Below are 72,089 nucleotides of genomic sequence, written 5' to 3'. Positions count from 1 at the left end.
CAGTCTTTCCTAGGTTGATTTTCTTAGTAGCAGTCACAAAAACAAAGATTTAGATGCTAGTAATTTATAGGGAAGAAGATTTTAGTAAGCACCAGTAGCGAATTTGAAAAGACAGCATTGAAGAATAGTTTTTTTTGTTTGTTGGTTTGTTTGTTTGTTTGTTCGTTTTGTAGGACAACTGGGTTTTAGTCCCACCAGTAACCTTGGGAAGACTGTATGAAACCTAGCTCTAGCTTGTCCCATAAAGATTTGAGGAAGTTGGGTTATTTATGTACCTTCTGCAGTGTATCATTGGTTGAGACCCACTTCTGGAGGTAACATCCTGGCAATTTCAAGTTGTCCTATGTGTGTACTAAGCACATTCCTACTACCAGGAAAAAAGGCCTCTAGATAGAATGGCAGGGGTATTTTCATAAAAAACAAACAAACAAACAAAAAAAACCCTGAAGAAATAAAATAAAATAAACAAATAAGAAGACAAAAGAAACTAATGGATTAAATAGCAAACACAAAATAGAAGAGATATACAATTCCAAAATTGTTCTTTGAGAAAGCAAAGTTGATTAAAGTCTCATATATTTGATTAATGTGGAAAAACAGAAATAAGGCAAAAATACACACTTTAAGCATTGAAAGAGAGAATTATTTTAGACTCTGCCAATTTTTTTTTTTTTTTGCAATCCTTTTTTTTTTTTTTTTTTAATTTTATTTTGTCGATATACATTGTGGCTGATTATTGCTCCCCATCACCAAAACCTCCCTCCCTTCTCCCTCCCCCCCTCCCCCCCAACAATGTCCTTTCTGTTTGCTTGTCGTATCAACTTCAAGGAATTGTGGTTGTTATATCTTCTTCCCGCCCCCCGGTTTTGTGTGTGTGTGTGTATTTATATATTAATTTTTAGCTCCCACAAATAAGTGAGAACATGTGGTATTTCTCTTTCTGTGCCTGACTTGTTTCACTTAATATAATTCTCTCAAGGTCCATCCATGTTGTTGCAAATGGCAGTATTTCATTCGTTTTTATAGCTGAGTAGTATTCCATTGTGTAGATGTACCACATTTTCCGTATCCACTCATCTGATGATGGGCATTTGGGCTGGTTCCAACTCTTGGCTATTGTAAAGAGTGCTGCGATGAACATTGGGGAACAGGTATACCTTCGACTTGATGATTTCCATTCCTCTGGGTATATTCCCAACAGTGGGATAGCTGGTTCGTATGGTAGATCTATCTGCAATTGTTTGAGGAACCTCCATACCATTTTCCATAGAGGCTGCACCATTTTGCAGTCCCACCAACAATGTATGAGAGTTCCTTTTTCTCCGCAACCTCGCCAGCGTTTATCGTTCAGGGTCTTTTGGATTTTAGCCATCCTAACTGGGGTTAGATGGTATCTCAATGTGGTTTTGATTTGCATTTCCTGGATGCTGAGTGATGTTGAGCATTTTTTCATATGTCTGTTGGCCATTTGTATATTTTCCTTAGAGAAATGCCTACTTAGCTCTTTTGCCCATTTTTTAATTGGGTTGCTTGTTCTCTTCTTGTAAAGTTGTTTGAGTTCCTTATATATTCTGGGTATTAATCCTTTGTCAGATGTATATTTTGCAAATATTTTCTCCCACTCTGTTGGTTGTCTTTTAACTCTGTTAATTGTTTCTTTTGCTGTGCAGAAGCTTTTCAGTTTGATATAATCCCATTTGTTTATTTTTCCTTTGGTTGCCCGTGCTTTTGGGCTCGTATTCATGAAGTCTGTGCCCAGTCCTATTTCCTGAAGTGTTTCTCCTATGTTTTCTTTAAGAAGTTTTATTGTTTCAGGGTGTATATTTAAATCCTAATCCATTTTGAGTTGATTTTAGTATACAGTGAGAGGTATAGGTCTAGTTTCATTCTCCTGCATATGGATATCCAGTTATCCCAGCACCATTTGCTGAAGAGGCAGTCCCTTCCCCAGTGTATAAGCTTGGTACCTTTGTCAAAGATCAGATGGCCGTAGGTGTGTGGGTTGATTTCTAGATTCTCTATTCTATTCCATTGATCCGTGTGTCTGTTTTTATGCCAGTACCATACTGTTTTGGTTATTATAGCTTTGTAGTATAGTTTAAATTCAGGTACTGTTATGCCTCCAGCTTTATTTTTTTTGCTCAGCATTGCTTTGGCTATGCGTGGTCTTTTGTTATTCCATATAAATGTCTGGATAGTTCTTTCCATTTCTGAGAAAAATGTCATTGGAATTTTGATGGGGATTGCATTGAATTTGTATATCACTTTGGGTGGTATGGACATTTTCACTATGTTGATTATTCCAATCCAAGAGCATGGGATATCTTTCCATCTTCTTTTATCATCTCTTATTTCTCTCAGGAGTGGTTTGCAGTTCTCATTATAGAAATTAAAGTATCTCAACATAATTAAAGCCATATATGATAAACCCACTGCCAATATCATCCTGAATGTGTAAAAACTGAAAGCTTTTCCTTTAAGAACAGGAACTAGACAAGGATGCCCATTCTCACCACTCCTATTCAACATAGTGTTGGAAGTACTAGCCACTGCAATCAGAGAAGAGAAGGAAATAAAGGGCATCCAGATTGGAAAAGATGAAGTCAAATTGTCTCTGTTTGCAGATGACACGATCCTATATATCGAACTGCCTAAAGCCTCTCCAAATAACTCTTGGAGGTGATAAATGATTTCAGCACATTAGCTGGATACAAAATCAACACACAAAAATCAGTAGCATTTCTATTCTCCAAAAGTGAACATGCAGAAAGAAATCAAGAAAGCCTGCCCATTTACAATAGCCACCAAAAAAATAAAATACTTAGGAACTGAGTTAACCAAGGATTTGATAGGATTATTGAATAATAAACTGTATCAGTTTTCTGTTGCATATGTTCTATCTGAAATTCTATGAGGAAGTCTATATGGATATACCCTTACAGATTTCTGTTACTGTGCATGTTTTAGACAAATTCTCCTAAATTATATTTTATGAAAAATTGTTTTAATTTAATATTTAATTATACTTCCACTGAGTGTAAATTACAAGTTAATAAGATAACATGAAGATAACATGAAGAAAACGAAAGCTAAATTACAAGGTGAAAGATAACATTAAGTTATCTTTTTCAACCCAATGAAGATAGCTTCTCACAATTGTGCCTTCCATTTTTGCTGATAGGAAGTCAAGCTGTCAGTCAAATTGCCACTTTGAGGGGTAACGTGAATTTGTTTCTATTGTTCTTTTTAAGGTAATTTTCTTTTTGATTTGTTGTGTTTTCTACACGTTTACAATCATGCTCCATAAAAATGTATGTGTAATTTGATGTCCTCCTCAGTTTTGGAAAATTTTAACAATCATCTCATCAAATATTACTTTTTCTTTGTCATTTTTCCCATCGACTTCTGGGTATTCAATTAAATATGTTAGTCCAAGCCACAATTCTTTAAAAGAATTATTGCATCAACAGGTAACAGTAATGCTGATAAACCTATATAGACACTTTGTTTATGGCAATGTTCGGATTGCAGAGCAATGAGGGGGGGATGGATTTGTTTTCTAGTAAACAGCATGTTGCTGTGCAATATTCTGATGGGTCAAAGTCAAGTGGTTAATCAGTGTTGGTGTTAATCTCAGCTCTACTGTCCTGGCTTTGACTAGCGTTGATTACAGCTCTGCTATGCTTGGTTTGACTGAGAACATATGGGCTCAGTTTCCCATGTGTTTTCATTTTAGGACCAGGTAGAAGGGAGACTCACTACTGTTAATGTGCTGTTCTCCAGTTGGAAGGCATAGCACATGGAGAAAAAAATTAAAACCACACAGGATCATTTAAATCATTTTCTATAGTTTGCAAGACTTTCACACACTTTCTATTATTCCAACCAATCACATGGGAATTATTCTCTTTCTGCCTAAGAGAAAGAATGACAAAGACAAGGAGAAAATTAACAGTGTTTTACAAATAAAACAAACTCTGATACAACCAAAATTCATGACATCCACAATTTTTTTTTAAATTTGAAGAACAAAAAACATTCTTGAATATATATAGATTAGATTTTTGACAAGAAGTTTAGATAAATGCAATCATAAACAATTACAAAACAAGTAGAAGAGGAATATAATTGACTAAGTTAAAATTCAGATTTGTTCTTTATCAAAGGACTTTAAATAAGTAAAGAGCAAATGCAAAATGCAAATATTTATTCAAGTTATATAACACACAAAGGGATGAAAGTCATAATACATAAGAAAATTTTAAATAGATAAAAATAAAGACAAATAATTTAAGGGAAGGCTGGTAAAATGGCATATGAAGGCACTTTACAAAAGAAAAAACTCAATAAAATATAATGTGGCCTACCTAAACAATAATAAACATTTAAATTAAAGCTAGAAGAAAATATTTTACATAAAGCAAATTGGTATAAATCCTAAAATCTCATAATGCTAAGTGCTAATGAGAAAGAGGACAATAACTTAAGAATTAGCACACATTGCTCTTAGGAGTATAAACTGATGATAAATTGATAATTAAATACACAATATTTCTGGGTGTAAGCTCTATTCTAATAAGTACTTACATGCAATACAGTCATACATATGCCCCCAAATTAAACATCTCAGATGTCCATCATAGCAGAATGAATTCAAGAGAAAAATCTGGAAATGTAAATGGGAACAAAATTGAACAAACTATAATTGTATGCAAAAACATGAATCATCTATAAATGTTCACTTATAAAAGTCAGATACATGGAATATGTACTACATGATTTCCTTCTCATAAAGTTTGCAAAGAGGGAATAGCAATTTGTGTTTTTGAGAGGCAAACTTAGTGAATCCATATATAAAGCAAGTTCACCATTATGGTAAAAGTCATACTATTGACTGCTGCTGGGAGTAGCAAGAAAGTGCTTATAGTGTCTTCTGGGATGCTGATAATGTTTTATCTATTGATCTACTTGAGAGCTACATGGGTGTTTGTTTTAAACATATATTTTTCAGTATATTTTAAGTTTTAAATTATAGCCTTAGAGATGAGACAAATGTCACATTTATGATTTTCATCATAAATTGAATAGGAAACTATGGGACAATACTAGGGTGGGGAATGAAATAAAGTGATTTTATGTTTTAAGATATCGTAATAGATAATCTATGACTAATGGCTGACATAAGATTGATAGATAAGGAAAGCAGATTAATTTTGTATTAACTGCTAAAGACCAACTTATTGACAATGATGGCTCAGAGAGCAGACTTTCCATGAAGTAGATTATTTTGCAATAGTAACAACTGCATTAACTGACAAATGTTTCTGAGATGCTACAGAAAAATAAAAATGTGTCTTTTTTTAAGCCTCTGAGTAGATATAGAAGTGGTTTACTGCTAAGGAGAAGACTGACAGGAAGGATAAGTTCATTGGGAGAACGGATGGTCAAAAAGGACACTGTGTTATTATTTGTCTTTGTATCACTCAGTAATGGAAGTAAGTATCGTTAGAAGTAACTTGAACTTTTTCATGGTATTCACGTGATTTCAATACCATTCATATATATTGTATTCATACTCAAAGGTAAGTGATGTGTATAGATAGTGATAACAAAAATCACCTGCACTGTTGGTGGGACTGTAAATTACTACAACCACTATGGGAAAAAGTAGGGAGGTTTCTCAGAGAACTACAGGTAGATCTTTCATACAATTCAGCAACCCCACTTCTGTGTATATACCCAGAGGAATGGGAATCATCATGTGGAAGGGAAACCTACACTCCCATGTTCAATCGCAGCTCTGTTTCCAATAGCCAAGACATGGACCCAACCTAAATGTCCTTAGATGAATGATTGGATAAGGAAATTGTGGTATATATACACGATGGAATACTATTCAGCCATAAAAATGAATGAAATACCCCCATTTGCAACAACATGGATGGGCCTGGAGAAACTTACGTTGAATGAAATAAACAAAGCACAGAGGGATAATTACTGCATGTACTAACTCATATGTGGGAGCTAACAGAGAAAGAAGGAAGGGAAGAAAGTCCACAGTAGTGCATTGGTCTTGCAGAGGGGAGAACATTCCTTGGGCTACAAAGTTGGATGGGGGTGAATGAGGGATAGGGGAGTGGGAAGGAGGTTGGAGATCATGGGGTGGGGGACACGGATACAAAAGCAATTTCTGGTGGTGGGTATGCCTCCAGTGTGAATCTGGTGCTCACATCATGCCATGAGGGGTTACAATCAGCATTGTATCTCATGAATATTCATGATAAAATAAATTAATTAATTTCAAAAAATTTAAATTTAAATGTAATAGTTATAAATTAGTTATATATTCATCATCTGCTTGTTTAAAGTGAGACAATATTATTCATTATGAAAATTTAAATGTCCTCATTTCACTTGATATCTTTTCAATGTAAAACAAAATTTGTGTTTTATAGAATTTCTTGAATCATAAGAGTTGTTGATGAACACTTGAGTACAGATCCAGGACAGGTTGTCACCTATGTGTTTGCAGTACTTTTATTAAACACAACTTAAGACTAACCATACCACAAGTCATATTTGTCATAAGTCCCTAAATATAGACACCGTCTTCTTCTTTTTAATTTAATTTTATTTTGTCAATATACAATGTGGCTGATTATTGTGGCCCATTAGTGAAAACTCCATCCCTCCTCCTTCTACCCCTCCCTCCCAACAATGTCCTTTCAGTTTGCTTGTCATATCAATTTCAAGGAATTGTGATTGTTGTGTCTTCTTCCCACCCACCACCCCCCAGATTTTTTGTGTATTTATTTATTTATTTATTTCTAGCTCTTACAAGTAAGTGGTAGTGTGATATTTCTCTTCCTGTGCCTGACTCGTTTCACTTAATATAATTCTGTCTAGGTCCATCCATGTAGTTGCAAATGGCAGTATTTCATTCTTTCTTATAGCACAGTAGTATTCCATTGTGTAGATGTACCACAAATTCCATATCCCCTCACCTGATGATGGACATTTGGGCTGGGTCTAACTCTTGGCTATTGTAAAGAGTGCTGCGATGAACATTGGAGAACAGGTATACCTTCGACTTGATGATTTCCATTCCTCTGGGTATATTCCCAGCAGTGGGATAGCTCGGTCATACGGGAGATGTATCTGCAATTGTTTGAGGAACCTATATTTTCCATAGAGGCTGCACCATTTTGCAGTCCCACCAGCAATGTATGAGAGTTCCTTTCTGTCCGCAATCTCGCCATCATTTATCATTTAAAGTCTTTTGGAAATTAGCCATCCTAAATGGGATGAGATGGTATCTCAGTGTGGTTTTGATTTGCATTTCCCAAATGCTGAGTGATGTTGAGCATTTTTTCATGTGTCTGTTGGCCATTCATACATCTTCCTTTGAGAAGTGCCTATTTAGCTCTTTTGCCCATTTTTTAATTCGGTTATTGTTTTTTTGTTGTGTTTCAGTTCTTTGTATATTCTGGATATTAATCCTTTGTCAGATGTATATTTTGCAAATATTTTCTCCCACTCTGTTGGTTGTTTTTTAACTCTGTTAATAGTTTCTTTTGCTGTGAACTTTTTAGTTTGATATAATCCCAATTGTTTATTTTTTCTTTGGTTGCCCATGCTTTGGGGGTCATATTAATGAAGTCTGTGCCCAGTCCTACTTCCTGAAGTGTTTTTTTATGTGTTCTTTAAGAAGTTTTTTTTGTTTCAGTGTGTACATTTAATTCTTTAATCAATTTCGAGTTGATTTAGTATATGGTGAGAGGTATAGGTCTAGTTTCATTCTCCTGCCTATGTATATCCAGTTATTCAAGCACCATTTGCTGAAGAGCCAGTCTCTTCCCCAGTGTATAGGCTTGGTACCTTTGTCAAAGATAAGATGGCTGTAGGTATGTTGGTTGATTTCTGTATTCTCTGTTCTATTCCATTGGTCAGTGTGTCTGTTTTAATGCCAGTACCATGCTGTTTTGGTTATTATAGCTTTGTAGTATAGTTTAAATTGAGGTTGTTTTATGCCTCCAGCTTTATTGTTTTTTTGCTCAGCATTGCTCTGGCTATTCATGTTCTTTTGTTATTCCATATAAATATCTGGAAGTTTTTTTTCTCCATTTCTAAGAAAAATGTCATTGGAATTTTGATGGGGATTGCATTGAATTTTATATCACTTTGGGTAGTATGGACATTTTCACAATGTTGATTCTTCCAATCCAAGAGCATGGGATATCTTTCCACCTTCTTTTTCCTCTTTAATTTCTCTCAGCAGTGGTTTGTAGTTCTCATTATAGAGATTTTTCACATTCTGGGTTAACTCTATTCCTAAGTATCTTATTTTTTTGGTGGCTATTATAAATGGGCAAGCCTTCTTGATTTCTCTTTCTGCATGTTCACTATTGGAGAATAGAAGTGCTACTGATTTTTGTGTTGATTTTGTATCCTGATACTTTGCTGAAATCCTTTATCAACTCCAAGAGTTTTATGTAGAGGCCTTAGGCTGTTCAATACATAGCATCATATCATCTGCAAACAGGCACAGCTTGAATTCATCTTTTCCAATCTGGATGCCCTTTATTTCCTTTTCTTCTCTGATTGCTCTGGATAGCACTTCTAACACTATGCTGAATAGGAATGGTGACAGTGGGGATCCTTTACTAGTTCCTGTTCTTAAAGGAAAAGCTGTCAGCTTTTCCCCATTCAAAATGATATTTACAGTGTTTTTATTATAGCTTTAATTATGTTGAGATACTTTCAATCTATACTTAACTTACAGATAGTCTTTATCATGAATAAGTGTCAAATTTTATCCAATGCTTTTTTAGCATTTATAGAGGTAATTATATGGCCCTGGTGTTTGGTTTTATTGGTATAGAGTATCACATTTATTCATTAGCATATATTGAACCCACCTTGCATCTCTGGGATGAATGCCAATTGATCATGGTGTATAATTTTTCATATGTTTTGCTGTATGCTGTGAGCTAGTATTTTATTGAGGATTTTTGCATCTAAATTCATCAAGAATACTGGCCTGTACTTTTCTTTTTTAGTTGTATCTTTATCTGGTTTTGGTATCTGGGTGATATTTGCTTCATAGATTGAGTTTGGGAGAATCACCTCAGTTTCAATCTTTTGGCATAATTTGTAGAGAACTGGTGTCAATTCCTGTTTGAATGTTTGGTAGACTTCTGTTCTGAATCCATCTGGTCCTTGGCTTTTCTTTGTTGGGAGCTTTCTGATAACAGTTTCAATCTCTTTTATTGTTATTTGTCTGTTCAGATTTTCTACATCTTCTTGGCTGAGTTGTAGTAGTTTGTCTGTGTTCAGAAATTTATCTATTTCCTCCAGATTTTCAATTTTGTGGGCATATAGTTGTTTATAGTAGTCTTAAATGTTTCCTTGTATTACAGAGGTATCAGTTGTAATATCTTTTTCATTTCTAATTTTTGTTGTCTTCTCTCTTCTTTTTTTAATTAGCAATGCTAATAGTTTGTCAATATTATATATATTTTCAAAAAACAACTTTTTGATTCATTGATCTTTTGTATCTTTTTTGGGTTTCAATTTTATTAAGTTCTGCTCTGATCTTAATGATTTCTTTCTGTCGGCTAAATTTGGGTTTGGATTGTTCTTGGTTTTTCTAGTTCTTTAAGGTGAAGTATTAGGTTGTTCACTTGCCATCATTTGAGTCTTCTCAAGTAAACATTTAATGTGATAAATTTCCCCCTTAGTACTGGTTTTGCAGTATCCCACAGGTTTTGGTATGATGTATCATTGTTTTCATTAGTTTGAATAAATTTTTTGATTTCCTGTTTGATTTCTTCCTGGACCATTATGCCATTAAGTAGAATTCTGTTTAATTTCCATGTATTTGTATAGTTTCTAGAATTTCATTTGTTATTGATTTCTAATTTTGATCCATTGTCATCGGAAAAAATACATGGGATAATTCCAATTTTATTGAATTTGTTCAGAGTTGATTTGTGACCTAACATGTGATCTATCCTGAAGAATGATCCATGTGCTGATGAGAAAAATGAATATTTTGAGGTTGTTGAACTGAATGTTCTCTAGATATCTGCCAAGTCCAATTGGTCTGGAGTATTGTTTAGACCTTGTGTTTCTTTGCTGTTTCTTTGCCTAGATTAACTTTCCAATATTGATAGTGGGGGGGGGGGGTTCTGGTCCCCTGCTACTATGGTATTTGTGTCTATTTCCTTCTTTAGGTCTAATAGAGTTTGCTTTATAAATCTGCCTCCTTAGACATTAGGTGTGTATATATTTATGATTGTTATGTATTTTTGGTGGATCAATCCTTGTATCATTATGTAGTGGCCCTCATTATCTCTTTTTATGGTTTTTAGTTTAAAGTCTGTTTTATCAGATATAAGAATAGCTACTCCATTTCTTTTCTCATTTCTGCTTGCACGGTAAATCTTTTTCCATCCTTTCTCTCTTAGTCTATGTGAGTCTTTATGGGTGATGTGGGTCTCTTGAAGGCAGCATATAGTTGGATCCTTCTTTTTAATCCAGTCAGCCAGTCTGTGTCTTTTGATTGGGGAATTTAATCCCTTTTCATTAAGAGTTGTTATTGAAAAGTGTTGATTTAATCCTAGCATTTTATTGAGTTTTGTTTGGATTTCTTAAGTGTCTTTTGTTCCTTTCTTTCTTATTTACCATTTATATTCTGTATTTGTTGGTTCCTTGGGTTGTACATAAACTTCCCTTTTTCTCTTTATTGTTGGCATTTTAATTTTACTAGTGGGTTTTGATTTTTCTTGAGTTCTTATGGCAGTGGTAGTTATTTTTCTGGTACCAAACTCAGTACTTCCTTGAGAATTTTATGTAAGGGTGGTCGTGTGGTAGTGAACTCCCACAGTTTTTGTTTATCTGAGAAATATACTATTTGCCCTTCATTTCAGAAGGATAGCAATGTGGGGTAGAGTATTCTTTCTGTCTTTTAGTATTTTGAATATATGCTATGCCATTCCTTTCTGAATTGTAGGGTTTGTGATGAAAATTCTGAAGTTAGTCTGATTGTGGCTGCCGTATAGGAGACTTGACGCTTCTCTCTTGCAACTTTTAAGATTATCTCTTTGTGTTTAATTTTGCCAATTTGACTATAACATGTCTTAGAGAAGAACTTTTTAGGTTGAATACATTTGAGGATTTTTGAACTCCCTGAATCTGAGGATCTGTGTCTTTTCCTATACCTGGGAAGGTTTCTGCCCCTATTTTGTTGAATATGTTTTCAGTGCAATCTCCTTTTTCCTCCCCTTCTGGAAAACCCATGACTCAGATATTTCAGCACTCAAGATTGTTTGATATCTCTCTTAGATTTTCTTCAATGTTTTTAATTCTTTTTTCTTTCTTTCTTTTTTTGTATGCCTGTGTTATTTCAAATAGCACATCTTCAAGGTCGGAAGTTCTCTCTTCTGCTTCTGCAAGCCGGCTGGTTAAACTCTCTGCTGTGTTTTTTATTTTGTTGAATGAGTTCTTCAGTTTGGCAAGCTCTGCTACATTCTATTTCAGGGCATTGATTTCCTTGTCCATTTCTCCTTTCATGTCCTGTATACTTTTCCTCCTTTCATCGTGTTGTCTAGCTGAGTTTTCTTGTATCTCATTTAGTTTCCTTAGAATTATCATTTGAAATTCCTTGTCAGACATTTCAAGGGCTTCTTGTTCTATAGGAGCTAGAGCTTTAGAGTTATTACCCTTTAGTGGTGTCCTTTCTTGATTTTTCATATTTCTGATATCTTTTTTTGATATTTAGTCATTGTGGCAGGGAATTTCATGGTCCTGTGGCTCAACACTATTGTCTGGCTAGTATCCTGCCAGGGCTGCCAATTTGGCACAGCTGCCTCAGTGTCTGCTCGGTAGCCCACTGGTGCCTCAGGTGTGTGGTCACCTCGAGTCTTGGGACTCTCTGGGGAGGCACTCCTCTGGTCATCGCACCCTCGGCCCAGCTGTAGATGAAGTCGGGCAGTGGTGGTGAGTCCTATGTACTAGGTCATGCTGTGGCACAGCAGGGCACGTGGTCTCCACCGAATCTGGGCACCTTTGGCTGGGTGCCTCTCTGATCAGTGCACACTCGGCCTGGCTAGGGATAGAGTCAGGTGACAGCGGCAAGGCCTACCTTCTGGGTCATGCGCTGGCACCGCAGGGTGCGTTGTTTCCACAGAACATGGGCCCCTCCAGCTGAGCGCCTCTCTGATCAGCGTGTACTGGGCCCCTGCCTTCTGACTAAGCACTTACAGAGATTCCCTGACACCTTGTCTTAATGCTGACTTTTTGGTTTTGTAAACCAACAACTGTCTTAATATTAGAAATTTCACATGATTAAGCCTAAATTAAAAGGATGATTTCTAGAAATGGATCTCAGACCCAGAGGTATGATGTTGTAAATTTGAACACATCTATTAACTGGCACAAAACTAAATTTGTCTGTAACAATTGGCAGCCTGTCATCAAGTCTACCACTACTAATTGCGGGCACAGAGCATCAGCTTTGTGCCACACATCCAATGACATGGGAGATTGGGTGGACGTATTATGAAATTTATGAACTTGATCTCATGCTTAAAAAGAATTCTTTTCAGGAACCTATAATACTTTTACTGGTGCATAACCATGCAGATTAAGAAGTTTGAGATGCAATCCACAAGGCAGCTGGATTAAACATGATATCAGTGAAGGTTCATGAACTTGGATTGGAGAAATTACGCCAGGAAATGTTAGATCATGCTCTGCCTTATAGAAATTAAACAACCTTTCCACAGACTCTAAACCAAGATTGAAAAAAGATATGAAGTGGTTGAAATTTAGAGAAGTCTGACTATTTTCATTTCTTTTGTTGAGTCTTCATTATCAACATTTCTACTGTCCATTCCTTATATTAAAGCTCCTGTCCTCACATCTAATGATTACTCTTCAAACCAAGTCATTGAAACACACCACAGCACTAACCATCATGGTCAATTCTATGTTTCAACATTTATCTTAGGATAATTTTAGTATTATTAGTATTGACCTTTCTTGTCACTTCTTTTCCTAATAAATATACTTCTAATTCTGGAGTTCAAAGAAGTAAAAGAAAGCTGGTTTACTGTCTTTCGCAGTATAGACTTTCAGATATTTTAAGACACTTCACATTTGTTTTTTCCTTGGTAAATATTTTTGTTTTTATTTGTTTGTTTTATTTACTTTCTTTTGCTGCTTACTAAATGCAACAGTGGTTCTACTCAATATTGTTGGTGTAAAATGACCAGCTTCCTTAAATTTTCTTTAAAGTTATATTTGTATGGAAATGTTATTTATGTGAATGTTCTGAAGATCATGGGACATTTACAAAAGTCTGATGGTCCTGGTGTGGTGCTGTCAATCATGATTCTGGTTGTTTTGTTAAAATAATTCTCTGTGCAATTGCAATAAGTAAATTTCCTTGTTAATTGCTGAAATTTATCAGGGTTTTAACCATGACCAGTCTAGGGTTTTTTATTTGTTTATTTTTTATGTGATGTTTTTTGTTGTGGTCCTTTATCTAAAAGTGTTTTCAAACAATTTATGTGAAAGACATTAAATTCCCTTAAATAAAGTTTTCCAATAACTTTAACATCAGTGAACGAAACTAAAATATCCAGAACTCTAATGAAGAAACTAATGAGCTACTGAAACTGCTAGACATGATCAAAAAGAGAAGAAATTCATTACATGAGACTGAATAACCATTGAAGGTAATGTTTTTATGACTTTTATTTAAAACATTGTTGGTACTTTACTTAAATGTTTCATTTTCTGGTTTAAGAAAGCTTTTCCTCTGAAGCTATTTATTCTCTATAGAAATGTGGTAAAATATATTTTTATCAACCAAAGTAAAAATGTTTATATTTGTCATATCTGAAACAACAAAATAATAACAAGTTTATTCAGAGAGTATGTGATATAAACGTTGGAATTACAAAATAATCTACAAATAAATTATAAAATTAATAAGAGGTTTTGTTTGTTAGAAGAAAAAGAAATATAAAAATATATTGTATGAATTTTTAAAAACACACATTTTACAATAAACATGAAAAGTAGGATTGAAAATTCCAAGCACTCAGTAATTTATTTAATAAAACATTTATAAAAACTTTAAAAAGAAAATATGGTAAAACCTTTATTGTAAGACTTTTAGTAAATCTAAAAACACAGAAAGATACAGTAAGCTTATGATTTAGAGGATTTGGTGATATAAATTTGCCATTTCTTCCCAATGTGTAGATTGACTGCAATTCTACCCTTAATCCAAACAGGGATGATGCTAAAATTAGTTTGGAGAAGTGAAGGCCCCAAAATATTTCATCACCATACAAGAAAAATATCAAATTTTCAGAAGTTGTTGTACTGCATATCAGAGCTTAATATTTACAGGTGCTTCTGACTCTAAAATAAACATAAACATATATAAAGTCTACACATTCACCGTACATATATGAACTCTTACTTTGTAAAAAATAAAACACTGCATAGAAATTACAAGGGAGTAACTTTTCAATAAATATTGTTGAGACAAATACCTTCATAAGTTAAAATACAAAATAAGTCTATTCTCCTTTTACATCAAAAATATATTCCAGGTTGATCTTAGAAATGAATGTAGAAATCAATGTAAAAGGACAAAGTAAAATCTAGGATATAAAACAAAAGAAAATAGAACATAACATAAAAGACAGAAGAATGTATAGAATTTGGGACAAATAGCACATAAAATATGAGACTATTATTTTGGAGAAAAGAAATATTTACTAAACAGCATATTAAAAGCACTTCCCTGTATTAAGGAACACTTTGATAAATTGTGCATCAAGAAAAATAAGGAAATCTGTACACCTAAGTACATTATCAAGACAGTGAATAGACACATCACAATTGGGGAAGAAATATAGTGCATGTGTGATAAAATGGACTGTATATTCAGAGAATCAATTTATACAAATTTCAAACAGAGGCCCCATTAAAATTTATACTTATGGGCTATTTGTAAGGTGCTGATAACGTTCTGACTTTTCTTTCCTGGAGAAAGTAACGTAGAGAATTAGTATTCAAAAGTACTTATCTAAACAGTGTCTTATTTCATGAAGTGTGTGTATCTGCTCCTGTGAGTGATTACATTGAGTGAGAAAGCACTTTGGTGTGAATTAACATCTTGACAGCCTCCTTTACATCTTTATTTCTAACGCTGTAGATAAGAGGATTTAGCATAGGGATCACAATGGTGTAAAACAAAGTGGCTACTTTAATGAGGATCCATGAGCCCTTAGATTTGGGCACACAATAGAGAACAAGAAGAATCCCATGGAAAATGGTGATGGCAGTCAGGTGAGAGGCACAGGTGGAGAAGGCTTTCCGAAAAACACCCTTAGAAGGTATCTTGATGATGGTGACAACTATGAAGGCATAGGAAGTTAAGATAACAAGGAGGCTACAAGCCTCATTGAATGTAGAAATGACTAACATCACCATCAGGCTGAAGTGCGTGTCAGAGCAGGATACAGACAGGAGGGCCGAAAACTCACAGCAATAGTGATTTATGGTAGATCCACAGTAGGATAGCTCCAAAAGGCAGTATGTGAGAGTCAAGGAACAGAGTGAACCCCATATGTAAGTTCCAGCTACGAGGAGAGCACAGAGCTTAGGAGACATAGCGACTGTGTAGAGCAGGGGGTTACAAACAGCCACAAACCGGTCATAGGCCATCACTGTTAACATGAACACTTCTGTAATCACAAATGTGCAGCCGATGAAAAATTGAATCATGCAACTCAAGAAGGACACAGTCTTGGTTTTCATATTTACTGAGGAATAACAGAGATCGAGGAAAGATAAATGACTGAGGAAAAAGTACATTGGGGTGTGGAGTTTGGGACTGACCCTGATGATCAAAATCATTCCCAAGTTTCCAAACACAGTGACAGTGTAGATGGCCAAGAACAGCAGGAAGAGGGGCACCTTGAGGGGTGGGAACTCTGAGAAGCCCAACAGGACAAAAGTGGCTCCAGCACTCACATTTCTCCCAGTCAGCATTGCCGTTCCTCTTGTAGGAAAATCAGAGATTTCATCCTGAGCAGCCAGACAGAACAGAGAGAGTAGGGATGAGGGAATGGAGGCAGCTCCCAATGACTCACCGTTCTTGTGTGGATTGTAAAATACAAGGATTCAGGTTTTTGTTTTTGTTTTTTGTTTGTTTGTTTAGGGATTTTTTGCTTTTATTTTTCCCCATTTGAACCTCTCTTTGGCCACTTACTGGCTTCTTAAATATGGATTACTTTCTTTACCCTTCACTGACTCAATTCCACATTTTTAAAACAAGAAAGGAGGCTATCTCCTAATGTTCTTTTACAGATTATATACATATCTGTGCTTACTGAATGCTTACAAAATTTCTGACCCTGAGTAAAGATTAAACAATTATCATTTAATATATGAATTTCACTTACAGTTCAGTCATTGACAAAGAAAGCATAAGAGGAATCAAAGAATAACAGTAAAATACAACTTCGTTCATGGCAATAGGACAGACTAAAAGAGATGCACGTACAGAGCCTGCCACTGGGGATATTAAAAGTATGTTTCTATGCTGGTATTTCATTTTTTAAGACAGTGATGAGAACATTGTATTAATAAGTTTCCTCAGTTAAACTGGTACTAAGCTGTCATTCCCAATTCCGTATGACTATTTTAAAGTGTTAGCTTTTCTAGTAATAACCTAACAGAAATATGAAGTGGTGCAGAGAAGGAAAAGGAAATGTTATGAAAAACGATTACACAGTAAAGTGTTGGATATACTAATTACCCTGATTTGAGCATCACGTATTGCACACGGGTATTGATATTCAACTCTATACCCCATAGATATGGCCAATCAATAAGTTTCCAAAAAATGTTATTTAAAAGAAAAAAAAAAAACTAAATGAAAGACAAGAAGTGGAAAACATAATCAGAGGCATGTTAAAAACAGCTTTCTTTCCTGATTCCCTTCTAACTTTTCCACCTGTCGTAGATACACTTTTCTAACTGGATCAGAAGCCATCAACAGAAAATCTTTATTTTCTCTTTCTCCGTCTGCATCTGATTCCCTTTTAATACCAGATTCCCATTGTTAGAAAGGCAGTTAGGGTGAAGTGAAAGAGATGCTCAAAATGTGCTGCTGTATTTATTCCCACCCCAACACCCACTACTCAGCAGGTAACACTGGATCTTCAGTCTGTCTGCCTTCTCCCGCCTGTAACACTGATACTATTTTCACTTTATTTTGCGGATGGTGCTCAAATCCTCATAACATTTTTAAAATGACGTTCTTACAAAACCCTTAAAACCTAAGCACTCTGTCTGGATTTCCATCATATCTAAAGTCCGAGCACATCCAGACTCTTCACTGCTCCTCCCTTTATTTTCTCACTCCTGCATTTTTTTATCCTTTTCACACACAAAACGTGTTCTTTTGTTATATAATGACATCGACAAAGTATCTCTTCTAACAAGAATGACCTCTTTTTCCATCGAACTCTATGCACTATTACCTTTTAATGTCAAGTTCCAGGCAACACTGTTCCAGAAATCCTTGATTAATCCAGATTTCACAGTTATACTGCTCTGATTTGCTTCCACCTTTTCCTACATGGCCTCAAAATCACAATTATTATACATAGTTTGGCATATTTATCTACATTTTCATAAGTTTTTCGTTCTTCTGCTAAGATTTTTTAAGTTGAGACAAGTAACTAATATTACTGTAATATTCTCCAAAGTGATGAAACCTTATTAGAATACACATGTAAGGTGCCAAGACAAATCCACCTTAAGATTCTTAAAGGTGTAGGAAATTAAGATCCATACCTTGTATTCTTATTCTCAAATTAATCAGATGTATACCACTGGACTGCTAATAAGATCACACAGACGTTTCTATGCCAAAATTATTATATTTCCCATTTCAGGTTTTTTCACCTAAGAATTAAAATACAACACTTAGATTAGGAACTCCCCAGAAGACAAATATCCTTTATAGACTTATTTACTGAAGGCTCCTTTTATTCAAATAATAAAATTGTCAAACAAATTTTTCTCAAAAATTAACTTTTTATAAAAATTGTTCTAGTTTCTAATAGGTAACAGGATTTTCCTTTAAAGAATATGCCACTAAAGTTACAGAGAAATTACATTTTCCCTGATTATAAAATGAAAATCATAGACAGCATAAGAAACTCTTAAATGTGAGTCAGATTTGAAGACTAAATTCAGGTACAGTGTTGTATGTTTTAAAACTAAATGCATGACCTTGGGGAATCACACCCTAGAGAATCTTGATAGGGGTTTGCAATGAGCTGCAAACATGACAATTAGAAGAAAGTCCCTTCTTCCTAATTTAGGATATCATTAATTTTAAGTCTTTGTATCATATGGGAAGGTTGAAAAAATTGTTTATCTGATTTTAGAAAAATAGGAATAACATTAATCATACAATTTAATTCATTATGTATTCATTAAAAATACAAAACTGACGAAATTCGCAAACTGAAAATCACAGTCCTATTTCAATAAACCAGACATAGTACAATTAGTGAGTTTTGCACCTTCAGTTTCTTTTATATTCCTAGCTTTGTAAGTCAGAATTTCTTGTAAAGAACTTACTCAACAACATTCTGCATATCGACATGATATTGTGCCCTTGTCATTTAACATTCCATATTAATGTTTCATTTTTTAATTAAAACTCATTTTGAACATACATTTTTTAATGAGGCAATTCATAGGTTTATTGAATAATAGAGTGTATCAGTTTTCAGTTGCAGTATTTCTATCTGGAATTATATCAGGACTCTATGGGGATATATACTTACAGATTTCTGTTAATGTGCATGATTTAGACAAATTGTCCTAAGTTATATTTTATGAAAAATTGTTCTACTTTAGTTTTTTAATTATACTTTTACTGAATGTAAACTACAAGACATGAAGTTAAATTTTTTCAACCCATTGAAGATAGCTTCTCACCATCGGGCCTTCCATTTTTGCTGATGGGCAGTCAGCTGTCAGTCAAGATGCCACTTTGAAGGGAGATTAGAATTTGTTTCTATTGCTCTTTTTAATGTAATTTTCTTTTTGATTTCTTGTGTTTTTTACCCTATTATGCTGCATAAAAATATATATGTAATTTGATGTCCTTTAATTCTGGATAATTTTTAACAATCATCCCTTCAAATATTATTTCTTCTTTATCATTTTTCTCAACTTCTGTACAATTAAATGTTTGTCCAAGCCATAATTCTTTAATATAATTATTACAGCAACAGATAAACCTAATGCTGATGAGCCTATATAGGCACTTGGTTTATGACAATATTGGGATTGCAGAGCGATAAGGAGAGAATGGATTTGTTTTTTAGTAAACAGCATGTTGCAGTGGAATATTAGTATGAGTAAAATTAAAGTGGTTAATCAGTGTTGGTGGTGATCACCCCTCTGCTGTGCTGGGTTTGACTCAGTACATATGCACTCACCTTCCCATATGTTCTCATTTCAGGACCAGGTGGAAGGGCACTTGCTATTGGTAGTGCTCGGTTCTACAGGTAGAAAGCATAAGCACATGGAGAAAACATTCAAACCACATGGGATCATTTAAATCTTTTTCTATAGTTTGCAAGACTTTCACACACTTTCTATTATTCCAGGCAATCACATGGGAATTGTCCTCTTTCTGCCTAAGGGGAAACATGACAAAGACAAAGAGAAAATTCACAGTGTTTTACAAATAAAACAATCTGTGATATACCTACAACTCATGCCATCCATGAAAAAAAATTTTTTAAATTGAAAGACCAAAAGCATTCTTGAATATAATGCAAAGGAATATCTTTTTGACCTGAAGCATAGATAAATACAATCTTTAACAATTGGAGAACAATTACAAGAGGAATATAGTGGACTAAGTTAAAATTCAAATTTGTTGTTTATCAAAGGATATTAAGTAAGTAAAGAGTAAATCCAAAATGCAAATATATTTTCAAGGTATACAACCACAAAGGGATAATACTAGTAATATACAAGAAATTCATATATTTATAATGACAAATAATTTAAGGGAATACTGGTAAATTGGCATATGAAGGCACTTTACAAAAGAAAAAAACTCAGTAAAATATTACCTACCTCAACAATAATAAACATTCAAATTAAAGCTATAACAAAATGTTTTACATAAAGCAAACAGGTGTAAATCCTAAAATCTGATAATCCTAAGTGCTGGTGAGTAAGAGGATAATAATTCAAGAATTAGCACATGTTGCTATTAGTAGCATAAACTGATACAAACCCTTTAAAAATTGATAATTAAATGCACAATACTTCTAGGTGTGAAATCCATTCTAATGAGTACATACACGCAATACAGTCATATATATATGCCCCAAAACTAAACATCCCAATGTCCATCATTACAAACTGAATTAAAGAAAAAATCTGGAATATTTATGCCATGAAATAGCAAATGGGAACAAAATTAAGCAAACTATGAATATATGCGAAAACATGAATAATCTGTAAATGCTCATTTATAAAAGTCAGATACATGGAATATGTACTGCATAATTTCCTTCTCATAAACTATGCAAAGAGGGAATAGCAATTTGTAATTTTGAGACACGTACATAGAAAATGAATCCATATAAAAAGCAAGTTTATCATTACAGTAAAAGTCATACTGTTCACTTCTGCTGGGTGTAGAAAGAAAGGGTTTATAATCTCTGGCAATGTTTTATCTATTGATATACTTGAGAGTTACATGGGTGTTTGTTTAAAACATATTTTTCAATATATTTTAAATTTTAAATGATGACCTTAGAGAGTGAAGGAAATGCCACATTAGGTAAATGGTTAGATTTTCATCACAAATATTATAGGAAACTGTTGGACAATAGTAAGGTAGGAATGAAATAAACTGATTTTACATTTTAAAATATTATAATAGAAAATTTGTGATTAATGGCTGACATAAGATTAATAAACAAGGAAAGTAGATTAATTTTGTATCAACTGCTGAAGACCAACTTAATGACAATGATGGATCAGAGAGCAGACTCTTGGAGAAGTAGATTTAGTTTGCAAATAGTAACAACTGCATTAATTGACAAGTGGATTAATTGAGAAGCCACAGGTAAATAACGATTGTCCTTTTTTAAAGCCACTAAGTAGATATAGATGTGGTTTACTGCTAGGGAGAAGAATGACAGGAGGGATAAGTTTATTGTGAGAATGGGTGATCAAAAAGTACGCTGTGCTAGTATTTTTCTTTGTATCACTTAGCAATAGTAGGAAGTTTTGTTAGAAATAACTTGAAATTTTTTGTGATATTCACAGTGATTTCAACACCATTCATATACATTGTATTCATACTCAAAAATAAGTGATGTGGACAGATATTAGTTATATATTCATCATCTGCTTGTTTAATGTGAGATAATATTATCCATAATGTAAACTGGAGGGTCTTTGTTTGACTTGAAATGAAGTTTTAAGGAACAACAAAGAGTTGTGTTTTAGAGAACTTCCAGAGTCATATGAGTCATTGATAAACACTTGAATGTGGGTCCAGGAAAGGTTGTCACCTCTATGTGTGTAGCACTTTTATTAAGCACAACTTGAAGCTAACCATAGCCTAAGTTTCATTCTTCATAAGACCCTAAATATAGACACCTTCTTCTTAATCCTGACTTCCATAGAGTAAAGGAAAGAGATTTTGTAATACATTTCTTTATGATACCCCCTGAAGTGAAGTGAATAAGAATGTATTCATTATATGTGTATTAAATCAGAGGTAATTTTGAGACATTCCAGGCACTAAAAACAATGACACATGCATATTTAATTGATTTAAAACATAAATCTATATTCACTTAAAATAAAGAGAAACTATCGCTAAAAAAATATATGAAAAAAAATTGAGCACAGTTGGTACATAAGTAAATATACATTACTTTGACTTATATTAATTGAGAATGCTGTATGGAGTTAAATAACTTGCTGACTGTCTCTTTTCCAACTTTGCTCATGAAATCCCCATGGAGATGATAACTCTGAATATCACATTGGTCACTTTGACCAGGAGCCATGAGCTTTGGTATTTGGGCACATGGTAGAGAAGGAGAATGACCCCCAAAAATGGTGATGGGAGTCAAGAGGAAAGCATAGGTGGAGAGAGCTTTCCAAAGTACACCAGTACACGATATCTTGATAGTGACAACTATAATAGCTAGAAGGATCAGGAGGCTATAAGCCTTATTTAAGGTATGAATGAATAAACATGCCATGTGTCTATGTAGGACTCAGAGTAGGATTCAGAGAGTACAGAAAGTGCTCACAACCATTGTGCTTTATGATGTGTTACATCCACAGTAAGATAGTTCCCAAAGGGAATATTTGAGTGTCAAGGAACAGAGTCCACACCATATGTGAGTTTTAGCTACAAGGAGACCGAAGAGTTTATGAGATATAGCAACTAGAGTAAAGTGGGGGATTGCAAACAGTGACAATGTAGTCATAGAAAGTCAATGCTAGCATGAACAATTCTATAACCACAGATGTGTACCCAGTGAAATATTGTGACCTACAACCTTTGAAGAAGATACATTTGTTTTCTACAAGTAAGATTTGTATCAATTTATGTGTGGATACATTGGAATGACAAATATTCAATGAAAATAAATGGCTGTGGAAAAGTACATGGATGTATGAAGACTGAGATTGTTCCACATGACCACAGTTATGCACTAGTTACCCACTCGAGTAACTGTGTAGATGTGTAAGAACAGCAGACTGTTGGGTGCCGGGAGGTGTGGATAATCTGAGAAGACCTACGAGATGAATGTGGTCGCAGTGTCCTGGTTTCCCTCATGAGGTCGAATGGCCCATGATTTAGAAAGAAAAGAGTAGATATAAACACATTTTTTACTTTTTCTTTTATTGCCTGTGCTTTCAGGGTCTTATTCATAATGTCTTTGTCCAGTCCTCTTATCTGAAGGGTTTTCTCTGTATTTTTCTTTAGTAATTTTTTGGCTTCAGGTCTTATATTTAAGTCTTTAATACATTTTTAGTTGATTTTGTTATACGCTGGGAGGTACAGGTCCAGCTTCATTTTTCTGCATATGAATGTCTAAATTTCCCAGCACCATTTATTGAAGAGGTAGTCTCTTCCACAATGTATGTTCTTGCTGGCTTTCTCAAATATCAATTGGCTATAAGTATGCGGGTTGATTCCCGGGATTCCTATTCTGTTCCATTGATCTGGGTGTCTGTATTTATGGCAGTACCACACTGTTGTGGTTACAATAGCTTTATAATACAATTTGAAGTTGGGTAGTGTTATGCTTCCAGCTTTATTTTTTTTGCTCAGAATTGTTTTGGCTATTTGAAGTCTTTGTTTTGCCATATGAATATTTACATTGCTTTTTCTATCTCTGAGAAGAATGTCAATGGTATTTTCATCAGGATTGCATTGAATCTATAGATTGTTTGTGTAGAATGGACATTTTCATATTAATTCTTCCCATCCAAGAGTATGATATGTCTTCCCTCTTTTTTTGTCCCCTTTAATTTCTTTCAGTAGTGTTTTTTAGTTCTCATTGTAGAGATTTTTCACCTCCTTGCTTAATTTAATACCTAGGCATTTTATTATTTTTGTGATTACTGTAAATAGACTCGATTTCTTAATTTCACTTTCTGCTAGCTTGCCATTGGAGTATAAAAATGCTATTGATTTTGAGGTGCTGATTTTTTATCCTGCAACATTACTGAAATTGTTAATCAGCTGTAAGAGTTTTTTGGTAGAGTCTAGGTTTTTCTATACTTAAGATCATGTCACCTATAAACAAGGACAGTTTGACTCCATACTCTCCAATTTGGGTTTTTGTTGTTGTTGTTGTTGTTGTTTTCATTAATAATTTATTATTTATTTATTTATTTATTTATTTTTGCTTTATTTTGTCAATATACAATGTGGTTGATTATTGAAACCTCCCTCCTTCCTCCCACTCCCCCTCCCTCGCAACAATGTCCTTTCTGTTTGCATGTTGTATAAACTTCAGTGAATTGTAATTGTTATATCCCCCCCCACGTTTTGTACATTTACTTATTTATTTTTAGCTCCCACAAATAAGTGAGAACATGTGATATTTCTTTTTCTGTGCCTGACTTGTTTCACTTCATATAATCCTCTCTAGGTCCATCATGCCATTGCAAATGGCAGTATTTCATTCTTTTTTATAGCACAGTAGTATTCCATTGTGTAGATATACCACATTTTCCATATAGACTCATCTGATGATGGACATTTGGGCTGGTTCCAACACTTAGCTATTGTAAAGAGTGCTGCAATGAACATTGGGGAACAGGTGTACTTTTGACTTGATGATTTCCATTCCTCTGGGTATATTCCCAGCAGTGGGATAGCTGAGTCATCTGGTAGATTTATCTGCAATTGTCTGAGGAAACACCATAACATTTTCCATAGAGGCTGCACCATTTTGCAGTCACACCAGCAATGTATGAGAGTTCTTTTTTGTCCACAACCTTGCCAGCATTTATCATTCACACTCTTTAGTTTATTAGCCATCCTAACTGGGGTGAGATGGTATCACAGTGTGGTTTTGATTTGCATTTTCCGAATGCTGAGTTATGTTGAGCATTTTTTCATATGACTGTTGGCCATTTGTATATCTTCCTAACACTTCACCTTAAAGAATTAGAAAAACAAGAACAATACAAACCCAAAGTTAGCAGATGGAAAGAAATAATTAAGATCGGAGCAGAACTTAAAGAAATTGAAACCCAAAAAACAATACAAAAGATCAATGAATCAAAAAGTTGGTTTTTTGAAAAGATGAATAAAACTGATGAACCATTAGTATGACTAACTAAAAAAAGAAGAGAGGAGATCCAAATAACAAAAATTAGAAATGAAAAAGGTGATATTACAAATGATACAACTGAAATACAAGGAATCATTCAAGACTACTATAAACAACTATATGCCAACAAACTTGAAAATTTGGAGGAAATGGATAAAGTTCTGGACACACACAAGCTACCAAAACTGAGCCAAGAGGATGTAGAAAATCTGAACAGACCAATAACAATAAAGAAGATTGAAGCTGTTATCAGAAGGCTCCCAACAAAGAAAAGCCCAGGACCAGATGGATTCACAGCAGAATATTACCAAATGTTCAAAGAAGAATTGACACCAATTCTTTACAAACTATTCCAAGAGATTGAAACAGAGGCAATTCTTCCAAACTCATTTTATGAAGAAAACATCACCCTGATACCAAAACCACGTAAAGATAAAACTAAAAAAGAAAACTACAGACCGATATCCTTGATGAATATAGATGCAAAAATCTTCAATAAAATGCTAGCTAACAGAAAACAGCAACACATATGTAAAATTATACACCACGATCAAGTGGGATTCATTTCAGTGATGCAAGGTTTGTTCAACATATGCAAATCAATAAATGTGATACACCATATTAATAAAATCAAACACAAGGACCCTTTGTTCTTCACTATAGATGCTGAAAAAGCATTTGATAAAATTCAACATTCATTTATGGCAAAGACCTTCTGTAAGTTATGTATAGATGGAAAGTATCTTAACATAATTAAAGCCATTTATGAAAAACCCACTGCAAATATCATCCTGAATGGGGAAAAGCTGAAAGCTTTTCCCTTAAGAACAGAAACTAGACAAGGATGCCCACTCTCACCACTCCTATTCAACATAGTGTTGGAAGTACTAGTCAGAGCAATCAGAGAAGAGAAGGAAATAAAGGGCATCCAGACTGAAAAAAATGAAGACAAACTGTCACTCTTTGTAAACGACATGATCCTATATATTGAACAGCCTAAAGCCTCTACAAAAAAATTCTTGGAGTTGAGAAATGATTTCAGCAAAGTAGCAGGATACAAAATCAACACACAAAAATCAGTAGCATTTCTATTCTCTAATAGTGAACATGCAGAAAGAGAAATCAAGAAAGCTTGTACATTTACAGTAACCACCAAAAAAATAAAATACTTAGGAATTGAATTAACCAAGGATGTGAAAAATCTCTATAATGAGAACTACAAACCACTGCTGAGAGAAATTAGAGAGGATACAAGAAGATGGAAAGATATTCCATGCTCTTGGATTGGAAGAGTCAACAATATGAAAATGTCCATACTGCCCAAGGGGATATACAAATTCAATGCAATCCCTATTAAAATTCCAATGACATTTTTCTCAGAAACAGACAAAACTATCCAGACATTTATATGGAATAACATAAAAACATGCATATCCAAAGCAATGCTGAGAAAAAAAAAAAAAAAAGCCGGAGGCATAACACTACCTGACTTTAAAATATACTACAAAGCTATAATAACCAAAACAGCATGGAACTGGCATAAAAACAGACACACTGATCAATGGAATAGAATAGAGAACCCTGAAACGAACCCACACACCTACAGCCATCTGATCTTTGAAAAAGGCACCAAGCCTATACACTGGGGAAGAGACTGCCTCTTCAGCAAATGGTCCTGGGATAACTGGATATTGATATGCAGGAGAATGAAACTAGACCCATAGCTCTCACCATATACTAAAATCAACTCAAAATGGATTAAATAATTAAATATACACCCTGAAAAAATAAAACTTCCTAAAGAAAACATGGGAGAAAACCTTCAGGAAGTAGGACTGGACACAGACTTCATGAATATGACCCCAAAAGCACAGGCAACCAAAGGAAAAATAAACAAATGAGATTATACCAAACCAAAAAGCTTCTGCACAGCAAAAGAAACAACCAACAGAGTGGAAAGACAACCAACAGAGTGGGAGAAAATATTTGCAAAGTATACATCTGACAAAATATTAATACCCAGAATATACAAAGAACTGAAACTTTACAAGAAAAAATCAAGCAACCAAATTAAAAAATGGGCAAATGAGACAAATTGGCATTTCTCACAGGAAGATGTACTCTCCAATTTGGACGCTCTTTATTTTTTTCTCACAGGAAAAGAATCAATCAACAGAACAGAAAGACAATTACAGAGTGGAGGAAAATATTTGCAAGCTATACATTCGACAAGGGATTAATATCTAGAATATACAAAGAATTCAAGCAACCATACAGTAAAAAACAAATAATCCAATCAAAAAATGGGCAAAAGAGATGAAAAGACATTATTCAAAGAAAGACATACAAATGAATAACAGATACATGAAAAAATGCTCAGCATCACTAGTCATTAGAGAAATGCAAATTGAAACCGTGTTGAGATATCATCTCACCCCAGTTAGACAGGCCATCAACAAGAAGACCAAGACTAACAAATGTTGGCAAGGATGTGGAGAAAGGGGAATTCTTCTACACTGTTGGTGGGACTGTAAATTAGCACAGCCGTTACGGAAAACAGCATGGAGTTTCCTCAAACAACTGCAGATACAGCTACCATATGATCCAGCAATTCCACTACTGGGTATAAATCCAAAGAAATTGAAATCATCATGTTCAAAGATACCTGCACTCCCATGTTCATTACAGCTCTATTTACAATAACCAAAATATGGAACTAACCTACGTGTCCATCCTTGGATGACTGGATGAAGAAAATGTGGTATATATACACGATGGAGTACCACTTGACCAAAAAATACAGAGTGAAATTCTGCCAATTGCAGCAACATGGATGAGTCTGGAGAAAATTATGTTTAGAGGAATAAGCCAGACAAATAAACAGAAATATCTTATGTTCTCATTCATAACTGGTTGCTAGGAAGGAAGAGAGGGAGGGAGTGAGGGGAGGGATGGAAGAAGGAAGGAATGGAGGAAAGAAAGAAAGAAAAGAGCACAACAATATTTAGAACTTTCAGAAGGAAAGAATAAACTTAAGGACACCTGAGATGGGGGAGAGGGAGGGAGGGAGTATGGGAACTGATAGGTCAGACAAAGGTCATAAAGAAATATCACAACTTGTAAGAATGAAAACGCTAATAATAAATTTTAATTTTTTTTAAATTAGAAAAAAGAATAAAAAAGAAATTGAGCAGCAAACTTAGGAGGTGGCTGGGAGGAACTCAGGACAGGTTCAGTGTAATAGTGAAGACAGACGTTGTCAACTTGCATTCATAAGTGTTCTGGTTCATTGGAGTCTTACTTGACATCTTACCAACATTTCGATTTTAAGCAATAAGCTTTATTTTTAAGTACTTGAGTTTTCTTTCCTGGGAAATTTTTAAAATATATGACTACTTCATATCATTATTTCCCATAAATTATATTTTACTGTATGTAATTCTTGGAGCAATGAATGCTCATTAATAAAATATAATTATATGAGAACAAAACAGACATAAAGAATAACCAGAAAAGCATTGAGCAGATCATAGCGGCCACATAATTAGGTCTGAAGAGGCCTTGGGAAGATTACATACTTTTAATATTTAAAGAACAACGTAATAGTAAATCCCTTTGAGAAAAGATATGTGTTGATCTACATATTTTCTGTACATATGGGCATCTATAGATATATAAATATGTATATCTATCAATCTACCTACAGAGAGATAAAGAAATGTTGACAGATACTTGGCAATCACAAATTTCAAATACCTTGTTGATCATAAAGTATATATCATGCCAACATTTTTTAGTCATGAATTTCTACTGTAAAATTATTTATGATTAATTAAATATAATATTTGATAGATGTACATTTACCTAACGTGATTCAAAATATGTGTTAATAAAAGTCTATCACATGTTACTCTCCTTTGATCCATCAGTTTTCCACCTTAGGTAACCACTGCTACCTCTTTCTTTCTTACTTTGAATCTTCCTGAAATTGTAATGCGTTTACATGCTCATGCATAATGAGAACACACATAAGCACATCTTTTATAAATGGTGTCTAAATGACTACTGTGTAGTTATTGCTTAATTTTTTGCAAAAATTTCTTTTGGAGATGAGTATAATTATACGTGTGTATAAAAAAACCCTAAAATTTATAATGATGACATGGTATATTTTTCAACATAATATAATTTATTACCAAACTTATGTTAGTGGGCACTTAGGTGTCTTCAGTCTTTCATTGTTTAATAATAGTTCAAAGATTCATATATGTGAAAAACACAATTCTTTTCAAAATATCTTAGTATAAATTCTCAGAAGTAGCATTGCTACATTTTCTTAGGATATTCATTACTAAATTACTCTGTAAAGTAATTCTACCGTTTTGCCCTCTATGAGCTATGTATGAGAGTCCTTGAAGATTCACATTACAGATGCCCCTTCGATGAAGTACTCGTTCTCCCAGCTGTCAACTTCCTCAAAATTGCCCTCCACAACACGAAGTCACCATATCCACTTAATTGATTAAGCATGGCTATAAAGGTATGACCAAAGTGGATCAAGTCAGACATGCCTTAGGTGTTACAAAGTTCCCCACAGTAAAGGGGAGGATTTCCTGTATTTTTCACAGTCTGAATCATACCTGCATCATAGCTGTCTTCAACTCTATGTCTTTCATTTTCTACCCACTGAGATATATCGCCTAAAATACTCTTCACAACAAACTATGTTTCAAGATCTGTCCAGAGAACTAAACTGCAACACGTTGAAAAAAATGTAGATTTTGTAAGTTTTGTCAAAATGTCTACTTTTTAAAAAAATTATTAAATATTTCAATTGAAGTATAACCTGAATGAAATGCACAATTGAGTTTCATTCAGTGAACTAAACTGTGCATACTTGAACGCATATTAACAAAATAAAATATCTATTATTACCAAAATATTACCGATAAGTATACAGTATGACCCCACCAAGTAAGTATTTATCAAAGGTAACATCTATTCTGACATATTATTATACACTAAATTTCCCTGTTTATAAACTTCATATTAATAAAACGGTCTGATTTCACACTTCAATATTTCCCTTGTGTTGCTTAACATTGTTACTGTACCAAGGGCTGCCCCTTCCACCTGCAACCAGGCAAGCAATGGATCATACCCAGGATCTGGAGGTAGGAGTGGAAGGCTGACCCCTGCCGCCCACAAGAACATCTTACAATATATTTATTAGCCACGTGTGTTTCTTTGGTGTGTGTGACTTGTCTACTCATGTCCTTCGCTATATTTTTGTTTAGATTTTTCTAATTCATTTTAAAGAGTTCTTTAGGCATTAAGGATGTTAATCATTGAGTGTCAAATGTGTTCCTTATCAATTAACTTTAAATTCAATTTGTGTTTTCCTCCATTTGTATGTTAAGAAAATAATTTCCTATCTAAAAATTAAATAAAAATTAAACAAACGTTATTGCTGTGAAGTTTTGTGCTATTGTTGTGCATATTAGTAGTTAAGTTTTTGTCATTTCTCCAAAATATTCAATTGAGTAAATATAGTAAAAATATGTTTTTCAATGGACATACGTGTTATTTTGATTAAGGAAATTAGGAATAGTGTTGTTGGGAACATTCTTGTCTGTATCTTTGAGGCAAATACGTGTTTCCATTGCGTAGGTACCAAGGAATGAAATTATGAGCTTATACTTCTAAAGAGTTTTTCAAAGTATTTGATTAACTTCACACTCATACAAAAAAATAAAATAAAATAAATTCACATTCTTGCCAACTCTTGATTTTGTCAATTTAACTTCTGTTTTAAGTTTATGTATTAGATTGTTTGCTAATATTGCTGGGTATTTTTTGTACTTTATAGTTAGCATGAGCTCTTTATATAATAATTATTATTTACATGTCTCATATATGTTCCAAAGATGTTTCCAGTCTGTCCTAGGTTGATATTTCTCAACAGCAGACACCAACACAAGGAATTTTTTTAAAGTGGGTAAATTCCTTTATTATACAGGCAATAAAGAGAAAAACAGGACAAATGTGGGTGCCTGTGTATTCCACACATCTCATGTATTCCTGCCCCTTCCTCGCCCACCATTTTTTTTTTTTTTTTGATTGCTGTCTGGTACAGGGATTGAACCCTGGATTTCTGTATTACCAGCACCACACTTTAATTAACTGGCCATCTCTGTCCCCCATCTTACACATAAGGTAGTAGCATACTATTTATACTACTACGCATCTGGCTTTTTTAATATAACAGCATATCCCATACGCTAACGCATTGGATGCAAGTAGTTTATTGGGAAGAGGACCTTAGGAAGTATGAATAGCTAAGTGGAAAAATCAGCATGAATGAATAGGTTGTTTTTGTGGAAAATTGGGTATTAGTATCACTGGAGACCTGGGGAAAACTGTGTAGAACTTAACTCAAGCTTATCCCATCAAGAGTTGAGCTAGTTGGGATATTTATGCACCCTGTACAATCTATCATTGTTTCAGGATTATTTCTGGAAGTAATTTCTTGGCACCTTCAAGCTGGCCTATGCATGAACTGAGCACACTCCTGCTACTGGAGAAAAAGAACTCCCAGACAGACTCCTGGGTATTTTCAGTAAAAAATATCTGAAAAATAAAATATAATGAATAAAGTAATACAAACATAAAATGGAGGGTATAAAAAAGTCCAAAACTGATTCTTTGAAGAAACTGATGAAATTGATAAACTCTCAAATATCTACTCAAGGAAAAAAAACAAAAAGAAATGAGGCAAAAATAACTAATATGAGCAATGAAAATTGAGAATCATTATAAGCCATACCAACTTTAGAAGGAGAATAAAATTATGAAAAATATTATGCCAACAACTTTGCAAATGTAGGTATAATGGATGAATTCTAAGAAAAATAAAATAAAACTGACTCAAGACGAAATTGAGCTTATACATTTCCTACCAATTTGAGAGAAAGTATTCATAATTTAAAACATTTCTATGCAATGAAAAAAAGAATTCATAATTTAAAAAGAATTCATAATTAAAATGTTTCCATGCAGTAAAAAACTTTGAAAGAATTCATAATTTAAAATGTTTCAATGCAATGAAAAATTTTTCTATTTTTTAGTTAATTCTAAAATTATGCATAATTTGTCTTTGGGTCAAATAAGAAGAGACACTTCCCAATTCATTTTACAAATCTGATATAATTTTGATGCTGAAAACAAAGATAATACAGTGAAATACAGTAAAAAATATTCAGAACAATGTCATTCATAAACATAGAACTTCAAATTCTAATTAAAATTTAATGCATTATAGTAATCAACATATAAAGAAGGATAACTTAATATGTCACGTTAAAATTTGTTTTCTTAGAAAAAATATTTGTTTCCATATTAGAAAATTTAAAAATTGTAAGTTGCCATATTAAGATCTTAAATGGGATAAGTCACATAATTATTCAAAATGTGAACAAATAAGCACTTTGAAAAAATACATCAACTCACCAAAACCAAAACATTACCAAAAAATAAATAAATAAAATAATTCAGATGATTTTGCTAATCAGAAAAAAAACTACCTACAAAAAAATTATAGAAGACATTTTAATATAAATAAATAAATGATTTCCTTGTAAAATCAGAAAGGCAAGGATTCCCACATTTACTAGGCTTATTCAATATTATATTGAAGTTTCTAGTTAGTTATCCAAGCAAGAAAAATAATTTTATAAAATATTATTGGAAACAAAAAAATACTATATTTAATCAAAGAGAATGTGATATACATATTGAAATTACAAAATAATCTACAAATAAATTAAAAATTAATTAGAAATTTTGTTAGACTTGCCAGAAGAAAAAAATCAATGTAAAATATATTGTATTAAGAACTAAAAACACACATTTGACATAGACATGAAAAGTAGCATAAAAAATACTAAGTGGTTTATTTAATAAAATATTTAATAAAAATATATGCAAGAATTTTACAGAAATAAAATATGATGAAACTTTTATGATAAAAATTGAAATAAATATACATAAACAGAAAGATATAGTAAGCTTATAATTTAGAGAACTTGGTGATACAAACTTGCCATTTCTTTCCTAATGGATCTACAGAATGACTGTAATTCTAACCTAAATACAATTATGGATAATGCTAAAATTTGTTTGCAAGGGTGAGGCCCTAAAATATCTCAATCACATTGCAAAAAAAAATAACAAATTTGTGTTTGCCCTAATAGATATTAAAGGTCACAAGTAATTGGTGCTTCTAATTATAAAGCAAATATAACCATAAAGTGTAGACATTGAGCCATGCATACATGAGCACGTTACAAAAAAGATAACACTGTACAGCAGTATATAGTGGACTGACATTTGAATAAATATTGTTGAGACAAATATACATTCAGGCATAAGTTAAAATACAAAATCAGTTCATTCTCATAACATACCAAAAATAAATTCCCGATTAATCATAGAAATGAATGTAAAAATCAATGTAAAATGTCAAAGTAAAATCTAGATTGCAAAATAAAAGAAAATAGAATATAAAAGACAGAAGAGTGTACAGAATTTGGGACAATATACTGCATAAACTATATGACTATATTATTTTGAAGGAGAGATATATTATTTAGTTTTAATCCATTGTGATCTGGAAAGATACCTTTTGTATCTTTTTAGTATCAATTTTATAAAATTTTTTGAGACTTGATTTGTGACCTAACATGTGGTGTATCCTGAAGAATGTTCCATGTGCTAATGAGAAGACTGCATATTCTGTACCTAATGAATTCTTTCAGCAGTGTTGTATTGTGTTCATCCATCCAGGCCATTAATTAAACTTACTCTGAGAAGAATACAAAGTCATCGGTCTTCAGGAGATACCACCTATTAAAATTGTAGTATTCAAACCATTATATTTTAGATATATCTTTTTTTTCAGATAAAGCAATTTAAAATAAGACTTACCTTGCCATTGAACCGAAACCAAATTTAGAAACCATTACAACAAGAGCTATATAACAACCACTTCATTTGGAGTCATATAAAGGTTATCATTACAAGGGTTAGAGAGTTTCTTTACTATTCTGTCAGCAATAGACCATTAGAAAAAGTTTGGTCTAGAGTACAAATCCTGATAAATTTTCAATTTTTTTTCATTGAAGGCTACAATAATTAGGTAAGCGATGTCCAATTCTTAGAGGAAATTATAATGTAAAGCAATAGCCCTCTGCTTCTCACTCCTGAAGCTTCATTCTCAATTCCTGAAGGAAACCACTACTAATTCATTTAACAGACTTTTACTTATTTCTTCTCATTATAACTCTGTCTGAATGTTGTTCGCATTCTACTATCCACTTGATCTTTAGTATTGTATTTTCACTCCACTGTGCTTTGATGTGTTTTAAACATCTTTTAACGGTGTTTTGTGATGATAGAAGTCATTTAGCTTGGTTGTAGGAGTTCCCAACATTCCCACTCTCCATAACACATTATTCTTTTCCCCTAGAGCCGCGTATCCAAACTTTAACATTTTGGTGCAAACTTTATGATTTTTTTACCTGTTAAAGATCAAGTAAGTCACGTGTCTATAGGTTATTCAGTCTGCAATCTGACAATGAATGACTAGCAGGTGTTCCCACATTTGGTTTGACCTTAGCAATAATATCTCTAAAGCGATGTGTTTAACGTGCATTTAAATGATGTGTTTTTATAACACATTTTAAGGTAAGTAACAATTTATTTAAACATATTTGTTAATTTACCACCTCGAGTGATCAGGTAAACTACTACAAATATACCTATCCCACATGAGATATATAAATCTAAAGTAGGAAATGCTAAAAGGGGTGGGGAAACTATTAATTTTTGAAGTATATGGATAAAATAAAAGGGAAGTAATTGGGAGCAATAGAACTAGGTATTATGTGATTAATCTGATGTACGCAAATTTTTCTTGTTTAAGAAAATACGATATGAACAAGACACATAATTATGTGATCCAAATAAAGGCAATTGGACATGGCATTTACTATATTTTTTATTCTTATATATTTATTTCACTTTCAATCAAGTATACCTCAAATATTTTGAATTAACAACTCTGATTTGAAGATTGCATTTTCTCTACTACTACTTTTCCAACTCTTTTCCTCTTCAAATTCTTTTAAAGGCATGTACTTGCAAGCTTTCCTGAAAAATGATTATCTACATTCTGCACAAAATGTTCCAGAGTATTAAAAAAATGATTACTGCAATGCGATTCACTCTAGCAGACCAGAAAACACTGATTTCAAAAAAAATAAGATATAATAAAAAAAACCTACTTTAGAACCACCATTACACATATATAGCTATAAATTCCTTAACAATACTAATACGTCATTGATATCAATTTTGAAATTGTTTAAGAATTATAATGCACTGCGTTCAAGTTGTTTTAATCTCATGTTTGGCTGAGAAATTTAATTCTGGAAAATCTATAAATACAATTTACCATATTATCTGATTGAATTGAAAAAAATGGATATTTGAATAGATGAAGAAATAACACCATTAAGAATGGTCAAAACAATAAAAATTTAGAATAGAAGGGAAATTTCATAATTTGATAGACTATTATTAAAATTAGACTCGACCTATTCTTAAGAGAAGAAAATTAGAACTTTATTGGAAAATATTATGGAAGTCATAAATAAACTGATAGAAATACTATGTTTCTGAATTGCATAGCTCAATGTTATTAAACTGCCAATTTTGCCCAAATTGATCTATTTGCTTTGTACTTTTCCAATCAATATCTTATTATGGGATTTTGTAGAATTTGATACTGATTCTAATAAGGATATGTAAAATGTAAGTGATAAAAAATAAGCACGACACTCTTGAAAATAACCTGAGCTACCACATATTAAGAATAATAAAGACAGAGTCATTGACACACTGTGAAACTGACACAAGAATGGAAAAATAATCAATGGAACAGAATAGGGAAATCAAAAAAGACCCATGATGGTACAGATCCATGGTGTAGACAGGAGTAGCATGTATGGCAAAAGTCTATTGAGTAAGAAAAGCTAGAGAGAATTATCCCAATAGAAGATCATGAAATTGGATGTTCAGTTAATCCATATAAAAATCAATCCTAGATAGATCAGGACTTAAAAAAAAAAACTTTAAAACTGTTGTAGCCTTAATAACGTGAACCTCTGCATGTTCCTAAATAAAAATAAACAAAGAAACAAAAAATGGAATAGAAATTCTAGATTAATTAGGCAGAATACACCTGCCCAGAAAATCTGCTCTACACAAAAATTTACTCACAATGTTAACAAATTACTTACAAAAGGTAAAAATAAACATTCATTAGCAACAACAGAACAAAAAAAAAAAGGAAAAGACTGATATCTTAAGTTACAAAAAATTATGTCAAAAGAAAGAAATTGTCCACAGAAGTTTGAACAGTTTGTCAAATCTTTTCATCCCATCACTTACTGTATTTTAATTTTACAAATCTCTGCAGTTCTTCTGAAACTCGACTGAGTTTTAGGTTCCCTTCCCCTCATCACTGGCCCAGCACTGACTAGGAGAAAAACAGGGAAACTGAGCAACAAACCTGACTCTTATCTGGTGGAAGAACAAACTCCAGAGCTCCACCAAGAATTTAGGAATGGACTTGAAGCCTAAGGATTCCCCCCCACAAGTGAAAAAATATTATAATAATGTCTACTAAGTATTTTATAAGATTTTGCAAATAACCTCAACTATGAGAAACAGGTCTGTCAAACTGAGAACATTGTGCTGCCACTCAAAAGAGTGGGGGAGAATCTTGAATAGCTCTAAAAGATACATTGAGTTCAGCCATCTCTGGGTGAGTTGGCATCAGTGGAAATACACACACATGTTAATTACTAAAAAATTACAAAGCAAAAGAAGAAACACCCATATATTTCCGGTGTAACACAGCTGATGCTAATTTCAATGAACTCCTGTTTATATTTCCAATCTTTATTATGAAAAACATACCACGTTGTCTCAATAGAGAAATAGTAACTGCAGTAAAGGGGCATTTGTGAAAGATAAAAATTCAGTACAAATCTTTCCAAATTACAACTTTGGAATCCAAAAAAAATGTGCAAGTTGGCAAATCCTTCTAAGCAAATACTAAATTTATGTAACTTCATAAAAGATGTACAGTGTTATACTCATAAGAATGGGACTCAAGGTCAATCCCAAAGCCACTATGTGTGGTCTGTGATAATTCTTGCCACTTTTAATTAAGCTGTATTTCTTCAATATAATTATATCACATTATGCTAGATTCTCTAATACCCAGGCAAAATCCCATGGGTTGAGATATATGATTTGTGGGTGCCTGTGCCATGTGACTGAGACCTGGGAAGAGATATGGGAAATTCTCCTACTCTCTTCTTTCCATCCTCCCCAAATACTTTTCTCTATTCACTTGTGATTTGTGTAATTTATAACATGAAAATCAGGATGGAAAATGTTCTTAATGCATATGGGTACATTATGAGACGGGAAAGGGAACTTAGAAGAGCAAACTAGAAAGTGTTTAAGGTGTGTGTGAGACAACATAAGAAACAGACTTGAATACTTGCTCTCTTCCTTCAGTTCCTGGCACAGAACAATTAAAATCCCATAATCTTCTGGGTAATTGGGGTGGTAGCAGAATCTTTTTTAAAATTGTTTGATCCTTGACCCAAGTTTCTGATCCAGGGCTACTGAATCCCTTGTTGAAAAGTGAGTTGGGATAAAACATCTGTTAAGACTTTTACATACATTATATGAACAGAAAGAGAACACCCAAGCCTAGAACGATAAAGTGTGTAAGGAGTAGCAAGTTCATCAATATTGGAACAGAATACATATATCTAATTTGTAATTCTTCCAAGGATTAATCTCTCTGTCTTTTAATTGTACTGAATTTAAGCTCAGTTTTACCCCCATTACAGATGTATTAGAAGTTACTTCCAAACCTTGAGCCTCACCATCAAAATGAAAACAAGTGTAAATTTAATACAAAAATAGTTGGGACAAAGGCAACCTATTATTGTGGTGTGGTAAACATATTAGCCTTGTTCAAAATGTCTAGTATTTTACTTGAGTTTTGCCATTACTTGCTACTGCAAATATCACTGTACCAAAACATCTGTCTCCTCATCTCTTATCATTTTGGCCCACCTCTGACATGGTCTGCAGACATGGTAGACTTCTGCTGGTATTCTATATGCTTTGCACATCAAGAGTTTTCTTTATTTTCCTGAAGTCAAAGTGTTTAGAGAGCTTGCTTAGACCTTATGCAAGACAGGTGAGAAGTGCATGGGACTTAAGGTGTCAAGGAGCAAGATTCAAACAATAAGGGAGAGAAATCAATGGATAGATATTAAAGTTCCCGTGGAGAATTCCAAGAAGATTTCTGCGGGACATCTCAACACATGTTAAGGTATTGGATCCTAGTGCTTACAGCAGTGACCTATTCTTTGCTGCCCACTTTACTAGTGTTATACTTACTTTGTCTCTCATTCCCCATTTCCTCATTCATCCTTCCTGAAATCACCTACCACATAACATTATTTACCCAACATTCATGCATCAGGGACAGCTCTTGAGGGAATTTACACTCTGCCCAGCACAGTCGTGGATGGTTTTAGTAAAGCAAGATCACAAATGGCCTCAAATGAAGCTCTATGGATGCACAATAATAAGAGACAATGATAATATGATACTGCTAAACACCTGGAATCTCTACCAGAAAAACTACTAGTATTCCAGGCATAGACACTCACTTAGCATCAGAACCTCACACATCAGAGTTTTTTTAGACAGCTTTCCAGGTGGACCTTTCAAATGCTCATTACCTCTTCAGAATGTTTATTGGTTAGAATCCCAGTATAGTGTAGAAACAATAACAAACAGAAACAGGGCCTCTTATAACTGTCAAAGAACATAAAAATAGTATTAAAAACACATCGTAATTCTATAAAAAATAGTTATGAAAAGAGATTACTGATGTGCATGGTATAGTGTACTAAGTGTAGCGTTAGTGACTATGCTCATAACAACACCTTAATCTAAAGATGAGGGTGAAGAATAGTCACTGGGGTTTATCTAATAATCATGATGACCAGTGCCAAATACTCACCTAATGTGAGGAGTTGGTTCTAGTTTTCTCACATAATTACTAACCTGACTGCAGTCAGAAGTATTTATGAGCATCTTTTCTTTTTGAAACACGCTCTTGGGAGGTTGAAGGCAATATCGTGTTTATTCTTTTTTTTTTTTTTTTGTCGTTTTTTCGTGACCGGCACTCAGCCAGTGAGTGCACCGGTCAGTCCTATATAGGATCCGAACCCACGGCGGGAGCGTTGCTGCACTCCCAGCGCAGCACTCTACCAAGTGCGCCACGGGCTCGGCCCTCGTGTTTATTCTAAAAGCATCTGAGAAAAGGCAACAACGTCACTAGATGATAGTTAATTATTCAGGGCACCTCTGACTTCCCTATTGAGAAAATGTTCTTTTACATGCAATTCAGCTGCTTTTATTTGTTACTAATTTGTCCTGTCCCCACTCAGATATCTGGGTTTAAGTATATTATTTGTTGGATGCATGCTTTAATCACTTGTAAATTGCTTCAACATACGACATTTTCCACAGTGGTTTTGGCCAAGCTTTATATCTATGGACAACGATAGAACTCTTTAAACACGTCCTATAGTGTTTCTAAAGATTCAGAAAGGACAGAATAATGAGTATGAGTGTAATTCTTATTTTCATTTCTTTTTTTGTCTTAAAGAACTAAAAGTTAATAATACCCTAATTCCATATCCCATAATTATCATCATTCCTCGTCTTCCATCCTCACTTCAAGTCTCCTTTTTTATATACATTCCTCCTATTCAAAGTTGATACGTTCCTTAAAAGGGAATACATCCTTCTAAAGAACATGCTATTCATGCTTTCAGATGTGTAAATATGTTGCTACATGTCTCTTTTTGATAGCTAACCCTCTCAATCAACTATATGTATCTATACTATATTTATTTTACTACATACACACCAATATTTTACTGAATTCTACTGTATGAAATTTCTCTGATCTGGATCTGCCGTCATTTAATATATTTGTTCCCACAGTTGTCATTTCCTGAATTCTATATGTATAAGAACAATTAACAGGTTTGTGTGCGTCCCGACCTTTCTCCATAAATGAACAATTTTGTAAAATGTCTCCTGGAGTAATTCCTGATTCAGGTAAAACAAGCAAGTTTAATTTATTTAAATAAGAATGGGTCTACTGAAAGAATATATTTATTAATATACATTCCACTACCAGTACAAGAGACTATCATACTCCTGACATCCAACTTATAATTATGTTCTGTATATGCATATTGTAAGGGAGTGCAATAAATAACCATATCAGATTAAATTTTGTAAAGCTCAAATTATTTTACTTGCTTCAATATATTATTTTATTAATTCATTCCACGCTGGCCGGGATTTGAAACAGAAAGATTTTTAAGAACAATCCATGTCAACAACAACAAAAACAACAAAGAAAGAGATTATAATATAAACAAGTCAATAAATATTTTTAATATAGTTTTAATATGTGTGTCTGTAAAGATGATAAGATGGAAACTTTTGAATAATGCTGATAAAGTAGTTGTTGAAATGACGTAAAATAATTGAAACACACACTGCAGCACAGATGGGATGGCTGATCACCAGTCTTTTCTTTTCTTTTCCTCCAGGGCACATGGATGAATTATTTATCATCCTCCTTGCACTTGGCTGTGGCAAGACGGCTGAGTTCTAGCCTCACTCATGTGGGACCAGCATCACACTCAGTGGAAGCTGCTCTTTCCATGTCTTTGTGCTTGTCCAGAATGGCTTTCCTCAGGACATTTCTGTTTCACTGAAAATCTAGAATGCATAAAAAACTCCTTTAACTTAACACCAAGAATTTAACCCAATTGAAAAATGGGCCAAGGGCATTAATAGGAATTTCTTCTGAAAGACTCCCGCAGTGGGTAGTCAGTCAGTTCAGGGAGACCCTCCCAAGGAACAGCGAGACCACGGCTTCGGATGCAAAAACAAGAGGTTTATTGAACACACAGGTACCCGGGCGACTCAGTCTTTCGAAAGACTGGCGCGCCGAGTAGAGCTCCTGGGTCCTTTTTATAGCAAAAAGCGCGGGTACAGAAGCGAGAAGCAAGTTTAATTGGTCAGTTCAAATAAGCGCGGGTACAGAAGCGAGAAGCAAGTTTAATTGGTCAGTTCAAATAAGGCCTGGGGTGAGCTTCGGTTATGTGGGAGTCCTTGAAACAGCTGAGGGGCACCCTGGAAACTGTTGTCGATTTATCTAGTTCTGCCCTTGGCCTCGGGCGGAGGCCCAGGTGCATGATCACAGATATCCTGTTCGTTATCTGGTCTCAACCTCAGGCTGTACTTTTCCTATGCTAGGGACTTTTAACCAGGGTAATGTTTTGTGCCTTGCAAAATGGCGTTGCTACAGCTAGCTTAAAAAGTTCTTTCTTCATTCCCCCATTTCTTTTGTGGATAGCTCTAATCTTAGAGCGGAGTTAAAAGTTATTTTCATTATCTATAGTCTGATATTTTTGTCTAAGAACCAGGACTTTAATTGTACTTATTCTATCATTGATGAATTGGACTAACCTGTTGATGACACAGGGCCCCAGAATGAGCAACAGAAGAAGGAGTACTAGGGGCCCGGCGATGGTTGATAGTAGGGTAGTGAACCAAGGGGAGCTATTGAACCAACCTTCAAACCAGTTTTGATCTTTTTGGCGCTCTAACTGTCTTTTATCTAGTCTTTGTTTGAGTTTGGCCATGGTGTCTCGTATCACACCTGAATGGTCTACATAAAAACAGCACTCCTCTCTGAGGGCCGCGCAGAGGCCTCCCTCTCTTAAAAACAGTAAGTCAAGGCCTCGCCTATTTTGGAGTACTACCTCAGATAGAGAAGTCAATGAGTCCTCTAACTTGCTGACTGAATCCTGGAGGGCCCGGAGGTCAGTGTCCATGGCAGTCTGGAGCTCGGTTAGGCCCCGCTGGAGGTCTATAGGTCCTTTAATCAGAGCAGCCGAGCCGGTACCTATACCTGCCACAATTCCCAGTAGGACAGCTAGGGTAAGTGTGAGAGGTTCTCTCTTAAACCTGGGATGAGGGTTGTCATAGGCCTGCAACAAAGTTTCTTCAGGATGGTAATAGATGCGAGGAATCAGCTGAACCTGGACACAGAAATCCTTAGACTGATTAAAAACTGAGAGGGAAACGCAAGGGGTGAGACCGGTGCTGCAAGCCCACCAGCTATGGTTGGAGGGGAGAAGGTACTGATGGTCCCCGGAGGAATTGATGGATAGGGTCTGGTTGCAAAGATGTTGATGGGTAGAAGGTATTGTTCCTATACATAACCCTTGTCCTGTGACCTCTGTGAGAGTAAGCTTTCCCTGGGTCCCCCAACGGCAACTCTCGGCGCTGGTATAATTGGCCTCTCCCAAAAAGGCTATTCCTTCATAGTAGGGGGGGCTTATGGCCAGACAGAGCCAGCAATGCTCTGTGGCGTTCGGGTTGGTGGCATTTAGAGCTAGGAAGGCCCCCTGTACAAGACCAAAGAGCCTGTCACCCGTGGTGGGGGGTAGAGTGCCTGGTGATAGGAGGCTCTGTGTAGCAGTGCTCCTTTGTGCCGCGGGGGGTTGCCTGCTAGTCATTGGGAACAGCTTGTTGCTAGGAGGTCCCTGTTCTGCAAGGACGGGGTCGGGGCCCACTGCCACAGTTGGCATATTGGTGATATCTAGGCGAATGGTGAACAGTACACCTGGATCGTTTCCCGTCAAATAGAACCTTAGTCCCCAGGTTCTTCCTTGTGCCCAATCTCTGGAATTTTTTCCTTTCTCTGTGAATTTTATTTTAAGGGGGTTACACCAGCCGGAGTTGTCACAGCTTTTACTGCTACCGTTACGTTCTACAGTTATGAGGTCCCATGAGGAACTAGGTCCCCAGTAGACTGTCCCCGTGGTTTCACAACCCCATTCTTTGCAATATAGGGATTCTAGCCCTCCGCACCTTCTAGCTTCTGAAAGGGTCCGGCCATCCCGGGGGCACACGTAGAAGGGGGAAGCGGCAAGCCTGTTTCTAGCTCGGGGATAGCTGCACCCTGGGACCCCCCAGGTGATCTGATTATAAGCTTTTGTATAGTCTGAGTCAGGGGGTCTGATCTGGGCCTTGGAGGCCGATACACTGGATCCCGGGATATCCCAGGTTTCAATACCCGCCGCCAGGGCACATACATCAGGTTTAAGATCGGGCCACCAAGTCCAAGGAGGCTGGGCAGCCTGTTTGACCCAGACAACGTCTCCAGTTTGGGACAGTACCTTCCAGGTGAGGGTCACAGGCCGGTGAGGGTTCTTACCCGGTGGACTCATTTTTCCGCCGCCGAATACGCAGCTTAAGAGGATGATCAGTCCTTTCCAGCTCCCAGGTCTCGTTTGGTGCCGGGGGTGGTGCAGGCTTGAGATGGGAAGCATGGACCCAGGCAGCGATGCCATCAACTTTTACTGCGGTCGGGGTGGTCAGCAATACCAGATACGGGCCTTTCCACCGAGGCTCAAGGTTGCTGGGTCGATGGCGTCTGACCAGCACTCGGTCTCCGACCTGGAACGGGTGGGGGACAGCTATGGTACCGGGCTGATATGCCTCTTTGATCTGGTCCCAAATCTGGGTCTTCACAACTTCTAGAGCCTTTAAATGGGTAAATAAGACAGGGAGAAAATTATCATCGGGACCCAGTGTTTCTCCCAACTCAAGTATGGGGGGGGGTCCCCCGTAGAGGATTTCATAGGGAGTTAGACCGTACTGGCCAGGGGTATTCCTGGCTCTGAACAGCGCTAAGGGAAGGAGGGCCACCCAGTCTTTTCCACCGGTCTCTAAGGCCAATTTAGTTAAGGTCTCTTTGATGGTTCTATTCATTCTCTCTACTTGACCTGAGCTCTGGGGCCTATACGCACAATGTAACTTCCAATTTATCCCCAGTTGTGTGGCCAGTCCCTGGCTTACCTGAGCAACAAAGGCTGGGCCATTATCTGACCCGATCACCTTGGGGATCCCGAAACGGGGCAGGATTTCTTCTAGTATCTTTTTACATACAGTCAGGGCCGTTTCCGTTTTGGTAGGAAAAGCTTCTACCCATCCAGAGAAAGTATCTACAAATACTAGCAGATACCTGTTCCCATACCGGCCAGGCTTTACCTCTGTAAAGTCTACTTCCCAGAACACGCCGGGTCGATCTCCCCGTTGTCTCCTCCCGGTCTCTCGGTAGGTTGCGACCGCATTAGTCATGGCACAAGCTTGACACTGACTGGCGACTTCGCGGACTGCAGACGAGAGGTTTGGGATGAGGAGGCTGGTGCGGTTTATCAATTGGAGAAGTTTTTGCTGGTCCCAAGTGTGTCAGCCGGTGTAGCCGTTGAATGAATTCTTTTCCCTGGTCAGGGGTGAGTTCTCCTAGCTTGGCCTTTGTCTGGGCGGGTTCGATTGGCTCTTGAGGTTTGGTAGTTTCTGCCAGCACTCTGGTCGACAGGGCGGCTTGTTTTGCAGCCTCATCGGCCCTCCGGTTTCCGGTGGCTACAGGGTCGCTTCCCTTCTGGTGGCCGGGGCAGTGGATAATAGCGACCTGTTTGGGGAGGTGGATGGCCTCTAGCAGGGCCAAAATTTCTTCTTTGTTTTTAATGTCTTTTCCAGCCGAAGTGAGCAGCCCCCTTTGTTTATATATTGCCCCATGAACATGAGCAGTGGCGAAAGCGTACCTGCTGTCTGTGTAGATGTTGATGTTTTTTCCTTCAGCCAGGCGCAACGCCTGGGTCGAAGCCACCAGTTCGGCCCTTTGAGCTGACGTTCCTTCCGGCAAGCTGCTCGCCCACACCGTCCGCTGGCCATCTACGATGGCGGCCCCTGCCCGCCGTCTACCTTCCGCCATAAAACTACTACCGTCCGTATACCAAGTTGGCACCCCAGGCAATGGCTGGTCTTTTAGGTCCCGGCGAGTCCCAGTTTCTTCGGCGAGGATCTCGGAACACCTGTGCACTGGGGTGACTTCCGGTTCGGCTGGTAGTAGGGTAGCTGGGTTTAGGATGGCAGGGGGAGCGAACGTTACCTTTTCATTTAGTAGTAGGCTCTGGTAATGAGTCATTCTAGCGTTGGTCATCCATCGGTCGGGGGGCTGCCGCACGATGCTTTCGAGGCTATGGGAAGCAATCACAGTCACATTTTGTCCCAAAGTTAACTTATCAGCGTCCTTGAGAAGGAGCGCCACTGCTGCAACCGCTTTCAGGCAGGTTGGCCACCCGCTGGCCACCGGATCCAGTTTCTTTGATAGATAAGCTACTGGCCGGTAGTCATTGGTCCCTGGCTTTTTTACAGGTAGTAGAGGGGTGTTCCAGGGCGACTGACAGGGCACCAAGACCCCTAGGTCTAAGAACCTTTGAATGTGGGGCCTGATACCTTCCTGGGCTTCTTTGCTCATTGGATACTGTCGAACAGCCACCGGTGAGGCACCTGATCTCAGTTCTACTACCACTGGTGGGACTTGATTGGCTAGCCCCATGCCTGCCCTTTCTGCCCATACAGTGGGAAAAAGCTGGAGCCAGGACGGGTCGATAGAGGAGGGAACTGGCTTTTCATGTAGCCGGTATTCTTCTTCTAGGTTTAGGACCAGGCACATGGTAGAGTGATCTCCCCATGTTACTTGTGGGCCCTCTGTAGAAAACTGGATTTGGGCCTTTAGTTTGGTCAGAATGTCCCGGCCCAACAGAGGAGTAGGGCACTCAGGTATGACCAGAAAGGAGTGGGTTACTTGTTTATATCCAACTTTTAAAAGTCTCTTTGTGGTCCAGGGGTAGACGTTGCTTCCTGTCGCTCCTTCTACAACTGTCCGTCTAGGCCCTATTTTTCCCATGGGTTGGGTCAATACCGAATGTTCAGCCCCGGTATCGACCAGGAACTCAATGGGGGTCCCCTCCACAGTCAGTGTTACCCTAGGTTCGGGGAGGGGGTCCGAACCCCGACTCCCCTAGTCATCTAGGGATAGAACCTTGGCTTCTCTGATGTTCTTTTTCCGGGGACATTCTCTTGCCCAGTGACCCTTCTCTTCACAGTACGCGCATTGGTCTTTGTCTAGAGGGGGTCTTCCATCCCTAGGTGTTTTCTTTGCCCGGTTGCTCAGGTTCCCTGTCTGCCTATCTCTAGACCCTCTTTCACCTACCACTGCGGCCAAAATCCTAGTCAAGTTTTTTTTTTTTTTTTTTTTTTGGCGCCTATCGCGCCGTCTCTCTCTCTCTTCTGTCTCTCTTTTTTCTCTTTCTTGTTTTTCCTCTTCTGTCTCTCTCTTGTGGTACACCTTTTCTGCCTCTCTCACTAAATCTTGTAAGGAAAAGTCTTGGAGCCCCTCTAGTCTTTGTAACTTTTTCTTGATATCTGGGGCTGACTGGCCGATAAAGGCCATGGCAACTGCCGCCTGCTGTCCCTCAGAAGAGGGGTCAAACGGAGTGTATCTCCTATATGCCTCCATCAGGCGTTCCAAGAAAACCGAGGGGGGTTCTACCGGTCCCTGCAAGACCTCTCTTACCTTAGCCAAATTGGTGGGGCGCCGGGCTGCCCCTTTGAGACCTGCCACTAGAGTCCGGCGGTAGACCAGGAGACGCTCCCTACCTGCAGCTGTGTTGTAATCCCACTGAGGTCGGTTGAGGGGAAAGGCGTCATTAATGAGGTTCTCGAGTTGAGTGGGGGCCCCGTTGTCCCCAAGGACATTTTTGCGGGCCTCTAGGAGAATCCTTTCTCGCTCCTCAGTGGTGAAAAGAATCTGTAGGAGCTGTTGGCAATCGTCCCAAGTGGGCTGATGAGAAAACATAAGAGACTCAAGGAGTCCCGTGAGTCCTGCTGGATTTTCAGAAAAAGAAGGATGGTTAGATTTCCAATTATAAAGATCTGCTGAGGAAAAAGGCCAATACTGCAAAGGGACCAAGCCACTTGGCTCGGCTGGGGGCCCTATGGCTCGGAGGGGCAAAGCTACGGTGGAGTCAGGACCCGAGTCGCCTTTCGGACTGCGAGGTTGGCGGCTCCTAGTCCCTGCAGCCGGTCCTTCAGGGTTGGGGTCACTGGGTGCTCGTCCTGGTGCCGATCTGTTTGGTTGAGGGGCCAGAGGGGGCAGCGGAGCCGCCGGGTAAGGTGGGGTTTCAGAGAGAGAAAATAGGTCATCTGGTGTCGGGAGGACGGGGGGTTGGGGAGGGGCGGAAGGCTTCCTTGTAGGTGGCCTTTGAGTATTTTCTGATCCCGAAACAACAGCGACTTTGCTGGAGGGTGGCACCCAGGGAGGGGGATTCTGGGCGAGGTCTTGCCATACCACGACATAGGCAACCTGGTCCGGGTGTCCTCCGGTCTCCTGAAAAACAATCTTTTTAACTGCAAAAATGACAGTAAGATCAAAGGTTCCCTCTGGCGGCCAACCTACGCCGAATGTGGGCCACTCAGACGAACAGAAAGTCCGCCATTTTCCTTTTTTGATCTCCACGGACAGATTGTGAGCCCTGGTTTTGACATCTTTCCAATGATCTAGAGTAAGGGAGAGAGGCGTAAGGGCACCTTGCCCCATCTCGAAAATTTCCAATAGGGGAACGACGACGCAAAGACCTATCACAACTAAGACAAAAAGAAACCAGAAACGGCGACGAGACCGAGTGCCGTAGAAATAGAAGAAAGAGTCCGATGGCAGAGCGCGCCTCCCGAGACGCGGTGAGACCAAAACACAATAATCCTCTGCCAAGGGGTCCACCAGGCGTCCCTGGTCCTCCCCTGATCCTGGGACGTCTCCCAGGATTGCCGGGTGGTGAGCCCCCGAACACGTCTGTTCGCTACTCACACATCAACCCGGAACAAACCCGAAACCAAAATGTGCGCACCCTGAGGGACAGTCGAAATCACTGAGTCAGACACAGAGACGAGACACAGAAACGAGACACAGAAACGAGACACAGAAACGAGACACAGAACGACTGCTGGCCAGCTTACCTCCCGTTGGTGGGTCGGTGGTCCCTGGGTGGGGGTCTCCGATCCCGGACGAGCCCCCAAATGAAAGACTCCCGCAGTGGGTAGTCAGTCAGTTCAGGGAGACCCTCCCAAGGAACAGCGAGACCACGGCTTCGGATGCAAAAACAAGAGGTTTATTGAACACACAGGTACCCGGGCGACTCAGTCTTTCGAAAGACTGGCGCGCCGAGTAGAGCTCCTGGGTCCTTTTTATAGCAAAAAGCGCGGGTACAGAAGCGAGAAGCAAGTTTAATTGGTCAGTTCAAATAAGCGCGGGTACAGAAGCGAGAAGCAAGTTTAATTGGTCAGTTCAAATAAGGCCTGGGGTGAGCTTCGGTTATGTGGGAGTCCTTGAAACAGCTGAGGGGCACCCTGGAAACTGTTGTCGATTTATCTAGTTCTGCCCTTGGCCTCGGGCGGAGGCCCAGGTGCATGATCACAGATATCCTGTTCGTTATCTGGTCTCAACCTCAGGCTGTACTTTTCCTATGCTAGGGACTTTTAACCAGGGTAATGTTTTGTGCCTTGCAAAATGGCGTTGCTACAGCTAGCTTAAAAAGTTCTTTCTTCACTTCAGAGAGATATACAAAAGGCAAATAAGCACATACAAAATTGCTCAGCATTAGGCATTATGAAAATACAAGTCAGAACTACAGTGATATACCACAAACAGCAACAGCAAATATTTGTGAGAATATAGATGACTTGGTACCCTCCTGTATTCCTGGTGAGAATATAAAATGTAAAATCATTCAGCTGCTATAGAAAACAATTTAGAAATTCCTCAAACAGTCAGACATACAATTAACATATGACCCCACAATTCCAATCCTAGGTGTATACCTAGATGAATTGAAATCAGGTAATGAAACAAGGACATGTACATGCAACACGATTCACAACAGCCAAAGGTAGAAATAGCACCAAATATCCATTAAAACATAAATGGCTATACAAATTGTGGTATGTGCATAAAGGGATATTATTTATTCATAAAAGGGAATAATTATAGTAAAAAATGAGTATAGTAAAAATAATAAAATATTTAGAAACAAACTTAACCAAGGAGAGGAAAGACTTTGACACTGAAAACTACAAAACACTGGTGAAAGAAGTTAAACAATGCAACAAACAAATGAAAAGGATTCCCATATTCACGAACTGGAAAACTTAATATTGCTACAATGTTCATTCTACCTAAAGCAGTCTACAAATGCAATGCAAGCCCTACCAAAATCCCAATGGTGTTTTTGCTTGTTTGCTTGTTTATTTTTATAAAAATTGAAAAAAAATGCTAAAATTCATTTGAATTAACAGAACACCCTGAATAGCCAAAACAAACTAAACAAAGACAAACAAAGCTGGTGACATCCTATTTCCTGATTCCAAAATATAATGTAAATCCACAGCAATTAAAAACTGTATGTTATTAGCACAAAAACAGAATTATAGACAAAAGGAATAGAGAGAGATTCCAGGAATCAATGCATGCATATACAGTTAAGTGATCTTTGACAAGGGTGCCAATGATACACGATAGGGAAATAATAATCTTTTCAACAAATGGTGCTGAGAAAATTGGCTGTCCATGTAGAGAATAATGAAATTGAACCCTTATCTTACACTGTGCTAAAAATTTAGCTCAAATTGGATTACAGACTTAAACATAAGACCTGAAATTTCAAAACTCTCGGTAGAAAAGATAATGGAAAATCTTTATTATATTAGTCTTCAAAATGACTTTAAGAAACCAAAAGTGAAGGCACAAAAAGCAAAAATCAGCAAGTTGGACTACATCAAAATTTAAAAAGCTACAGCAAAGTGAAGGAAACAATCAGAGTGGATACATAATATAGAGATTTTTGTTTGTTTGTTTGTTTGTTTCGTGACCGGCGCTCAGCCAGGGAGTGCACCGGTCATTCTTATATAGGATCCGAACCCGTGGCGGGAGCGTCGCCGCGCTGCTAGCGCAGCACGCTACCGAGTGCGCCACGGGCTCAGCCCGATAATATAGAGATTTTTAAAACAATTTGCGGATCATATATTTAATAGGCTATTTTCCAGAATATGTAAGGAACTCCTACAACTCAAAAGCAAAACAAAACAGAACAAAAAAAAAAAAAAAAAGCAACTTGATTAAAAACAGCAATAAATAGGCTAAAGATTTGGATTGACATTTCTCCACAAAAAAGATATAGAAATGGCCAACAGACATTTGAAAAGGTGTTCAACACCACTAATGAAAAAAACGCAAATCAAAACCCCAATGAGCTATCACCTCACATTTGCTAGAAAGGCTATTATCAAAAAAAAAAAAAAAAAAAAAAAAGAGAAAGAGAGAGAGAAATACACAGTAGAGTGAAGAGAGAGAGAAATTAGAATGCTTGTTAATAATTGATGAGAATGCAAAATGGAGCATCCATTATGTAGAACACTATAGTACTTCCTGAAAAAATTAAAGATAGAACTACCATGTGATCCAGCAGTGTTCCCTTTTGTATTTATTGAAAGGAATTTGTATTAGGATCTCAAAGAAATGTTAGCAAGCTTGTGTTCATTGCAGTATTTTTCCAAATAGACAAGATGTGTAAACAACATAGATATTTGCTGACGAATAAATGGATGTAGAAAATGTGGTATATAAATACAATGGAATGTTTTTCAGCTAAAATTTAAAAGATATCCTGCAATATATGGCCAATATATGACAATATGAATAAACCTGGAGGACACAACTCTTAGTAAAGTAAGCTAGTCACAGAAGGACAAATACCACGATTCCAGTTTTATGAGTTATCTGATATGGTCATAGTTACAGAATCAGGGAGGAGAATGGTGGTTGCAATGGGCTGGGGTTTGGGAGAAATGAGTAGTTGCTAATCAATAGCCATTGAGTCTCGGTTTTGCAAGATAAATAATCAATACACGCTACAGCAGGTATTAATCTTGAAAACATCATGCTAAGTTAAAGCAGCCAGGCCACAAAGGTCACCTTTACTGTGATTCCTTCATATGAAATATTCAGATTACAAAAATATGTAGGAATTGAACACAGATTGCCAGGGTCTGTAGGAAGTAAGGAAGGCGGAGAAAGTACAAGGGTAGCTCATTTATATGTCATTTTGAGTGGAGTGCCTAATTTTATATTTTGCCCATATAATTTTTATGCATGCTTTGTAATGTATGTGTCTATAGCATGCAATAAAATAATTGTCTTTATAACTAATTTATGATAGCTTTTGGTTTATAGAAGTTTCAGATTTTGTGTAGTCACTTTACTTCGAGCTTGCAAACTGCCAAACTTTTAAAAAGTATATAATTAACTTAGGGGATTCTACCAATCTTAAGAGTTCTGGTAAATATTAACAATGTAACTATGTATTTTTCTAAAATTGAACGTACTTGTTTTTCATAATAGATATTACATAGGAGTACAATTGACTTTACATATTCATATTAGTCAATCTTCATTTTTTACCTAATAAATCATATTTTATAAAATGGAAAATCTTTGTACAGCCCTTCCTCTTTCTACTAATCCTCGCCATCCTATCACATGTTCTCCTTTACCATAGGTAAATCCTATCCATCATTTGTCATGCACATGCAGATTGTCATGTTTAACTATATATTTTTATATTCATAAACAAAATATACTCTAAGCTTGAAGATGTTTAAATACATTTGCATGATATATTCCTGAATATCTTATTCTGAAAATTTATTTTTTTGACTTGGGTGTTTGCTTTTGAACTCATCCACATTAATTCACTTAGCTGCATATTATTCTCTGATTTGGCTGAATCTATACACTTATTAGATATTTGCAAATTGTTTTTCAGTGTCTGTTACTTTTACACCCTATACCAGCACAGTAAGAATGTTTCCTTTACACTGTCACCTCACTTTCACATTGAAGTTCGTAACTTTGAAATTTTTGTCAATTTTATGAGTATAAGATGGTTTTATATCATGTTACATTTACATATTCCAAATCATTATTAAAGTATATGCATTGTCCATAATAGGTTTTTTCCTTTGTAAACTGCATGTGTAGTAAGTACTTTGTGGTTCTATGGGTTTTTCATCTATTATTTATTAATTAAAAAGATGCATAATTGTATCTATCTTCTCAAGTGTATGGTTTGTTCTCTTACTATAAACATTTTAAGCATAACTTTTATCATTCATTTTGATTTTAGGATCTTTTTTAGGATCCTTTCCAGGCTTAATTATTTGCACACATACATACACACACATTCACAGGGTTGGTCCTTTTTGGAATGATTTGAATATGCACAGATTATTGGATATCAGTTATTATGACTTTGTTTTGACATTTGAAGGAAGGATTCCTGTGATATCAAAACAGAAAGACCTTTATTCAGATGGAAAAAATAAATTCTTAGTTTTTGTGCAGAAATATATTGCTGTAGGAGATGCTCTGTTTTGTACTCTTGAAGGGTTATTTAAGCTTTTCAATCTCATTTTAGGAAATCACACTTCAGTTATACTCTGTGTTCTAAGGATAATGTCTTGTGATTAATGAACAAAGGGAACTCTTGAGGAAGAGAAGAGTTCACAAAATAATAATTAAAAGTTATGAAAGGGGATGAAGGAAGGAGAAAACACTACCACTAAAACTTATCTGTGAGGAAGACAGGTCATCGTGATTAATATAAGGTCTGTTTAAGCAGGGTTAAATGTGAGTGCAGTACAGATCTTTTGTACACTTTCCTTCTTGGGCCTGGGCAGTGAGGAATGCCGGCTTCTGTAAGAGCATCACAGAGTGGTTGGAACCAAAGGAAAACAGAGTCAAAAGCTGAGTAGGAGCAAGGCTTACTGAGAATCCAATAAATATAAAAGGGGCCTCAGTTCTGGGAAGAGTCGTATCTGCCAACCTGTTGTATCTTACTCTGGATTGTGATTTTCTTCTGTTTTTCTTGAGTTTACTATAATCTTGATAAGTAAAATGTCTAGATTCTTTTTTCTGTGAAAGAATGACAGAAATTTGTTTCATGTCCATGCTCTGTATAATACAATAAAAGACACTCACCAATCAATCAGCCCAAAAATGACACCTAAGAATTTGAGCACATTGTCTGTGGTGCCTGAACCATAGGCTGTGATTAGATTGCTGCAAATGCAGAGACCTAAGGATGAAGAAGTTTACTTTGAACTGGAGTCACATACAAAGAACTCCATGGAAAATGATCTGGGCTTATGTGAGCAATGGCTTTTCTGTGGATTAGGTACTATTTGATCAAGTTAATCAGATATAACTGTAATATTATTTATGACTACAGCTATGAGAGCCTATAAAATTGGAGTTATATGGAGATAAAAGAAAATGATATGCAGCATTTTCATGTAAAGATTACTTATACAAAAGCTTGTGTGCTTGTCTTTCATGTATAACCATCAGTCTTAGCACCTATGTATATATATGGGTAAATATATCTTTAAACATAAATACATGTGTATACACGAATATCAGAATGAACATAGAAAAAGAAAACTGGATGATACAGTTTTTCAGCATGTAAAAATAGTAACAGTATAGGGAGAGGGTTGCCAATGATATTTACTTCAAAATGTCCAAGAACAGAATTAAACTAATAAATTAAAACCAACATTTCCTCATACCTTCTTGATATTGAGGTACAGAATATCACTCTCAATTGTTTTCTATTAGTTTTCAGCATGAAAATATACTTTATTGAGAAACCAATTTTCCCCAAACACTTTTTGCATTGCCACTTTTACATCTTTGTTCCTTAAACTGTAAATGATGGGATTCAGCATGGGAATCACAATGGTGTAGAATATTGACACTATCATGTCATGCTCCAAAGTGTAGCTGGAAGTTGGTCTCACATACATGAAGAGAACAGTTCCATGAAAAATGGACACTCCGGTTAGGTGAGAGCCACATGTAGAGAACACTTTTCGTCTCCCTTTAGCAGAGTGCATCCTCAGAACGGCCACCAGAATGAAAACATAGGAGACCAGGACTATTAGTATAGTCAATATCTCAATAGAGCCAGAAAAGTAGAAGAGAAGAAGCTGGTTTGTGTGAATGTCAGAACAAGAAATAGCGAGGAGAGGAGGGATATCACAAAAGATGTGTTTAATTTCATTGGATCCACAGAAGGACAGGCTGAATGTGGCCACTGTGTGTGTAGTAGCATGTAAAATGCCACCGACATAGGAAGCAACCATGAGTGGCAGGTAGACTCTGGGTGACATGCTCACTGAATACAGAAGTGGGTTGTAGATGGCTACATAGCGATCATAAGCCATTGCAGCCAAGAGAAAGCATTCCATGGTTCCCAAAGAAACAGCGAGAAACATCTGTGCTGCACATCCAGGGAATGAAATAACTTTATCTTCTGACATAAAGTCTACTAACATATTTGGTGTAATAACTGAGGAATAGCAGGCATCCACGGAAGACAACACACTCAGAAAATAGTACATGGGGTTGTGAAGCCGGGAATCACCAATGACTAGTACAATGAGTCCTAAATTTCCCATGAGTGTAAAGAGGTAAATTGCTAGAAACAAGAAGAAAAAGGTGATCTGCAGTTCAACATTATCCGTGAGGCCCTTCAGAACAAATATGGTAACTTCAGTGATATTCTCCATGTTGAAATCTCATAGAACAAACTTGAAGGTATTTGTAAAATTATAGTTCACCTCACTATAAACAATGAGCAATATTTTCACTCAAGGGAACGTGAAAATGCCTTCACATATATACATTCTTGTATGCATGATTTTCTAGCAGCATATCAGAAGACAGTGGCCAGTGTTCACGCCATTCACTGCAGAATCAAATATAAGAGAGACATGTTCACTGATACACTGAACTCTTACCAATGCAAAAACCATCAGGTCAACTGGATAATTTACCACTTAATTCTATTAGCTGTTTTCTTATTAAATAACATTAAACCCAAAAGTGAGTGCATAAAAAAAATTCTAGCTGACATCCAAACACATGAAACAGATTTCAGTGAACCGAGCATTAGAATACAATACCAGAATTCTAGATATTTTAGCAAGTGTGTGTAATGATTTCCTATAATGTATAAAAGCATACACTGTATTAGGAGTACATTTATTTACCTCTATAAACATAAATTTAATATATATATTTTTTTCTGGGTTCCCAGACATGTTAATTTTTAATCCTTAGGCAGATTCTGTATAAGTCAGATTTTGATTAATACATATAATTCACACATGTAACAGGCAAGAACTATATTATTTAGTACTTGGTGGTTAGTGGCTAAAGTGTTTAATAAAAAAACAACATGATTGTTCTTGACATATTCTGTTCTATCTTCCAAAATATTTTCTCTTACCTGTGGAACAGCAAATACTGGTTTAGGTACACTATGAATAAGGATAATTTAGACTGCTTATATGCACTTATTCAACTGTTGATGAAATCCACAAGAGATGCCCCTAGGGGAATATGCCCTAATTATCTCCTGGTTCAAAATAGTAATATAATGATTTACTACATAATAAAACAGTAAATGATTTTTAATTAGGCCCTAAATGCTGTTACATACTGAATGGAGTTTTTTGGTTAATTTCAAATGCTTTACATTTGCATTTCCTTTATAATTAGTGATGTCACATCTTTTCATACATCTGTTGGCTATTTGCATGTCTTCTTCAGAGAAAAGTATATTCAAGCCCTTGCTCAGTTTTAATTCAGATGCTTATTATTGTTGTTTCCATAATTATTGCTATTGAGTTACAGGAGTTCCTTAGGTTTTTTTTTTTTTTGTTTGTTTGTTTTTCAATGTCAATTTCTTATTAGATACATGGTTTGCAAATATTTTCTTCAGTTTTTTAGGTTTGTTCACTCTACTGATAGTTTTCTTTACTGTACAGAAGATTTTCAGTACGATGCAGTCCTACTCATCTAATTTTGTTTTTGTTGCTTGATTTTTGGTGTCATATCCCCCAAATCATTGCCAAGCCCAAAGATCTGAAGCTTTTCCCCTATACTCTCTTCTAAAAATTTTAGTTTCATGACTTATGTTTAAATCTTTAAACCATTTTGAGTTCTTTTTTGTCTGTGGTATAAAACAATGGCCCTATTTCTTTATTTTGCATTTGTATAGTCAGTTTTCCCAGTACCAGTTGTTGAAGAGGCTATCCTTTCCCCACGTGTATTCTTGGCACCTATGTTGAAGACCATTTGAATATATATTTGTCAAATTGTTTCCGGGGTCTCTATTCTTTTCATATGAGGTCTAAATATCTGTCCTTATTTCAGTACCATGCTGTTGAATTATCATGGCTTTGTAATATACATAATTTTTAATTTTCATATTCCAGCATTTAATTATTTAATTTTCTTTTTTTTATTAAACATGTTTATGTATTACAGAGTGATATTTTGATGCATGTATACAATATGTGATGTTTAAAGCAGGATTATTAAAACATTCATCATAACAAACATTTTTCACATCTTTGTGTTGAGAATAGTTGAACTCCTCTCTTCTAGCCATTTGAAAATATACAGTAAATTATTCTTAATTATAGATAACTAGGACAACTGTAGAACACTAGAACTTAGTCTTTCTATCTAGCTATAAGTTTGTATACATTAAACACCCATATCAACAATTTTTAGTGAAATCTACATCTACATAATTTCATTGAAATGACATTTTAATTTTCATGAAGGTGCCTGTGGAGATAGTTCTTTGGAAAGTACAGATCACAGGAGTTTCATGTGACAGTGGAGATAACTGGAGTGAAGTCCAGTGGACTCCCAGGGAGAGGGTGTTAGCTGATCAAACCAAACTAGTGTAGACCATAAAGGGCAATAAAACTCCACTGAAGACCTTTAAGTTCCTCAAATTTGAGTTTTAATTTTAAAAATAAAGAATTATCTTGAGTGCAATCATTTCCTTTGTTATTGATGTAATGGAAAAGTCATTAAAACCAGGGAACCTTGGGAACTACACAAAATATTGGAATATATAATCACAATCCTTGAAATCTAAATGGATTTCTAGGAAAATATCATGATCCTTCAGTGTGTTTGGGGGTTTAAATTTGTAATATGGCATTTATTACTCCTCTGGATTGGGGGAATTTTGATGACTTTTCTAATATTCAAGTTCTCAAAGGGATTCAGTGTGTGGCCCATGCAAGATCTGCACACTTGTAATTTTTTCTGATCAGGTCATCCCGAGATTATAGAACTAAGTCAATCTACTGTCCCTGCTGTAGCTGCAGAATGAAAGGACCCTCCTGGTTTCTTTTTAACATCTTTTCTAATTTCACAGGTATGCTCACACAGTGCCTTGCTCCATGACTGTGTCCAGCATCTCCTCTGTCCCTGAACTCCCCGAAAGATTTTGCTGTTCCTATTTGAACACAAGATACCATAGGACCTCCTGGGCATTGAGGTAGACATAAACTCAGAAGAGTTTATGAGTTAGGAAGAGTAGGTGAGTTAATGTCCCACGGGGTGAACTTTGGCCAGTAGCCAATGAGAGATGACAGATTTATTTTCTTATATTCAGAAAAAAACTCTTAGCATAGGTATCTGTTGATTGAGTTGATGCATCACAACTGATGTGCAGTGTGTAAACTTTTGTGAAATTATAGTTTTGAGCTCTGAATAAGACAGGTGCAAGATGGCTCAGTTTCACAAAATATGCCAGAAGAGATGCAGGAGGCAGAATAATGGCCCCCTAAAAAGCGCCCATGTCTTCATCCACAGAACCTATGAACATGTTACTTGTATGGAAAAATAAATTTACTGATATGATTAAGGGTCTTGAGATATCAAGGCTGTCATGGATAATCTGGGTGTGTCTAACATAATCACAAAGGGAAAGGAACGGAAGAAGAATAGAGTCAGTGGAGAAGTGGCAGTGGGAGCTGAAGTCAGATTAATGGGATTGCTGGCTGAAAGTGGAATACCAGCCAAGGATTATGGGCAACCTCTAGAAGATGGGAAAAGCAAGGAAACAGATTGCCCTCTGGAGATTCCAGAAAGAACATAGACTGACTACACCTTGACATTAGCCCAGTAAGACCCATTTTTGAACTTCTGACCTCTAGAACTCTAGAATGATAATTTTTTTTTCCAAGCTACTATGTTTGCAGTGATTTCTACAGCAGCAATAGGAAACTAATACAAGAGACAAAATAGGTATTTTTAGAAAATTCACACGTGTAAACTAAATTAGAATTAAATAATACTATTCTCTTTATTTGACTTAGTTCATTTGACTATATATATAGGATTGGTATAAACCCAAATGTGAGTTTAGCCCTGTTACTTCAATTCTGTTCACCTAGTTAGACCCAAGAAGAATGACTACTACTGGGAAGGATACTTCTCCAATTGCAAGTATATCAGCTGGTGAAGACAAATATACCCGTAATAAAGTAAAATTTAAAAAACACACATGTAAACAAATAAAACAAAAATCTTAAAGGCAAAAGCTATCAAACTATTGCCAATGTTGTCCCTTGAGACTATATATGTTCACCACATAGTGTGACTTTTTTGTTATTTTTAGTCTTCTTTAAGACTGAAGTTAGAAGTTGACCAATCGATCTAAATACCACAGACTCTAAATTTTGGTTATTTCTGACCTCCCTGAAAAACATCATAAATATAGTTTCTTTCCAGACACTGACTTTTCCTCACTTTATTCTCACTTTTTCACATTCCATTGTATGTTTGTAGTATTTTACGTGTATAGATGTGGCAAATAATAACTGTTAACTAGTTTATCTGAATTTGGTAAGGAGAGCTGTTGAGAATTGGAGATACTTTTAGGACAATGTCTTTTTTTGCAGAGGGCCAATTAATATTTCACTCAAAATCGGACTAAATAAAAATGTTAAAAAACTTGGTGCTTGATATCATGGTCTCATGGCAAAGACAATTCCTACATGCCAAACACAAAATAGCCAAAGAAGAAATCAGGAATGTAATCCCATTCATAGTCACTACCAATAAAATAAAATACCTAGAAGTAAATTTAATGAAGAGGGTGAAAGACTTTTACAATGAAAACAATAAAATATTGGTGAAAAATTGAAAAAGACACAAATGAATGGAACAATATCTCATTTTCATGGGCTGGAAGAATTAATCATCAAACTGTCTGTATTACAAAAAGCAATCTGCACATTCAACACAATCTCTTTTTAAATACCATTGACATTCTTCACAGAAATGGGGGGGAAAAACAATCTTACTATTTGTGTGGAATTACAAAAAACCCTGCATGGAATAAGTCATCTTAAACAGAAAGAACAAATTTGGAGGCACCACAAGTCGTGACTTCAAAAACACTGGAAGCTGTAGGAACCAAAACAACATGGTATTGGCATAAAAACAAATAAACTGACCAACATAGTATAACAGAGAAACAAACAAACAAACAAAAAAGCTCACACACTTATAGCCAACTTATTTTCAACAGTGGTGCCAAGAACATACAGTGGGGAAAGGAAAGCCTCTTCAATCAATGGTTCATGGAAAAGTGGATATCCACATGCAGAATGTTGGGAAAACAGGATAATTTAATCAGGTCCCATCACCTCATGTGTGGTTGGGGTTGGTGTGGCACATTCTTTGTAAGCGAATTGTGTGTATGTGGGTGGAGTTAGTGCTCATGCACCACAACTAAGCTGGCAACTGCCTCTGGTGTCCACCCCGTGTGGCCATGCTTCTAATCTACCACGTCAAAGGACCCGATTGCCAGTTACCTAGTTCATAGACCTGCGTATGAGGGGTCTGGTGACCCAGCCTGGCTTGTGAAGGGCTTGTGAACCAGTCTGGACAATGGGTTTGAGGGGTCTGTGAGCTCCAGACACAGCCCTAGCTCGACAGTTGGCCCAGTTGGCAGGATTACTGGCAGGTAAAAGACCGCAACACAAAAGATTGAAAAGAAGAGTCCCATAGAACACAGAGACAGCCATCATGGGAAAAGCGCAGGTGGAAAAAGCTTTTTGCGTCCCTCTGAGAAACGTTTCCTCAAAATGGCAAGGACAATGTTGAAGTAGGATATGAGAACAATAATCATGGAGAAACATAAGTTGGTCCCCGAGAAGGTAAATACTGCATTTCTGGAAGGTAAGTATCAGAACAGGACAAGGCTAACAAAGGAATGTCATCGTGATAAAAATGGTTGATTATGTTGGAAGAGCAGAATGACAAGGAGAACACACAGGAAGTGACAGTCACTGCTGTCGTCAGACTTTGGAGGTATGTGAGGAAAACCAGCAGACAGCAGATCTGCATAGACACCAGCACCATATAGAGCAGGGGGTTGCAAATAGCCACATAGCGGTCATAGGCCATTGCTGACAGCATGAAAATCTCAGCCAAAATGAAAACTAAGAATCCACCCAGCTGGGCTGCACATCCATAGTAAGATATGGTTTTCTTAGTAACTAAGAAGTTAACCAGCATTTTAGGGGTAATGATGGTAGAATTGCCAAGACTGATGACAGCCAAGTGACAGAGGAAAAAGTACATGGGGGTTTGAAGTTGGGAGTCAACACTGGTGAGGGTGATGATGCACAGGTTTCCTGTCACAGTCAGTCTATAGATCCCCAGGAAGACCAGGAAGAGGGGAATCTGGAGCTCTGGATGGTCTGAGACACCCAAAGGAATGAACTCAGTGACCCGGGTGAGATTGCCAGAAGCCATTTATTCTGTTGTGTTCATCTTTGAATGGGAGAGATGGAAAGAAATTAATAGATGATAAATTTGCTTTTCCTCTTAGGTGCTAGGTTGTTAAATGTTTCATTTAAAATCAGATTTTTTTGATTGACAAACCATTAAAAGTGTCAAATCACAATTGTTTTTTTCCCCATCTTTTCACATATTTAGAAATACACACTCACCAGAAACAAAGTTTGAGTAGTTTTTAAGAAACTACGAACTTATTTATTCACTGTTGGATATAATATATGGAGAGTGAATATTGTTATACATGTATAAATTATATTAACTTATGGTATTGGATGGATATGTATGCATTCATATATGTGTGTATATACATATTTATACATATACATGAATGCACAAGCGCACATTTGTTTGTGTGTGTGCTTACAATGATAAAGAGAGCAGTTTTTTAGGAGTTGATCTACCAGATGTACCTCTAGTTATCAATCTTAGGTTCTATATGTGTCTTCTCTAGCCACTGTCATCAGTCATCTTTGGGATTTTTTTTTATTACACTGTATCCCATGCTTATTATACTGGCATTTTCATATGCGCTTTGCAAAATAGAATTTCTGCAAGATAAATGTGGGTCCTACATTGTGGTGCTTTCTCTCACTGAGTTGTATTTAATTCTTTCTTTCTTTCTTTCTTTTCATTGGAACATAGTTGATTGTACATATCTGTGGGATATAGCATTGAATATCAATATCTGTGTGCTATGTGAGAATTTCAATATTTCTGTTGGAAAAACTTTCAGTACCCTGGAATTTTTTTTTTATCAATTTCTACCACACCATTCTGCATCATCAGCCCAGAAATAGCCCTACACCTCAGTAAAGTTCCTCTGAAGTGTCATTCTGAAACTAAATTATCTTTACTTAATCACACTTCATTTCTTCTGCCAAATAAGCCAGTTCTGTCATGTCACTCTGACTTCTGATTACTCAGACTCCTCTACTAGTTGGTTCTGGCAACTCAGTTCTTTATGCCCTTTACTTTCCATGTTATACCTCTTCTACTTTACTTGTTTAAAGCTTGTTTTGATTATTTAAAAATTTTTATTGCCTACATTTTTTTTGTTAAGGTTTGATTTCTTTGATTTTCTTGTGTAGAGAAATGAGTGGGAAAGAATGCTAATATTTATTTGGCAAGTAGTATGTGTCCAGAATTATAGTAAGGGTTTTGAAGTAATGATGTAATTATTTTTCTGGAGTGCCTTAGAATATGGATATAATTATTTCCATGTTTGTTGATACATTTGAGAATCAATGAAGTAAAGTTACTCCAAGAGTCTATGTAAGATATTGGTTAAAAGTATGGTGTAAACAACCTTTTCTTATGGTTTTGTTTTCTATGATTTTGCTTATTTATTTGGTTGTTTGGTTGGCTGTTAGTCAAACAATTACCAGCTGTGTGATTTTTTTTCAAGTACTTATATGCTAAAATTGTGCAAACTAAATGAGATAATGAACATATTAAGGTTTGTTTGAATTATTATTATTAGTGTGCTTTGAATGATTTTTATTGTAATTTCTTATTTCAATGTCAGTAACTCATTCCAGCTTACCAAGGCTTTTACAGTTGAAAGAGAAATAGAAAGTGAATTGCAAGTTTATATATTAAAAAACTGGGACACACCATATCTAACTACATATTTAACAAAGCAAAACATGCTCTCCTGCAAACAGACTTACTCTCAAGTCTTTAGTGTTTGTTTGTTTTAAAGTAAAGATAGTTTATTCAATACACGAAATATGAGTCTGCTGAGATGATGGGATGGTGTTCCACCAACAATCCCAAATTTCTTTTTTCTTACCACTGTACATAAAAATAACTGCATGTTGTATAACCAGGTAAGCTTATGTTGGAAAACATTGTGGGAACAATTACTTTGATCAAAATAAGTCCTGTCTGCTACACATAAAGCAACTCAGTGCACTGTTCACTCTGACATATATATTTCATAAACTTGTCCTTTATTTAACCACAAAAAAAGAAAAAGATCAAAAACAGCAGTTATTGCTTGTCTACTATGAATTTGTGCAATTAGTTGTGGGAAGTGAGAGTATTTTCAGATATTTAATATGCTTACTATTATTAATTCTCACCTCTACTAAAGTATGACTGATGGCAGAGCTAGGGTTGCTTTTAATTTCAATAAGTGTATGTCACTACAATTAAGTTTCTGTAGAACAGCCCCAGGTTTTTCCTAATTTTTTTTCCCAAAATCTTATTTGAGTTCACATTTCTTCCTGTTAAGAGAAATTATAATTTCTTAAATATATTTTTCAAATTAATTTTTGAGTAGAAATAATTTATATGGCAACCAATATAATAAATTCTTGGCAAATAAAAATTTAAAAAAATTAAATTAATTGTGTTTTTGTATTTATGGTACCTAGAATGATCCTTCAAATATCAAGCACATAGAAGCCTTTTTTTGGTTGTTGTATTTTGTGTTGTTTTAATTGGAGACAATCTGTGACCTGAAATGGGTATTCTTTTCATACTATGTATAAATTCTTCTTGTGTGACTTACCTCCTTAGTCTGGGCTAGAAAAAATGTGTTATCCAGCTACCTAAACCCAGTACTTGCCTTCCCCCAACTCCATGACTATAACTGGATTTTCAATGTACTGGGGTATTTTTTGGATAATTTGTCTTCTATTTTACTTAAAATATTTAATATTAATTTACTTAAAAATCTAAAATATATCCTGCCCCCGGTGCATTTTCACTACAGTTGATATATATTAACTTGTTTGTAACACATCAGATATGTTTTGTAATGGAAGAACCTAGGAAATTGAACAAATTGGGAGAAATTTAGTTTACTGGAATTGATTTTATGAAATAAAGTTTCACAATTATTTATTTATTTATTTATTTTTTGCAGAAAAGGGCAGTTTATTCACTCTGGCTGGCCAGCAACCGTCTCCCAAGGAGCAACCAAGGAAGAGCGGCATCAAGCCTTGGTCTTGTAGGGTTTTTTGGTTTTTTTTGTTTGTTTGTTTGTTTGTTTGTTTGAAGTTTTATTATGTCGATATACATTGTGGCTGATTATTGCTCCCCATCACCTAAACCTCCCTCCCTTCTCCCTCCCCCCCTCCCCCCCAACAATGTCCTTTCTGTTTGCTTGTCGTATCAACTTCAAGTAGTTGTGGTTGTTATATCTTCTCCCCCCCCTCTGGTTTGTGTGTGTGTGTGTGTGTGTGTGTGTGTGTGTGAATTTATATATTAATTTTTAGCTCCCTCCAATAAGTGAGAACATGTGGTATTTCTCTTTCTGTGCCTGACTTGTTTCACTTAATATAATTCTCTCAAGGTCCATCCATGTTGTTGCAAATGGCAGTATTTCATTCGTTTTTATAGCTGAGTAGTATTCCATTGTGTAGATGTACCACATTTTCCGTATCCACTCATCTGATGATGGACATTTGGGCTGGTTCCAGCTCTTGGCTATTGTAAAGAGTGCTGCGATGAACATTGGGGAACAGGTATACCTTCGACTTGATGATTTCCATTCCTCTGGGTATATTCCCAACAGTGGGATGGCTGGGTTGTAAGGTAGATCTATCTGCAATTGTCTGAGGAACCTCCATACCATTTTCCATAGAGGCTGCACCATTTTGCAGTCCCACCAACAATGAATGTATGAGAGTTCCTTTTTCTCCGCAACCTCGCCAGCATTTATCGTTCAGAGTCTTTTGGATTTTAGCCATAAAGAGATTCAACACCTTAAATTAAAAAAAAATAGGTTTAAAATTGTTATGTATGCAAGAGCATGCTGGCAAGATAAAATACAATGACAATTATATATGGGTGTATGTGCGTGTATGTATGTATGTGTATGTCTATATACACATACATATATACACATAAATGCATTCTGAGATGGTATTTTAAGTTTGTCTTCATATTAGGACCAAAAGGATTCATTCATACTATGATTTAATATACAATGTTGAAAAACATAATTATAAAAAGATGTTTATAAGTATTCCTCCTTAGCCAATATATATATACATATATATATATATATAAATTACCACAGTAGAATGAGGATGGCAGCCCAAAGGAAAAAAAAATAGATTAAATCAGTTGTGAGCATCAATGATGCTTCCTTTCTTAAAAAAAGAAAGAAAGAAAGAAAGAAAGAAAGAAAGAAAGAAAGAAAGAAAGAAAGAAAGAAAGAAAGAAAGAAAGAAAGAAAGAAAGAAAGAAAGAAAGAAAGAAAAGACAAAAATCTATTCTGGTTACCAGGAAAATATTACTTTCCCAAGTCTCTGAGAGGCTATAGAAAGCAAATAGAAAAAAAAAATTGTATAACTTTAAATTATAAAAGTGTATGTAGGAAATCCACACTTACCTCACATAAAGCCTTGCTCATGAAGTGGTGAGCTTCTGATATCCTCCTCTGTCTCCACATGCGCATACCTTTCTTATGTCAGAAACACTTAATTAAAATTAGAAAACATTTTAATGGATGGAATAAGAAGCAATATGAGTCTGATTTAGTTACCATGATAAAAGGCTAAAGAAAAAAATTACATTGCTAATTTTTTAAAAATTTAAATGCTTATTTTTCTATAAGACAAAGGAAGGAAGAAGAGCTTTTTCTCACCAGTTTTAGAGTTCTATGGAAAGTATTAAATGAATTTTTAATAGTTTACTTTCTGGGTTTATTGTCTGATTCATATTTTTGTAAAGCTATATACTTTTTCAGAAATTTCTATGTTTTCTGTCAGAATCCACTGGTAATTGAACCTGCTGTTCATTGTAAGTTATGTTTTATTTACTCTCATTTTGACCTACTATTCATATAACTAAATATTTATAAGAAATATAAATATTATTAAGCCAAATAGCAATGACAATTCAAAGTGGTTTTTGGCCTTTGTAAAAATATTTGAAAATTAATCTGAAGAAAAACGAGAGCAGTCCTATTCTGCTCAGGTATTACCAAGTTCTAGATCGCACACAGAAGTGAATCAGACATTCTGGTATTTTCCTATGGCTTTGCCATGGAATGAAAGAGTTGTCTTGCATATGCCACTGGAGCTTTGGATATTTGGGTATTGGCAACATAAGGCATCATGCGAAACATAAATATTCTGTTTTTACCTGTGTTTACTCTGTCTTGACTACTCCATGTGCTCTTTAACATAAGATAGTGAGAGCAATTTATACATTTTTTTCATCCTTTGTGACTCTCCCTGAGGAAATGCAAGTAATTTGCTGATTATCTCTGAAGTATTTGGAAACCTAACAAGGATGCAGGGGACTGTTTATTAATTGCCCAGAAAATCTGTAGTCACCATCAGGTGAGTGAGATTTATATCTTTGTCTGCTTATTGCATTCCTACCTTTTGTTCTTGATTATCTTTCTTTTCTTTCTTTCTTTCTTTCTTTCTTTCTTTCTTTCTTTCTTTCTTTCTTTCTTTCTTTCTTTCTTTCTTTCTTTCTTTCTTTCTTTCTTTCTTTCTTTCTTTCTTTCCTTTCTCTCTCTCTCTCTCTCTCTCTCTCTCTCTCCCTCCCTCCCTCCCTCCCTCCCTCCCTCCCTCCCTCCCTCCTTCCTTCCTTCCTTCCTTCCTTCTTTTCTTTTTTCTTACCTGTCATGCTTAATTTTATATGTATCCACTTGGGTACACTATGGTGCCAGTTGTTTGGTCAATCATCAACCTAGTTGTTACTCTGAAGGTATTTTTTCAGATGTGATTAAAGTTTAAATTGGTAGACTTTGAGTTCAGCAGATGACCCTTCAGACGCAGATGGGCTTCGACCAATTAGTTTAAGGGCTTGAGAGCAGAGTGAGGTCCCCCAAAGAAGAAGAGATGCTTCCTGCAGACTGCAACATTGCAACTCTGCGCGAGTCTCCCACATTTGTACTCAGGACTCCAGCCTTAACTCTTGCCCCAATCTCCAGGATGACAGCCTGCCCCTTGGGTTTCTGTCCTTCTGGCCCCCAAAACAACATAAACCAAACCCTTAAAATCATATGTATTTGTATACACATGTGACCACAGAAAGAGAAATTTGTTACTCATAAGTCTCCACTCATTTCATAATAAATTGTCATCATCTGTATTTTTAGGACCCCCCTTTTGTTATTTGCCTTTATTGAATTTCAATATTTCTTGTGTTTCCATAATGTGCGACACCCACTTCTGTTATTGAGTGTTGCGCACCTGGATACACATTCTACTGTGCTTGATATAAGCTCTGGATAATTAGTACATATTCTAAAATGTAATGTTTTATGTGCATAGGTTTTACTATATTTATTGTGTTGCAAATTGATTGTTGAATTTTAAAGCACATTATTTGTGACATATCCATGTTGTGACTTTGCTTTTCATCTCTCTGTATTACACTCAATAATATATAACACATTTCACTGATCTGTTCTTATTGGCAGATATTTTATGTGTCTCCAAACTCAGCCATCACCGATACATACAGTCCAATGAAAAGCCTTGAGCTTGCCAGCTTAATTGTTATACTCACGATTCTCTGTGGAATGCATATCATGTAGCCACCTGTGTGTGTGACCATAGAGATATAGATACATCCATACCCACACATTCATCTACACGTATACCCAGATATACGCACACACATGGCAGTAAGATCTCTTGTTATGGGAAATATAAGGCGCCATTTAACTTTTTGTCATAGTTAGGACTGGCGTACCAATGCACTCTTCCAACAAAAACAAGGAGGCATGCCGTGTCTTCAGACCTATAAAGTACATTCTTTCTTGTTAATTGGGTATTATTGTAAGATGTGTTTTTCCAACATTACTTTTTAAAAATTTCTTTATGCTTTGATTTATTGGCATAATTATTACTTAAATAAAATAACTTTATTGAAGTATCATTGAAAATAGTAAACAGCACACACAGAAAATGTAAAATTTGACAAGTTTTGACATATGTAAGCATCGGTAAAACAGTCACATAGTCTTATTTAGGTGGAATTCTTCTAGATTTCACTTGGGTTTGCCCTTTTTGCCGAGCAGTCTTGACACTGTCTTAAGACAGGAAGATGGGGACGTCACAAGATTCACCTCATCTGTTTTCTGTCTCTCAGAGAAACTGTCCTTTGTTGCCTCATGTCAATGTTCTGAAAACTATTGTTTGACATATCTTCCTTAGCTTTTATTTATTTTTTGTTCTTCTTTTAGTGGAAGGTTAAATTCATCTCTATTACTCCATATTAGTTTGTAACAAAAAAGAATATTCAGCATATATTTAAGTGAGTGCTGGAAATATTTTTCTTCTTTTTATTTTTTTAATAATTAACTTCTTCTTTAAGCTTCTTTCATCCACCCCAAAATAAAGAAATATATTGATTTTTAAAAAACGTATGTCAAGATTCTGATTACTTCTCATCCTCTGACTGTTTCCATCCTGGACTATGCGAACACTCACAGCTGTCCATTAACCACAGACAGATCACATCACTCTTTAGCTAAAAATCCCACAATGGTTCCTCTATCAATCAGAATAAAAGGAAAGTTTTACAAAGGCATATGTAGTCCTATTTGGTCAAGTTTTACATTATAAATCAATCATTATTTTGTCTACTTTTTTTTTATTGCCTATGAATATTCATGAGATACAGAGCTGAGTGTCACCCCTTGTGCCCAAGATGTAAAGGCCAGATTCATACTGGCAGCATGCCCATTACCACAAATTGCCTTTGTATCCCACATCTATCTCTTAATCTTATTTTATGCTCCAACTACTGTTGACTCTACTGTCCCACAGCTCTATACTCTTATCGTTATTTAAGAACTTTTGCAATAAGAAATTTTTTCACCCTGGTACAATCTTCCTCACAATATTCACACAGTTACTCACTCAACTCTTCAAGTGTTTGTTTAAAGGTAATTTCTCAAAAGCCTCCCTGACAAACTTAATTAAAAATTTAATTCTCATCCTGGCTATTTGCTCAATTTTATTTTTGTTTGACTCAATACCTATAGTCTATCGTACTATGTAAATCACTTCTCATTCTGCCTATTTTCTGTCTTCTCTGTAAGGTTCATACAGGGGGAAACTTTGGTTGTTTAACTTAGTATATATTTATTGAATATATGAATCTATTTATATAATATCCATCAGGTATCTTTTGTATACTTTTTATTGTACTAGGCACTACACATAAGGTAGTAAATGGAACAAACAAAGTCCCTTTAAAAAAATAAAAGTCTATTGGAAAAGTCATGAAAACAGGCTATATGTGAGACCATGTAGAAATGGCACCTAGTCTGTACTGGAAACTAAATATAGATTAATATCTGAAGTATGAGCAGGGGTGAGTCATCTGTTAGTGATCGATATTAATTTTAAAATAATTAATATTTTTCTTTATTTCTGTGCTTATCACACATTGCTTCTTGTTCATCCCATGGAGACAAAAGTACAAGGCTAAAGCAATAAAAGTTATAATATATATTGGCTGTTTCATAATTTATTATGACCACACCCTACAATTAATTTTAAATATAGTATTTGCACACTTTTCTGGGTTCTATGTAGGGCACTTTTCACCTCTTTGTTCCTCAACTGTAGATCATGGAGAGCATGGGTATTACCAAAGTATAAAATAAAAAGGATCCTTTAGCAGTTCAAAGAAGTGATTGTATGTGTGTTGTACATTGATAAAGAATAGAGTACCATAGAATGTGACTACCACTGTCAGATGAGATCCACAGGTGGATAAGTCCTTGTACCTGCTGTCAGCAGAGTTCATCCTGAGAATGGCAACAAGGATCTGAATGTATGACTAAAAGACTATTAAATGAGATAAAAAGAAATTAAAAGCTGAAAAGACCAGAATTATTAATGTAATTGCATGTCTTAGAACAGCAAAGATATCAATGGCAGACTGTCATAGTAGAAATGCCTGATGAAATTATGACCACAAATGGATGAAATCAAAATTTTTATGATGTTCAGTAATGACAAAATGACGCCATAGAGATAAAGTATTGCCACCAGCACCCTACATAATCTTTGTGACATGATTATGTAAAACAAAGGCTCACAGATGTCCACATACCAGTCATAGGCCATTGCCAACAGAATAAAAATTTCACTAGCGATGAACATACTGAAGAAAGTGAGTTGGGTAGCACATGAATTATAGGAGATTGCAGGTGTATCTGCAATAAAATTTACTAACATTGTGGGTCTCACAGCTGTTGAATAACCAAGATCAATGAGAGCCAAGTGTCTGAAGAAATAGTGCATGAGTGTTTACAACCTTGAATCTGTGTGTGTGTGAATGATCAAGCCCAGATTATCAACCACTGAGACCATGCATATAATGAAGAAGAGCCAAAATAATGAAGTTGCAGCTCAGGAAGGTTGGTGATTCCCATTGGAATGAATTTGTTCAGCACCATTTGTTTGTGTTTGTCCATTCAGGCCACTCAGGAAATCTATACTGGGGATAAATATAAGAATAACTCTTAGGTTCTATTAGAAAGGACTGATATAATTATATATATACATACACACACTTATATAAATATATGCATACTATATATGTGTCCTACACATAGGACTATTCCATGACTCCAACTTCAGGATTGTGATATTAGTCATGAAGGTTTAGAAAATCCATCTATCTTTTTGCAAATTGATAACATTATCACACAGAATAAACAACTATTTTACCCTCTTCTAAAACTATTAGAATCCACTGAATTGCTACTGGAATATAAACTGAGGCCAAAAAGTAACTGAAAAAAACAGCATAAACTTCACTGAAAAATTTTATAGTTAATGGGGGGGAAATCTGTTTAGAACATGGTATTAGTACTGTGCCAGAAATTTATATCACATGTTACTTGTTAATTACAAAACAGGCAGCATAAATTCAGAGAGATCTAACCATTCATTAGAAACTTAACCAGAGGATTAAGTTAGCATCACTAATAATGAAAAAACCTGATGAGATAAAGTATAAGTTATAGATCATCTTATGAAGTATTCTCAACAAAGGATTTTATCCTGCAAATAATCAATGCTCTGATATAATTTCCAGGTTATGGGTGTCACAGGTGACAGGTAAGCATGATAAGTGTCACTGCAAATAATGTAAAGATATTTGAGGAGATAAAAGGTATAATATAAAATCTTAAAGATCATTAAAATATATATTAACAGTATTAATATTGTTAATATCATGAAAATCAATTATCATAAAACTAAAAGACACATTTAAAGTTTTGAGAAAAATTAATCCCACAAAAATTGTACTCATATATCTCCCAAAATTATCCTTCAAAAATAATGAAGAAGTTAAGATATAAATGAAACTTGAGGGACTTTATCTCTAGTAGACATTCCCTGTGATAAATATTAAAGGAAATGCTTTAGGATAAAATTAAAGGGTGCTAGGTAGTAACAGAAGTCATAAAAGTAATAAAATACAGTAAAGATAAATAATTGGAAAATAGGCATAAGTGATGTAAAGTTAATTTTATTGTGGGAGTGGTTATATTAACTCTTCTTTTTTGTGTCTGATTTAAAAGTCAAATACATAAAATAATAATTGTAAATTAAGACAACCACTATGGCAAACAGTAAGGAGGTTCCTCAAACAACTACAGATAGATCTTTCATACGATCCAGCAATCCCACTTCGGGGTATACACCCAGAGTAAAAAAAATCATCATGTCAAAGGGATACCTGTACTCCCATGTTCATCACAGCTCTATTTAGAATAGTCAAGTCATGGAACCAGTCAAAATGTCCATCGATGGATGATTGGATAAGGAAACTGTCGTATATATACTCCATGGAATACTACTCTGCCATAAAAAAGAATGAAATTCTCCCATTTGCAAGAACATGGATGAGTCTGGAGAAACTTATGTTGAGTGAAATTAGCAAAGCACAGAGGAATAAAAAACACATGTACTCACTCATATGTGGGAGCTAAGAAAGAAAGAAGGAAGGAAAGAAAGTCCACAGTGGAACACTGGACTTGCATTGGGATTCAAAGAGGGAGAGAACATGCATTGGGATTCAAAGTGGAGTGGGGAGAAAGGGGTAGGGAGGGAGTCTAGGGATAATAGGGTGGGGGACATGAGGTACAAACACAATTTGTGGTAATGTGCATGCTGCCGGTAATGTGCATGAGGGCTGAGGATCAGCTTTGTATCTCAGGAATATTCATAACCAATTAAAAAATTAATTAATTATTTTTTTTAACTCACAAGAAATTTTAAAAAAGT

The 72,089-nt window shown here is 35.8% G+C and overlaps 2 protein-coding genes and 1 pseudogene across 2 annotated transcripts; all 3 read right to left on the bottom strand.

Moving 5' to 3' along the window:
* Positions 1 to 15,159: 15,159 nt before the first annotated feature.
* LOC134391783 (olfactory receptor 1165-like) lies at positions 15,160 to 16,077 on the bottom strand. Its single transcript, XM_063115726.1, has one exon. It carries the CDS (start codon positions 16,075 to 16,077, stop codon positions 15,160 to 15,162), a length of 918 nt encoding a protein of 305 aa, XP_062971796.1.
* Positions 16,078 to 53,786: 37,709 nt separating this feature from the next.
* LOC134391782 (olfactory receptor 5T2-like) lies at positions 53,787 to 54,788 on the bottom strand. The gene has a single exon (XM_063115725.1). The coding sequence runs from the start codon at positions 54,741 to 54,743 to the stop codon at positions 53,787 to 53,789; it is 957 nt and encodes a 318-aa protein (XP_062971795.1). The 5' UTR covers positions 54,744 to 54,788.
* A 2,556-nt stretch (positions 54,789 to 57,344) lies between these two features.
* On the bottom strand, positions 57,345 to 60,813 carry LOC134391781 (olfactory receptor 8J2-like; annotated as a pseudogene).
* Positions 60,814 to 72,089: the final 11,276 nt, after the last annotated feature.

This window comes from Cynocephalus volans, chromosome 12 (genome assembly GCF_027409185.1).
Source record: "Cynocephalus volans isolate mCynVol1 chromosome 12, mCynVol1.pri, whole genome shotgun sequence".
NCBI classification, from domain to species: Eukaryota; Metazoa; Chordata; class Mammalia; order Dermoptera; family Cynocephalidae; genus Cynocephalus; species Cynocephalus volans.
The sequence above is the reverse complement of the archived record's forward strand: the minus strand, read 5'-3'. Positions and strand labels throughout refer to the sequence as shown.

What these genes read in the sequence shown, in the direction of transcription:
- LOC134391782 (XM_063115725.1), bottom strand. Translation starts at nt 54,743, where the DNA reads ATGGAGAATATCACTGAAGTTACCATATTTGTTCTGAAGGGCCTCACG.
- LOC134391783 (XM_063115726.1), bottom strand. Translation starts at nt 16,077, where the DNA reads ATGCTGACTGGGAGAAATGTGAGTGCTGGAGCCACTTTTGTCCTGTTG.